General features: G+C 38.1%; 1 pseudogene; it reads right to left on the bottom strand.

The window, feature by feature from the left end:
* Positions 1 to 31,444: 31,444 nt before the first annotated feature.
* Positions 31,445 to 32,275, bottom strand: LOC149152202 (folate-biopterin transporter 1, chloroplastic pseudogene; annotated as a pseudogene).
* Between the last annotated feature and the right edge of the window lie 39,814 nt (positions 32,276 to 72,089).

A 72,089-nucleotide genomic window follows, 5' to 3' on the forward strand; every position in this document is an offset into this window, starting at 1 on the left:
GCATGTACTTGGACAATGAACGGTGGCAATGGTGGGAATGGCATCAACGTTGCAATGGACCTTTTAAGACATGGACCCAATTTACCAAAGCTCTTCGAGACCGCTTTGAACAGGAGGACTCTTTTTTGGGTCATCTTACTAAGCTCCGACAGACGGGTACAGTGGATGAATATATTATAGCTTTTGAAGCCTTAACCTTCGCACTTGGGGTCTCTCAGATGTGTTCTACACGGAATGTTTTATCAGTGGTCTTAAAGAAGCCATCAAAGCTCAAGTCTTACTGCACCACCCTCCCACTTGGACAGAGGCTTGCAAGGTAGCCCGTAACGTGGAACGTGCATTAGCAGCCCAATACAGTCGCCCAAATTTCCCCGCTAAAGGTCGTCCCCCACAGGCTCACAACACGACTCAAACACTTAAGGTCCAAAAGGTGTCACCTATGGAAATGGCCGAAAGAAGGAAGCAAGGACTATGTTACTACTGTGATGAAAAATACTCCCCAGGTCATAAATGCAAGGAGCCCAAATTTTTTCAAATAGATGCCGCTGACTACAACTCAACAGAGGAAGATCCACCACTTGAGGAACATGAGGCGCTAGAAGAAGACCACCAAAAGGAGAATGTCTCTGACAAACTAGTTATTTCGCTGCATGCGTTGGCAGGGATTTCTTCCCCTCAAACTCTCAAAATCACGGGTTTTCTTAAACATCGCCCAGTAGTAGTCATGATTGATAGTGGAAGTACCCATAATTTCATCCATCAAAAAGTCGCAGAAGCAGTGCATTATTTTGTACGAGGAGTTTCTAACTTCCAAGTCCAAATTACGGATGGGGGCACAATGAAATGTGAAGGCCGCTGTGAAAATGTCAAACTTCAAATGGGGGATTATTAGTTGAGAACCCACATGTTCGCCATACACATGGGGGGTTGCGACATTGTCCTCGGCGCTGAATGGCTCCACACTCTTGGGCCAATCACAATGGATTTCCAGGAGTTATATATGAGTTTTAAGCAGAACAACTACACACATACCCTCCGTGGACTCCAGGCGGGAGCCCCCTCTATCATCAGCTCGCATCGGATGGAAAAATTGTTAAAAAAGGGCAATCATGGAGTGGTAGCTCAATTTAATGCCATCCAGGTCGTCGAAACCAAGTATCTGCCAATTCATCCTGAGATGCAACAGAATTTAAATAACCATCTGCCGGTCTTTAACAAGCCTCATGAGCTTCCACCCTCACGAGGGGAACATGATCATAGCATCACCTTGGTTCCAGGGGCCCAACCCCCAAATGTGCGGCCATACAGATATCCGTTCACCCAAAAGAATGAAATAGAAAAAATAATCAAGGAACTTTTGGAAGCAGGTGTCGTTCGTCCCAGCATTAGTCCTTATTCATCCCCAGTGGTCATGGTGCTCAAGAAAGATGGGGAGTGGCGGATGTGTCCCGACTTTAGGGCCCTCAATAAGTTGACAATCAAAGATAAATTTCCCATTCAGGTGGTTGACGATTTGCTGGATGAACTCAATGGGGCTCAATTCTTCACTAAGCTAGATCTTCGCTCAGGCTACCACCAAATTCGCATGAAGGAAGTCGACATTCCCAAGACTGCTTTCCGAACTTATGAAGGCCATTATGAGTTCCTGGTCATGCCATTTGGTCTTTGTAATGACCCCTCTACTTTTCAAAGCCTTATGAATCACATTCTCAAACCATATCTCAGGAAATTTGTCCTTGTCTTCTTTGATGACATCCTCATCTATAGTGGCACTTGGGCTGCACATCTTCAGCATTTAGATCTACTCTTACACCTGCTCCGCAAGCATAAATTATTTGTCAAGATGTCCAAGTGTTCATTTGGCATGGAAGAAGTTGAGTATTTGGGCCACATTGTGGGGCGTGAAGGTGTCAAGGTGGACCCCAAAAGGATCCAGGCAATGCAAGAATGGCCTCAACCTAAGACCTTGAAGAGCTTGAGAGGATTTTTGGGTCTCACAGGCTATTATCGTAAATTTGTCCGCAACTATGGCCGCATAGCAAAGCCCCTCACTCAACTCCTAAAGAAAAATTCCTTCTTCTGGAATGATGAAGCACAAGGGGCATTTACCACTCTCAAAAACGCCATGTGTTCCACTCCAGTCTTAGCACTACCTGACTTCACCAAATCTTTTGTCATTGAATGTGATGCTTCAGGGACTGGTATTGGGGCGGTCTTAATGCAGGAAGGGCGACCTTTGGCCTTCACAAGCCAACAACTAAGTGGGAGGAATCTGGGCCAATCTACCTACGAAAAAGAAATGATGGCCATCTTACATGCCGTCGAGACCTGGCGACCTTACTTATTGGGGCGACGTTTCCAAATCTGCACAGATCATCACAGTCTTAAATATTTTTTGGAGCAATGCCTATCCTCCCCACAACAAAATAAATGGCTCGCCAAAATGCTGGGATATGATTATGAGATCATTTACAAGAAAGGGAAAGACAATAGTGTAGTAGATGCATTATCTCGCCAATTTGAGGAAGAAAGTACTCTGCTAGCAATTTCCCTCCCCATTCCAGACTGGATTGAAGAGGCTTGCAAGGAATGGTTTTTACACTCCGGGCTATCCCAACTCATTTCTCAATTGCAGGTAGATCCAAATTCCACCAAGGGCTACTCATGGCAGGATGATATTCTTCGCTACAGGGACAGAGTCGTAATCTCACCAACATCCACCCTCAAAAGTCTCATTTTGGCAGAATTGCACTCATCGCCCATTGTAGGACATTCGGGCTTTCAGAAGACGTATTCTCACACCAGAAGATTATTTTTTTGGACAGGCATGAAAAAGGACATCCTTAGTTTTGTAGCAGAATGCGATGTCTGTCAACGCCACAACCGTCAACACACCAGGCACATTACAACCATTGCCCATTCTGACATCAATTTGGACGGAAGTTTCTATGGATTTCATTACAGGTCTTCCAAAGTAGGGCAACAAGTCATTCATCATGGTGGTTGTGGACCGACTATCGAAATATTCTCATTTCTGCGCCCTACCCCACCCATTTACACCAACTTTGGTCCCTCAAAATTTCATGGATCAGATTTTCAAATTGCATGGCATGCCCACTTCTATTGTGTCTGATCACGACCCGATCTTCAACAGTAATTTTTGGCAGGAACTCTTCAGGATACAAGGCACTCAACTAAAACTCAGTACTTCCTATCATCCGCAAACAGATGGTCAAACTGAAGCCGTCAACAAATGTCTAGAAACCTACCTTAGGTGTTTCACTTCAGAAAAGCAACACCTTTGGGTACAGTGGTTACCTCTAGCTGAATGGTGGTATAACAACAACTATCATGCCACCACCAAAATGACTCGCTATGAAGCAGTATATGGTCAACTTTCACCTTCCCCTACTTCTTATCTCAAGGAGTTCTCCAAAGTACAAGCAGTGGATCAACTCCTACAACACCGCGCAACCATGCTCGCCCATCTTAGAGAGAATCTTCATCAAGCTCAGAACCGCATGAAGCAACAAGTAGACCAGCATCGCTCAGAGCGCCAATTTCAAGAAGGGGATCAGGTCTTTTTGAGGCTGCAACCATATAAGCAAACATCACTCAAAGACAAGGGTTGTCAGAAGCTATCTCCAAAATTCTATGGACCATACCAAGTACTTCAGCGCATTGCAGAAGTGGCTTACAAGTTGGCTTTGCCACCTACTACAAAAATCCATCTAGTTTTCCATGTATCGTGCCACAAGAAAGTGATCGGGAAAAATTGCCGAGTTCAAACCAGTCTACCTGAATTGGACGAAGAAGGGTCAATCTGGCTTCAACCCGAACAGGTTCTAGACACAAGAGACAAGCACCTGCGCGGCCGCATGATTAAGGAAGTCCTAGTCAAATGGAAAGACACCTCTCTAGAAGATGCAACTTGGGAACCAGCCACTATTCTTCAGCAGTTTCCGCAGCTTCAGCCTTGAGGACAAGGCTAGTCTTAAGGGGGAGGGCATGTTAGGGTCCCACCCTAACCCCCTTATTTATGTCATGGGATCAAGTCATAGTGAAGAGTCAATAAAGCCCATATTAATATTTGTAAGTGGTTAACCCGCAATTAATGACGGGACCACAGTCAGTTTCAAATGGGCCATAGTATTAGATAGATGGTATTAATAAAACCCACGGTATTGGCCCGTGGTATTGCATGTATGAGTCATATATAAAGGATAGAGACTCCCTGCGAGGAGTATCATGTCTTATTTTGTAATCGAGCTCTGCTCTATTGGAGGTTTCCCCCTCGAAGAGGCAAGTGAACATTATTCTCTGAATAATAAAATCATTGCTATTCTGTGTTCTGGGTATCTTTTCTTCGCATATTCTATATTTGGGTATCATTTTGCAGGTTAAGAGCATAACAATTTTGTAGCTTTCTGTTTGTTGGTTTCAGGAACATCAATTCTTCTACTCCTCAAGTTATATTGCTTATGCACTTCATAGATGGCTGTGTCATATCCCTCCCTAAAGTCAAATGACTCACCTAACTGAGTTTGAAATTGTCTGAGAATATGAGCCTCTTGATCCTCCTGGGTCAAGAAAACTTGTTGTTCATTATTGAGTCCCATTAGGTTTATTTAAGTGTCTTCTACTAGTTCATCAGAGTTTGAGGCTTCAACATAATTTTCCTGGAATGGGGGCCTGATGTTTTGGTCAGGACCAGTCTTCCCAGATTCTGATTTTGATTTTTTCTGAAATTGGGATTTCTCCCTGTATTGGTTGGCTGACCATCCCAAGGGGCTTTCCTTTCAATTGTTTCTACCCTATCCCCTAGCCTATCCATCCCTTTAATTATAGCATCTAATTTATGTTCAAAGGATGAGGACTCTTCTTTCAATGGTATTCTCCTTTCACTTCTAACCTTGGCTCTTTTAGATATCAGGTTGGCTTCAACACTGACAGTTATGCTTTGCATATCTTCCAAAGTGTGAGGAGATATTTCTCTAAGCTGGTAGGCCATGTAAGAATCAAATCTATCAGGGAATTTTATTAAAGCCAAATCAAGGGGAGGTCTGAGGTTTTGAGGAATGGCATTATAGACATTGTTGAACCTAGTGCAGTAATCTTGCACAGTTTCTTGTGTTCCTCTCTTTAGGTTTTCATACTCTGATAAGATTTGAAGAGGATATTTCTTTTTCTCCCATCTATTTAAGAATTTTCTATAGAGAGTTTCTAGGTTGTCTATACTATTTGCAGCTAGGGCTCTAAATTAGGTTCTGACTTCCCCAGTTAGACTCTGAACAAATATTCTCATTCGTACATCATCAACATCTATTTCATATATTTCAAAGTAATCAGTCATCCTTTTGGTATGTTGTTGGGCTGTGTAGGTACCACTACCATCAAATGGAGTGATTTTACTTTGGTAGTCTTGGGGCATGGCACCTAAATTGGCTGGTAATACCAAGGGAGTGTATATGTTTGCCATTGCAGCAGGTAGTGATGAAACAACAACTGGGGTTGGGATAACAATAGGTGTTTGAGTGGTAGATGGAGGGGTAGAAGGGGTGGTTTGAGGTTGAGATGTATGAGGAAATGGTGATGAACTTGTAGAGGCAGTAGTGATTACAGAGAGATTGGGTGTTCCTTCAGAGGTAAGATCGGATTGTATTGAGTTCTGCAAATGTCTATCAATTGACGAATTGATAACTTCAAGCTGTAATTCTTCAATGAACAATGGGTCTGGGATTAGGTCAATTAATTCAGAATCAGAAGATGTCCTAAACAGAGAGGTTTCAAAATGTTCATCAAAGGGTTCGTCTTCAAGATAAATCCACCTAACAGGACAAGATGTTGATCTGTAGGTGGGCCTAGAACTGGCAGAACTTTCTTGACTTTCCTGTCTCCTAAGAATTCTGGGGATCAGATTAGGATTTTCAAACACTTGTGGTGGATTGGGATTAGAATTAGCTCTGGTGTAACGAGTCCTTTCTGAAGGTAGATTTTTAGGTTGTTTTTTTGGTTTTTCTTAATTGGTATTAACAAAAAAATTCTATGGTTTTCTTTAAGAGGCTTTAGATATGGGATTTAAACTTTCTTAAAGATTTATTTGACATGAGGAACTGGTCGAATGTTTGGAAACCAGATGTTCAATTCAAAAACTAGATCAGAGATTGACTGAAGCAACATTCATCTAATATGCACTTGCAAAGCAAGAGCAGTTTAAAGGCTACCTGGCTAACTTCAGAATCTGTCTGTAGTTTATAAAGCAAACAATAATAACAAACAAACAAACTTTTTGATCCCCAGCGGAGTCGCCACTATGTTATCACTTGGATTTTCCTAGAGGTTGTAAGAAGAAGGAAAGGGGTCTAAGGTAACCACAAACCAACTTTTATGTACAAAATATAGCCAATCTGTATCCAGAGATGTTAAGATTAGGTATGTTCTATGCTAGAGCAATTTATTTAAATTTTCACAGTTAGCAATCACATCAGCATTACGATAAACTGCAGATAGAACATAAATATAAAACACAGAAGACAAGACAAGGCAAGAGGACACAAGATATGGCGCGAGCCAAGGACAAATCCCACAATGTGTGGGGAAACCCTTTGATCAAATCTTCTTTTATCTTCAAAGTTCAACAAAGAAGGAGAGAGAGAGAGAGTACATTTACAACAGAATTCAATACTTTGACTTATCTAGATCTAGCATAGATCATTTCATATCATGATGAAATCAGTTGAAGACATTTTGCTTCAATTGATTCTCAAGGTGACTCCTTCACCTATCATCGTGCTGCATCTCGTCCATTTGCTGCACCTTACTATGTAGCACCATCATGATGCCCATGATAATCATGCTGCTCGTGCTCTCATACATCACTATGTTGCCCATGATCTTCATCATGTTGCCCATACATCATGCTGCCCATGATCACTGTGCTGCCCTTACATCAAGATGTCCATGACTTCATACTTCATGCTGCCCATGATCTCATCATTAACACACTGCCCTTTATGACAGCAACTTCCAGCCTTGCTAAAATAAAAACCCTTAAAGCCTGAAGGTTGTCTTATGTGCCACGCTGTCACCTACAATACTCAAAGGTTTACATGCTGTCCATCTAGACTACCTCACGCTGTCAACAGGCTTGTGACAATGTTTGAGAGACTCATCCTTAACGAGATCAGGATTGCATCTTAGAGTTCTGATATTATAACCAAGAATTACTACTGAAGGTATATGAGCTAGCAGGAGCTCAGAACAATACACAAATATATACTGAACTATACGTATGCCAAAATATACTTTGGCCCAGAACGTAGGAGAGTTCTAGCTGCATATATTGACAATGTATATGGTGCTCTCCATGCGTATGGCACTATTACAGGACTGCGTTCTTCATTAGAGGACTCTGTTCAAATGACATGGCAGCATAATTTCATGCTATGCGTATATCATGACTGTCTTCCTTTACTGCAGTACTACAGCATGTATATTACTGTGTATATGCAAGCCATGACTAATTGCCCTTTTCAACATCCTCTCGCTTGTCAATCTTGTAAACCTTGTATTGAGGTGTCATCCAAGATTGCACAGAGATCTGGATCTGAAAAGGTTACTAAACAGAAACCTCACAGCAGTCTCTCGTGGAGGAGATTTGACACAAGCGGAATTTTCTGTAACTTGCAATACGCTTGGCCTATCTCTTGGCGAACTGCTTGAACTGTTTTGGAATCAACAGGATTTCCTGCTGCATCAGTAACATAAAATGCATTGACAGCTTTTCCTCCTCTAGTAGTTACTTCTGCTCTAGTAACTGACAAGCCATTCTCACGAAATATACGGGTCACATCTGATAGAAGTCCAGGCCTATCACTAGTACATAGTTCAAGTCTTAATCCATCGGAGACTCTTCTTTCTATAGCTGCCTCTAAACATTGGATCACGCGCTGCCTTTCTGCTTCTGAGTCAACAGGGAACCCATCGGTATGTCTTATGTAGTATTCCTGATATGCTTCTGTTGGACAGTGGAATGTATACCTGCGTATATGTCTAAAGTCTACATATACCTGCGTATATGTTTCCCATTTACAGCAGAATGTCTTCATGATGAACAACATGAATTTTCTCTTCATCAACTGTGCGTAGGTTAGGGCCTGTGTACCTTGTATTGGTTCTGTTTGTTGCTCATCCTCATATGCTTGTAGCTTCCTGCGGTTAGGGTATCACCCTTGAGCCAGCGTATCTTTTGGTTCTCTCCTTCCAAAAACCCAGACGTGGAGAGGAGATCACCTTAAGAATACCTAGCCAATTGACATCAAAACTCTTCTATTTATACTAAAGCAAGGATGATGAATAGACACGTCGGTGGGCTTCTAGAGCCTACATAATAGTTGGTCGGCTTGATAATAATTTCATAAACAAAATAAATTCGTATCTCCATAAATACTTATCGGAATCGGATGATCTTTGGATCAATCCTACACCTCTCAACGAGAGGGATCCAATAAAAATATCAGCTGCCATAAATAAGCCGACCCACATGGAGTTTGGCCCTAGTTTCCAATTTAACACTCCCTCTCAACTAGGGAGAAATCCATCCGCTAATCCATATGTACGACTGTACTATCTTTGCCATTAGTGCCTTGCACTACTCTGCCTAGCTCTGCTGGCTCTACTCAGCTCTGCTGACTTTGCTCTACTCTGCTCAGCTCTCCTCATCTCTGCTGAACTATGAAGAAGAAGAATTGATCCAGAATGAGTCATATCATTCTCCACTGACCTGAAGTCAGTCTCAGAGTGCATACCACTAGTCCCAGACCAGTCTCAACTGACCAGAAGTCAGCTTCATAGTAAGTACCACTCCTGCCACTGGTCCCAGACCAGTATCGCAGTCTGAGAGAGTGTACCACTGGTCCCAGACCAGTCTCAACCAACCCGAAGTCAGCGTCATAGTATGTACCACTCTCACTAGTCCCAGACCAGTACTGCACTGACATGAAGTCAGTCTCGGAGTATGTACCACTGGTCCCAGACCAGTCTCAGCCGACCCGAAGTTAGCATCATAGTATGTACAACTCCTACCATTGGTCCCAGACCAGTATCATTGATCCCAGATCAATGGAGGACATCCTAGCGTAGGGAGTACGGTAGATACAACGATGCATCCATCGGTACTACTATGGTCCCTAACTTCATTTCCCTGCTCATTGATCAGATGAGAGGTACTTCCCATGAGTCCCAGACTACATGGGTAGGATGCCTCGACAGGAGAACTTAATCAATCCTGTCCTCACAGGAGAACTCAATCCTGCTACAATCGCCATGGAGAACACATCAATCCAGGCTGCCATGGAGAACACATCAATCCAGGCCTCACAGGAGAACACATCAATCCTGCTACAATCACCATGGAGAACACATCAATCCAGGCCTCACAGGAGAACTCATCAATCCTGCTACAATCGCCATGGAGAACACATCAATCCAGGCCTCACAGGATAACTCATTATCCTGCTACACAAGAGAGTGAATCATCTTGTCCCATAAGAGAGCGAATCATCTTGTTCCAGCGCGCACCACCAGGGGAGGGTGAGTCACCCTGTGGTCGTATGTTGCTCCAATAGAACTGCAAGCCCCCCAAAGCTCCCAGAGCTCAATGTATGCAGGATCCTTTTACAAGGGTCTCTCAACGACTCCAAGTCATTCGGGAAAATCACAAATTTGGTCTTTCCACGGGGCTCTAACCTATACATCATCTTAATGCGATGGAGCCTCCTTGATCATCGACTTACCATATCCCAGATAAGGCAGTATTTGATGTCTATCTGCTGGAGCAATTGTGAAATACGGGATTCCTCAATAATTGAACCCTATCTCTGGTTTTCACAGAGAATCACAGTGGTATTCATCATGTGTACAAATAGCTCACTAAAGAGCTTCAGCAACCAGACCGCCTCACAGAAGGCCATACTATCAACAATGTATTCTCCCTTGGTGGTGCTCAGAGTCACCGACTTCTACTTCCTGCTCATCCAGATATCGAGTCAGATTCCAAAGAGAAACAGCACTGAGAAGTTCTCTAGTGATCCTCCACACTGCCTGCCCACTCATCATAATCATGTGGTTTCATATTTCCGGCAGTGTATCTCAATCCATGACAGATTGTGCCGTGAAGATATCTCAGAAGATTCTAGGCACCAATCCAGTGAGGCTCAACCAAATATGAGCTCACCATGCTAACTGCAACACATATGTCCAGACGGAGGTTCTCCAAGAACATCAACGCGATTGAGTTTATGAAACTCAGAGGCATTTCCCAAATCAAGTCCGACATCACTAACATATAACTTCTTGAAAGTTAAAATCCTCGAGGTAGTCGCAGGCTTGCAGCTTATCTTCCCACATTCAGAATCCAACTCCCTCTGTCTCCTATAAATGAGAGGGTTTGCACCTATTAGACATAGGTGCCGGTAAGAGAGGTTTATCATCCACAACCTTTGAGTAATGGTTTGGTGTCACTCCTAGTGAATCTCAGCTACATTAGATAACTATCAATCCTCCCATGCTATGCTCGAGGTGTTTTTCTTCAAGCCATAGAGGGCTTTCTTCCACCTGTATACATGAGATTCCTTGATCATGATTCTCAAACTCCTCGGGTCGTTCCAAACCTGTGAACCTGCTGCATGAGGGGAATGGTCCCCTTATAATATTTTCCTTCGGTACATTTTAGACATGCACCTTCATGCTTCTTTTTGAATTCAAGCATCCTAGTCACCATCTGACTCGCAGACCTCCGGTGCTGAGTCAATGGACATGGTCCCCAGTGGACTTCCTGCAACTTGATACAACCCTGAAATTAAAAAAATCTTTAAAAGATCTATTTTCAAACACATACTTTTCATTGATAAGTGCCACCCTGTAACCTTTGACTCCCATTTCCGAGATGAACATCAGGTTCGATTAGGTACATAAAAGAGATTTTGGGGTTCCTTGCTTTCGTGGAAGAGTCGACCATTTCCTTGATGACCTGCATTACCAGTCATTATTTTTATCATTGAAGATGTCCCAAGAATGATTGTTATCTTCATCAAGAGATGTGTCTTGGCCATTTGAACACTCCTTCGCATAACGGCCGAACTTATTTCAACAAGGCATCCGCCTTTCCATCCACCCTTAGATATGAACTTCCCAATGAAGTGATCTTAAGATGGACCATCATAATCTTCCACTGCGCCATTCTGATAACATTCTCTGCTTTGACTTCACGTCTTGTCCCAACTGTCTTCGCTGATTGCTCTTTCACTCTTGCTTGGGCATTGTCTTCACCTCAACTCTGATACCATGTTAAGATTAGGTATGTTCTATGCTAGAGCAATTTATTTAAATTTTCACAGTTAGCAATCACATCAGCATTACAATAAACTACAGATAGAACATAAATATAAAATATAGAAGACAATCCAAGGCAAGAGGACACAAGATATGGCGCAAGCCAGGGACAAACCCCACAATGTGTGGGGAACCCTTTGATCAAATCTTCTTTTATCTTCAAAGTTCAGCAGCGAAGGAGAGAGAGAGAGAGTAAATTTACAACAGAAGTCAATACTTTGACTTATCTAGATCTAGCATAGATCATTTCATATCATGATGAAATCAGTTGAAGACATTCTGCTTCAACTGATTCTCAAGGTGACTCCTTCACCTATCATCATGTTGCATCTCGCCCATTTGCTGCACCTTACTATGTAGCACCATCATGCTTCCCACGATCATCATGCTGCTCATGCTCTCATACATCACTGTGCTGCCCATGATCTTCATCATGTTGCCCATACATCTTGCTGCGCATGATCACTATGTTGCCCTTACATCAAGATGTCCATGACTTCATACTTCATGCTGCCCATGATCTCATCATTAACACACTGCCCTTTATGACAGCAACTTCCGGCCTTGTTAAAAGAAAAACCCTTAAAGCCTAAAGGCTGTCTTATGTGCCACACTGTCACCTACAATACTCAAAGGTTTACATGTTGTCCATCAAGACTACCTCACGCTGTCAACAGGCTTGTGACAACGTTTGAGAGACTCATCCTTAACGAGATCAGGATTTCATCTTAGAGTTCTGATATTATAACCAAGAATTACTACTGAAGGTACATGAGCTAGCAGGAGCTCAGAACAATACACAAATATATACTGAAATATACGTATGCAAAAGTATACTTTGGCCCAGAACGTAGAAGAGTTCTAGTTGCATATATTGACAATGTATATGGTTCTCTCCATGCATATGGCACTATTATAGGACTGTGTTCTTCATTAGAGGACTCTTTTCAAATGACATGGCAACATAATTTCATGCTATGCGTATATCATGACTGTCTTCCTTTACTGCAGTAATACAGCATGTATATTACTGTGTATATGCAAGCCATGACTAATTTCCCTTTTCAACATCCTCTCGCTTGTCAATCTTGTAAACCTTGTATTGAGGTGTCATCCAAGATTGTACAGAGATCTGGATCTGAAAAGGTTACTAAACAAAAACCTCACAGAAGTCTCTCGTGGAGGAGATTTGACACAAGAATAATTTTCTGTAACTTGCAATACGCTTGGCCTATCTCTTGGCGAATTGCTTGAACTGTTTTGGAATCAATAGGATTTCCTACTGCATCAGTAACATAAAATGCATTGATAGCTTTTCCTCCTCTAGTAGTTACTTCTGATCTAGTAACCGACAAGCCATTCTCACAAAATATACGGGTCACATCTGATAGAAGTCCATGCCTATCACTAGTGCATAGTTCAAGTCTTAATCCATCAGAGACTCTTCTTTCTAGAGCTGCCTCTAAACATTGGATCACGCACTACCTTTCTGCTTCTGAGTCAACAGGGAACCCATCGGTATGTCTTATGTAGTATTCCTGATATGCTTCTGTTGGACAGTGGAATATATACCTGCGTATATGTCTAAAGTCTACATATACCTGCGTATATGTTTCCCATTTACAGCGGAATGTCTTCATGATGAACAACATGAATTTTCTCTTCATCAACTGTGCGTAGGTTAGGGCCTGCGTACCTTGTATTGGGTCTGTTTGTTGCTCATCCTCATATGCTTGCAGCTTCCTGCGGTTAGGGCATCACCCTTGAGCCAGCGTATCTTTTGGTTCTCTCCTTCCAAAAACCCAGACGTGGAGAGGAGATCACCTTAAGAATACGTCTGCCAATTGACATCAAAACTCTTCTATTTATACTAAAGCAAGGATGATGAATAGACACGTCGGTGGGCTTCTAGAGCCTACATAATAGTTGGTCGGCTTGATAATAATTTCATAAACAAAATAAATTCGTATCTCCATAAATACTTATCGGAATCAGATGATCTTTGGATCAATCCTACACCTCTCAACGAGAGGGATCCAATAAAAATATCAGTTGCCATAAATAAGCCGACCGACATGGAGTTTGGCCCTAGTTGCCAATTTAACAAGAGAGGGCTCTCTTTTTAAGGTTTAGCTTTTTTTTTGGAAGATATTAGGCTTGTTATGAAAGCTTGGGGGTTTTGATTATGTTTGGGTGGTGAAATTCAGTAGCAGAGTTGTAGGATTGAATAGTTTAGGCCATTGAGCTAATGGAGTCAAAGAAGATGGCTCAACTGGATTTGGTTTTTCAACAAAGGATGGCTTCATAGGGCAAGATAGCTAAACAGGGAGTAAATAGAGACTTGAAAAGGTGGAATGGACTTAAAAGGGATGAAGGGAAATTAAGAATCCTTCAACATGTTTTAAGAGGAGTGAACTTGGATGATCACCAATAAAAAGTAATTAAGGATTTTTTACTAAATAATCAAAAAGAGTAAACTAGGAAACAAGAAAAATTAAGAATTCACTACTTATGCTAGTTTAGAGGAAAACATTTAGAATAAAAATGATTGAAGACAGATTGCACTTAAGCACTTTCTGAATTATTCTTTTTCATTTTGATATTCATATATGAAACAAAATTGATATAATAAACAAGAAAATAATAACACATGAGATATAAAATACTCATTTTTCCGATGTTTGACACATGAATCCTGTGAAAAGTCCTTCGCATTAATTCTTCCTCCAGCCAGCCATGCAAGATTTTTCCAACAACACTTTATTCCAAAGTAATCAGTTTTACAGCAATATCTAAGAATCCACCCTTAATACTCAGAATGAGGGAGTATTTATACAAAAACTTACAATAAAAATATCTCATAACAAAGTGAGATATATTCTAGGATTACTAACTATATGTTACATGAAAGTAGAGACCAATGGTCTCGTAGATAGAAGATAGAGGCAAACCGATGGCTTGCTATCCCTATTCTTGTGAATGTGCTAGAGTCAGGACCTATGATTGGGCATCTTGTTGTCTTCTTTGTAATTCTGTTTGGTTTCCCTGCTTTCATCTTCTCACTGATACTCTTTGACCTGCTCTGATACTCTTTACCTGTTTGATCCTTATTTATCTTCTGTTACCATCATTGACTATGGTAAAAAATGGAAATTTACCTTTTTACCAAGGGTAAATCACAAAATTTATGTCATATCTATCCACCATTTTCCCTGTGGTATTCTAGTCCTTTGAAGTTTTCTAAGGATCTCATCAGATTCAGTGTATTTGGAAAAATTAGGCTGAACTTGGAAGAGATGTTTTATTTCATGCTCCACATAGAATAGGTTCTCTAGACTGTCAAAAAGAACTCCGCCTATAGGTATTTCTTTTGGTGCAACTGCACTAGCAGATGAGCTGGCCTGGTTGTCTACATATTTAGCTAACTTGTCAACATAGTCTATCTGTGTCATCAATTTGTCATTGATAACTAAAGGACTGGGAAGTCCTTTACTCTGCAATATGCCAAATTTATGCATAAAATCATCAATTTCCTCTTGCATGTTTAGGCATCTCCTTTCCAAATTCTGCATTAAAGATCTTTTAGTTAAAATCTTCTTGATTTCCAGAATAATCCCTATTTTGTCTCCAATGCCCAGTTCTTTGAGCTGGTACTTATTCTTGGTATTCAAAAAATTGATCAGTTTTGTAGCTTCCTCAGGCATCCTTCCTAATTCTTCCTTAGTTCCCTGGACTTATTCAAGAGCTAGCTTTACCAAATCAATCTATTCAAAAATTATTTGTATGGATGGCCAAACATCATTTATTGACTGAGTGATTTTGATCCAAATAATCTTCCTAATATCTGCTAAGGGTTTATCAAATGTGAGGTCTTTTTCTAATGATTTCACCTTTTGTTCTAACCCTTTGTTCTCCCTCACCTTTTCTGCAAAATTTATCTTTGAAAGATCATATTTTTGTTCTAAGGTAACAAATTGTTCTTTTACCTTTTGTAACTCTGAAACTTGGAGCTTCAACTCCTCCATTGACTTTATCAATTCTTCTGTGCTTAGACTTGAAATCCCTACTTGTGTTGTTCCTGTTATTTCTTCTGTTGTGACCATTGGAACATTTGGTGCCAGAGCTGTTCCAAGGGTTGAAGGGACTGCAGTGGAAACTACTGGAATCACATTGGGAGGCTGAGAGGTCGACTCTCCCTGCTTGTCCTTCAATGATTTTTCTAGTTCTTGTTCAGTCTCCTTCAGCTGTTCATTAAGCTTGAGGACTAAGTCCATAAGCTCTTCTTCAGATCTTTTTTATATGACCTCAGCAGTCTGTGGATGCCTTGAAGGAGGCAACTTTAGCTTCTTTCTCAAGGTAGCTATATCTTCATCTTTCTTTTTAATTAAGGCTTCTACAACATTCACATCTTTTGGATCATGACCCAATCCAATGATCAATTCTTCTAAAGATTTAATCCTATTGTCTTTAGCCTATGAGGAGGCTTTCTCTAGCTGTAATTGGGTAGTTGTATTATTCAAAGAATTTTCTAGTCTTTGGGCCATCATGGCCTTACCAGTCAATGTAGAACAGACCATCTCCCCTGTCTGTTTGTGTAACTTAATCTGGTCCAAGGGATGAACGTCCATTGCCATGACCTCAAAATCGGTCTTGAGGTAATCTGCAGTTGATTGAGATTGTTGCACTTTGGGTTTGAAAAAAATCATTAGCATTTTACCTTCTTTGATGTCATAGGTTGACATCAACCTGTTCTGATTAGTGGGATCCATTTTCAAATATTGATTGTAGACCTAGATCCTCAATGGCTCATTTTTTACTTTTATTTCTTTGAACTTCTTTTTGATATCTAGATTGTCTTTTCCTAGGGGCCTGAAAGATGATATTTCTGCACTTTGTTGTCTCTCCAGCTCCTATCTCTGTGAGCTAGAAGGTGTCCCACCTACTGGGAAAGTTTGATGACTATCTACACCTTCTTTTCTTTGACTATCAGTAGTCTCTTCAAAAAATTCCTCTCCTGAAGGAGGATTTAGCCTATGCCTTTTAGCACCAGGCTGTTTTGAGGGTCCATTGGCAGGGGTAGCTACTTCCCTGTCTCTCTTTCTGTTCTTTTCCTCATTCAGAGGAGTCTGCAAGATTTGGGGTTCTCCCACATTGAATTGAGTTTGTTAAGGCTATGTTTGAATCTGCTCCTTAGAAGTTTCAGGCTGTTTAGACATTATTGACTGCTTTGTAGCCTGAGTGCTTGTCTTTGTTTCTTTACCTTTGGAAGTCCCGATAAGTGGTGTATCGGTCTGTTGTGAGTGCCTTTCAGAGGTCCCAGATATTGAGGCACTTATCCCTGATGCTGACTTTTGAGAAGTATAAAAATGTGCATATCCGAAAGAATCTAGGTCAAGAGTCTTTTCAAGATCTTTCATTACATTTTCTATGTTGACCTGCTCACTATCAGTTTCTACTAAGGTCCCTTCTCTCCATTCATCCATGTTGGCAAATTGTTCAATTTCTGGTATTCTATGGTGCAAATATGGTGAAAGCCTATTCTTCATTTTTCTATCAAAGATAAAGCTATGAGGGTCATATGGAACCCAACCAAAACTTTTGTGTAATTTAAGGTAATCTTCTATAATTCTCTCTGATTCTTTCCCTGCTTCTCTAGTGTTGCAGATGAAAGGGCCTAATTGATGTTTGATTCTGAGTTGTGCTTTCTTTATGGCTTTAGTAAAATGAACCAAATTCGATTTTATCATCTGCCTATAGTATTCCAATGCAAACAGTCTCATTGGAACATATTTTGATAACTTGAAAGGGGAAAGTTCACAACCATACATCTTGATTTCTATATAATTCCGGTATAAATACCAGTCACCCACTCTGTACTGCTTGGAGAGCTGATGGATCCTCTTAATGTCACCACTGATCCTGGGAGGGGAAATCCTTGTCAGTAAGGTGGTTGCTGGATGAACAAACTGATCAATGAACTCATTATAGGAGTAAGGGGAATCAAAGGATTCATGGAAGATGTCCAAAAGATAACAAACCTTGGATTTCCCTTGGTATCAAGTTTCATGATAGGGAATGGGAAATTATCTGACTGATAATAAAGCATGAGATGATATATGAAGGTGGTATATTTGAAAACCCTTTCATTCTCCAGTCTCATGAACTGGTCATGAATTGTATCAGCAATAAAGGAGGCATAATCATACTTGACAGTAGGGGGTTGTCCAAGATTAAAGATTGACAATAAAACTAGGGTTAATTCATCAACATACTCACTAGTGTTGAATCCCATAATTGCAGATATCATATCAACCATGAGTCTTCCCATATCTGTGAGGAAATTTTGCATATAAGGATGTGGGTCCTTAGGTTGATGTTTCTGTAGTATGAAAATCTGATAGAGGCGATTAAGTTCATATTGGGATAATTTAGTTTATTTCTCAAGTAAATCTCCAATGGAAATGGGAGTGAGAGCTTGACTAGGGTGAAATTGCAACATCTCATTTATTGGTTCAGCAGTTATTGGGAAGAGGATTGTTTGGGTGGGAGACATAACTGCTCTGCGGTTGGGGTCATAATTGGCATGGCATTGATGAATTATATCAGGGAAAACATGGATTGAGGGGAGAAAGTATATGGGAAGATTGGATTCCCACGGTCCTATGACATCAGAGCCATTCAGTTAGTCATATCTACTTTGGCAAAAGACTTTGAGGTGATTTTTATCATTGGTTAGGTCTTTTATTTGGAAGTCCTTATCTACCAAAGGTAGATAGTCTAAATCTCGATGAGGGGCATTAATAGGTGCAACATTCAAAGCCACCAGGGTTTCCATTTCTAGTTCTTGTGGATTTAGAAAGAAACTGTGGTTTTCTTTGTGAAATGGGCAACACAGAGTCTATGGGGGACTTAAATGATGAAAATAATAACTGAATTATAATGAACCTGGGCCCTTTTCATCAATTAACAGTGGAAAACAAGTATTTGTAGGTTTTTTATCGAGAATTCGATAAATACCTTTCTTTGGGGGATGAGAAAGGAAATGCAGGTATTGGGTGCGGTTAGAGGGTTTTGGTTGGCATCGGCTGCAAGGTTTGGAGCAAGTTGGTGACTGAAAGCTCGAACTATTTGACCTCGATGTTTGTTTGCATGGGTGCATAGGTTTACCAAATAAAACAATGAAAATGATTTGTTTTTGTTTTATTGGCAAAGTCAAATATTGACGGGTTTTTGGTTTTTAGACAGGTGATGTCAACGGAAAACAACATGATGTTTTGTCATTTGTGGGAGGGTGGTAAGCAGTTCTATATCGCACCACTTATGGGGAAGGGTAGTTTTTAGCGTTGGGATAGCGATTCCGTAGGTCAGTTGACGTGTGGCAGGGTACTGTTTATGAAACTGCTTTGTGATCGCACGCTAACGTGCGGTCACAAAGGTTCGAACGATATGTATAATGGCTGTCAGATCTTGAGGACCTGATTGGATGGTTGTCAGGGAATATGAAGTGACGAGGTTATAATGGAGGTGGGCCCGATATGTTTAAGGATTAATTAATCGCATCGAGGGCGGTGGGATTGGACGAGGAGGCTGTTAATTAACCGTGAGGGTTAATTAATCCTTCATTAATGCAGTGGGGAATTAAGGGCTGTTAATTAGTTACTGATTAAATAATTAATCCTCATTAAAGATGTATTATGGTTATAACTAATTAAGGGGTGGGATATATCGAAATTCGGGGTTTTATATAGTTATAATAATATGGGCGAGGGTAAAATTTATAAGGGATCTATAAATTAATGCAAGTTAACTGTTAATATGTCATAATGAATGAATGTGCTAAGTATAAAAACATTTTTTGTGTGTATTTAAAGTTAGGCTTAAAGTGAAAAAGGGTTTTTATGAGAAATATTGTAATTTTCCTAAGTAAAATAGAATTTTACTTAGGAAAAGACTTATTAAGGTGAATGAATGATTTATAAATGGTTTTAAGTACTTAGGCTTTATAAATTATTGGGCCAAGGGTCCGGTCCCTCCAAAAGTCAAAAAAATGCTCTAAGCCCCTCTAATTTAGCAAATACCTTAGTACTTAAGGGAAATTAGTGAAAATTTAGGGAAAACGAGAAGGGGAGTTAATTATTCTGACTTTGCTTTGCTTGAGATGTTTTCAATATAATACATGCCTTGACCTTGTGATGAAAGTACAAGATTAACACATTTAGAGTCATCATTCATCACATATAATTTTGCAACCATCATCTACCTACCCTACCTACTTTATCCTAGTATTTTTACTTCTTTATTTGGGTGCACTTAGACTGGAAACCCCTTATCAAACTTTTATTTTCTTTTACATGGAAATGCCTATCTATGTCTACCCTTATTACATCCAAGGGCTCATATTAAATTGTTGAGCTCCTTTTTTCACTCTACCTATCTACTTATGTGCCAAGATTACACTGTTTGGTCAGATCTTTATTCTCTATATCTAAAACATGAAACTGAAATATGAACTAGCCAAGCTTAAATTGTTTGACTATTCATGAATTGTGGCATAGGTGACAAACTGCACACAATTGTTTATTATACAAAAGTAAAAAGCAGTGAAATTTAGACTTGCACACTTTCCTTGGTCTTTTCTTTTTGTTGGGGTTCATTTTCTTTTAATTTTTTGACCATATTTATTCTTTTACCCTTTGATTTGTCTTTTAGGGTATACCCTCTTTACAGTTTTTAAATTTTTTGATTTTTTGAAAATATGGAAAACCTTTGCAGCAAGGAAAGGTATGAACAGATTACATAGCTCATCTAGTCAATCATGATATATGACACCTATTGGTATAGGGGCATAATAGTATCAATGACAACCTTCCCTAACAACTGCACCAAAATGTTTGGTTGGTTTTATCACATCCTAAAGTAACTAAACCATAATCATTAATTCCCAACCAGGGTAACTCTTTTTATTTCAAAGGCATTTGTACTGTTTGTGCTGATACATGTAATAAACAGGTAAAACAAAAGAAATATCGTTGAACATGCTTGCAGAAATTACAACAATATTGTAGAATGGAAATATACACTTGAAGGAAATACAAGACACAATGCAGAAAGGAAAAAAAAACGGCAAGGAAAGAATCCACAATTCAGAAAAGCTTCAGAATGAAGATATGCATCCCATACACTATTAGCCAACGATCTAACAATAATTAAATAAGATGGAATTGATTAACCTATGTAACAACACATAATGAATATGAAAGTAGAAGAGTATCTATCCCACAATGAATGTGTACAAAAATAATAAGAAATCCACACTTAACACATGAAACAAACAAATATCCTATCAACACTGCAATCCCTACTAAAGAGGAGGTTCCTTCCTCCCTAGCAGGGTGCAGGAGTAAAATGAAAACTTAGTTAAGAATTCAACACAGAAATTGTAGTAACATCACCAAATATATGCCTCTATTAAAAATAGTTGAAGAGTACAAGATCAAAATGTCATTATCATCTTTGTTTCGTCCACCTTCACATGAGACTAAGATCTTTTATTGTCTTTACAAAGCCCTAAAGTTAGGAAAATGAAACAGTCATGAGAATTTGTGATTCTCATGTTGATTAAGTTAACAGAAATAATAAAAATATATAAATTGTTATAATCTACTTTTAATAAACATTTGTTGTGGTTACAACACTCTTTTGTAGCCACTCAAATCTTCTTTACTACCCTCATGAAATTACTTTATGCGTCCCTTGATAGATGTCTTTGAAAATGGCAACTACAGTCTTGATAGTTCACAATGTAACATTAGCTTTGTGGTGTAACAACTGAATGGAAAACCCAGGGTGTAACAACAACTCACACCATGTAACAAAAAGTAAGAACAACAACTGTTCAACCATGGCTATCAGTGGTTATGGCAACACCTGAAAGAAAAAAAATTCAAAATAACTCTTCCAAAGATACCCTACTTAGTCATCCCAAAGAAAGCATATTTTTATTCAATACTTATCAAAAAATAGAATAATAATATGTCAAAGAGAAAGATTTCTTCTTTATTAGAGGGAGTGACATTGTACTAGGGAAATTTTAGGTTCAATGAGGGAAAATGGCTAAAAATGGGGAAAAGGATGCTTGAAATATCCTTAAATATTGCACCCAACACTAGGTGTTATTATTCCAACTAAAAATAGGGTGCCTCAACCTATGAGTAAGTTCTCAACTAACTAGTCTCTAATGGTTTATCATCCCGAGGTTAAGCCATAGCAAGTGATTCTCAGCAAGCAAGCCCCAAGTAATTCTCAACTTGGATATCACTAGAGAATCACTACTCTATTAAAATCTCTTCTCACATTCAACACACAAGAATGCTTAGGTCTCAATGAGAAATACACAAGAAAAAATATTGACCTCTTGATCTCACGAAATACATAGCCACATCTACAGGCCTCCCTTAACATAAGGAACACATAGGTATTTACACAAATAGTGAAACACACCTATAGGCCTCCCTTAATGCAAGGGAACACACATAAAATTGCACCAACCTGCATGAAGTCATGGAATACATAGGCACATTTACAAGCCTCCCTTCATATAAGGAAAACACTGGCAGTTACACCAACCTACTTGAACATAGGGAATAAATAGGCAAGAAAAAACACCATTCCCTTATTCTTATTTTCAATGCCTCCTCTCCTGTCATTTCTTTTCTTCCTCTTGCCTGAATTCTCGACTTTTCCATACACACATAATGCCATCTATCTCTCCTCATGCATATTGAATATGTCAACACAATCCACGAGGTAGTCTATGAACTTTTCCTTTTGTTTAGGAGGCCATTCTCCTTAGTAAATTCCTTCACAACATTTTCATCCCTCTAAAAAGGGATTTAGGTGAGAATTTAAATATAAGGTACAAGTTTACGAGAAACTCTTCCTCCTTCATAGCTCTGAATTTGTGTCCCCTTTTAGCTAGTAATAATTTATAATTAAGCATTATTTATGTGAATTTACAACTCATAATAATATTTACAAAAGGGTTGAAAAAAGGGTTGTCACAAAGATAGTCCAACGAGCAGGTGAACGTTCTAAATGTGAGGATGGAGGGAAAGAAAGTTAAGTAGAAGTTGGAAAATGACAAATATATATTTTTAAGGCATCATACTAACTTGTTGTAGGGTTAATCTAGCAAAATGCAAGGTTGTAGTGTTTCCTATATATGAAACAAGGCACAATGTAGACACAGTAGACACAACAAACAGTGAATGGTGGAAAAAAAAATAGCAATAAATAAAGTGAACTAAATGTAAATTCAAAATGCTACATAACCATTGTAGTTGTCATCACTAAATGATATGATAATCTACAAGAAAATATTTCTCATAAACTATCTAAATAACCATGTATGAAAGTAAATTTTCAGAAATACTTTGTAGAAATAATTAAATTATTGAAAACAGTGTGATACAAGAGGGATCTTGAGAACTTGGGGTGGGCGCTAACCCAAGGAAGCTCAAAACCCTTAGAGCAAAGCCATACTAAGAGTTGAAATTAGGTATCACTTACATTAACTGAATAGTTGTTTATACATGGAAAAGTTATTAAAATTTCTTGGAATCTAAACTTCTCCTATTCTTCACATGCTTCACTATATATTTATTCCGCTTTCTATTGGGAAACCTCCTTGAGGGGAGGACTAATTTCCCTCCAAAATCCCTAAAAAAATGATATCTAATAAAATAAATCTTGTTTTATAGGCCACCACACAACAGCAAGAAGGAGATTTAATGTCCTCAACTAGCTGAGTTGGGATTATTTAGTAGCAGGAAGCAGGCCCCACAAATATCTTTGGCTGGATCTCCTCAAAATATATGCACAATGCCTTTATTATACTGCACAATAGTTATGTTAGGCACATAAAGTATGAAAAATCTCTTTGACTCTCTTAAGAAATCATTAAGCTAGGAAAGTTTCATTAAGTGCAAAAGGGAAGGTTCAATATAAACTTCGTGTGCCTAGGAGTGGTTACATGGGCCTTATGTTTTACCTATTTGGGAGGCCAATCACCCATCAAATACAGAAAGTAGATAGCATGTATCTTCCTAGTTGTTGACAAACTATCCACAAAATCCATGGAAATCCTTTTGTAAGGGTTGATATAAACCTTACTTTCTATTAGTCAAATTGTTGGTGCAACATAGTATGCATCATCTAATATATTGAGATATATATTTTTGCATTTTTGGTGAATGCACTATAACTTTGTAAGTTCGCAATTGTCTTCCCAACACCAAAACGTTTTTCTACCTTGGATGTGTGTGCCTCTTTGGTAAGTTTCATTTTTTCATCGTTAGGAATCTAAAGTTTGTCTAGCTTATAGAGCAACCCATTCAAGAGATGATAGGAAAAATTATTGTCACCTTCCTCTACAAAAATTTGGCCCTATAGTTGTTCAAATGCATCTTTAAAGTCCTTATATTCTATGTATGCCTCTTTGTATGCATCATGACATGTAAAAGTATCTAGGTGAGTAAGGGTTCTCGAGGATATATTGTTGGATGTGGGTTGTTTTGAAAGCATTTCTGCCAACTTATAGTGTTTCCCTTCTTATATTTGATGGCTAGATGAAATTGTCACAAAAACCCCATCCACTTCTTTCGTTTGTTGAATCTTACTTCAAGCCTGCAAATATTACAAATGCTTAGTGATTAGTCTAAACAATGGTTTCCTTCCCCATTAGATAATTATTCCTTATCATATATAGGGTAGTTTATGACTCTCCCATGAAACATATTAAAATGATAGCATATTGGGCAACCTTTATACATCATTACAAATTCCATAACATATGCACTTGCATCTATATCGAATTTGAAGTTCTTCTATAAGTTAGGCAATGTAAGGACCCATTGCTTCACTAATATTTCAATTTCACTCATCAAAATCCTTTTGTTGATTCTTTCCCCATTTAAAACTATTACCATTGTGTGTTAAGGTGTCAAGTGGTACAGAAATTGTTGAAAATGATGGTATGAACTCCCATAGGTATTGTGTTACCCCAAAAACGTCATACTTTAGTAACATTACTAGGAATTGGACACATGAGGAGTGACTACATCTTCATGTGATCTATCTTAAGTTCCCCTCCATCAAACACATACCCCAAATACACCAATGTAGTATTCAGAAAACTAACATTTCTTGACGTTAGCTAGTAGCTAAGTTTTTTTTAGAGACTCTAACACTTGTATGAGATGTGATATATGATCTTCCTAGGAAGATATATGAAGAAATGTCATCTAAATTAAATATTATACATGAACCTAAATAGGGACACCATACATCATTTATCAATCACATAGATTTAGTTGGTGCCCTACGTAAACAAAAGGTCCTAATAACCATTCATACAAGCCTTGCCTTGTCTTGAAGGAAGTCTTCTAGATGCCTTCTTCTTTAACATGTACTTGGTGGGATCCGAATTTGATATCCTACATGGTTAAGTAATTGACATGTGATAATTGACCTAACAGATCATCAATATTGGCATCACACATTCATAATTTGTGACATAAATTACGCTTTTAATGACAATCCAAAAATAAGTGGTTGAATGCATTTAATGAATAATATTATTATACATGGAAAATGGAATGTTCATATTTACTTAAAATTAATGAAATTAATAATCCAAGTATTAGTCATTAAAATTAGTAATTAATAGGTTAAAATATTAATAACTACCTCTGATAAGTTCCTTTAGCCATGTATTGAGCAAATACCTTTCCACATTTTTTCATTCTATTTCTATATATGCATTATGTATTATTCCACAATCTTGGTTGTTTCTAGTCATTAAAGAATCATTACCATCAAATTTTCCCATATCACTCCCCACTATGAATTATTGAAAATGCAACAAGAAAATCTTAGTTTGACTTTGCCTTAGTCAAACTAGAGAAAAATTTGAATTTCTATTTCAGTAGAAATTTTGGAGGTAGTTAACTAAGGTGACATGGCACTTGTTACTCAGTTAACTCAGTTAATTTAAGTTGGGGAAGCTTGATTTCAATTCAGTACGATTGATTGCTAATTTGTAGCAATTTATTTCAATTAATTTGATTTATTGTCAGTTAAACTAGTTCTAACCACCATAAGAACTAGTGGAGGTCAAGTTGTGGAAGTGGAACTGCAACCACACTTAGCGTTCAACTAGTTACTAGTCAATCAACCCAACATAATTGTTGCATGCAGAGAATTCAAGTTACCTAATTGAGATGGAAATTCCAAGGCAGTGTACTATCAGTTGTAGCATATTCCCATGTGTATAGGTGGTGCTTGCAATCAGAGGAAGGGCCAAGAGGAATTTCACAATTCAATAGTGGAAAATTCCTAAATAATAGGGGCTAATTTTCTGGAGGAACAATGCAAGGAAATAGAAGATTTAAAGGCTTCAAAATTGGCTAAGTGTTGGCCAGATTCAGTCACTGAAGCATAGAGATAGACTATACACTTGTAGGTTGTGCTCAAGCTTAAGCAAGCATATGTATTCATTTCTATTATTTGATTAATGCAATACATATAGGAAGGGGTTTTGAGCATTTTCTTTCTCCTAGATAAATATTTTTTCCATCTGTGATGTTTCCTTTTACATGTTTATGATTTCTATTCTAAATGGTGAATTAACTTTTGTAGATCAATAGAGTAGCTTCGAGTCTTATTATTTATTAAATTTCATGAGTAGTTTCAAGTCTACACATTATTTTCTACATGGTATCAGAGTAGGATTCATAGTAGAGAAGAAATTTTGAAGTTGTTAATGCATGAAGGTCAAATTTGGAGGATCAATTATTCAGAGCTAAAAGGATGGCTTCATATGGACTAAGACTTGAGTATGCCCTTGATGTAATATCGTATTATTTTTCTTGGAAGGACCACATGGAGGTAGTGTTGGAAGATAATGGAATGAAGGAATTCATTGATAGTGATATCCTGAAACCAGCAACAACTAATGCCTAGGATCTAGCAAAATGGAAGAAGTGTGTAGCCGAGGTGAGGAGAATCATATTGGAGGGATTACAAGACCATATTGTCTCAAATATCCATGAGAAAGAGACTTTGTATGCAATGTGGCAAGAATTGACAGATATGTTCCAGAATAGTAGTTACCACAAGAAGCTAGCACTCAAAGATAAACTTCGAAATATCAAGATGCAAAAGAATGAGACCATTCCACAGTACCTGAGAAGGTTCATACAATGTCATAATGAACTTGGCCAAGTTGGTGTTACTGTAGTAGAGGATGATTTGGTAAGCCTAGCCTTTCTAGGCCTTCCCAACACCTGGCACAACTACCAAGATTCGATGAATGGGAGGGAGAAAATACCAAATTGGGAACGCTTGTGGTCTGATTTGGCACAGGAGGAGATAAGGCAGAATATCGGAGATGAGACTTCATCCAAGGGCGAGGATGAAGAAAAATGTGCCTTGGATGGAAATTTAAATAAGGAGAAAGGGAATAAATCCAAATTTAAAGCACAGTCTAATCAAGGGGGCAAGAATAAATAATTTTCTAGAATCAAATGATTTCACTATCATGAATTTGGGAACTATGCCATGAAGTGTCCACACAAGAAGAAAAGCAATAATACCTCAAGAGGAGAAGCATTTGAAGCCTTGGCTTTACAGTTCGAGCTTGAATTTACACTCATTGCATGCATAGCTAGCACATTGATCGGGAGCTTGTGGTACTTGGACAATGGTGCCTTGTTCCACATGACGGGGAACAAATAAATTTTCAATGATTTGGAGGAGAAATATCTCCAGATGCACATCAATATGGGAGATGGTGTAAGGTACAATGCAACTAGGATTGTTAAATTCACCTTTCATAGGGAGTCGGGCTCCCCTCTCAGACTCAAGAATGTGATGTTTGTTACGGGTCTAAAGAAGAATCTTGTCTCTATTGTAGTTTTGGAAGATCATGGTTATGATGTGATATTCAAAAAAGGAAAGGAATTCCTAAGAAACATAGCCATGGGATAGGTGAAGAAAATTGGGTTTTGTATTAAGAAACTGTACAAGTTGGATGTGTAGGATTGTGCACAAAGGTAGAGAAGGTGAAATCCCATAATGTCGATGAACTTTGGCATACAATACTTGGCCATTTTCATGATGGCACTTTGAATATCATGCAGTATATAATCACATTCCTCCCCAAAGGAGCACTGGAGCAGCAGGACACATACAAAGGGTGTACCTTGAGGAAGTACCCAAAAGCCACTTTCCATGACCAGGACAGTAGAGTACATGCAGTCCTTGAAAGGATCCACGCTAATGTTTGTGGACCTTTCTCAATAGCCTCCACTGCTAGGCACAAATATTATGTTATATTTGTAGATTATTTCTCATGGAAGTGTAGTATCTTCTTCATGTGGAAGAAGGATGTGACATTCTCCAAGTTTGTGGAGTTCAAATTATTGGTTGAGAAAGAAATGGGAAAGAAGGTGAAGTCTCTCAAGACAAATAATGGAGGTGAGTACGTGTCAAATGAGTTTTAAAAATTATGTGCAAAAGAAGGCACTCAACGAGAGTTGACAATAGCCCACAACTCACAACAGAATGTGGTGGCTAAGAGGAAGAACTGCAATATTGTGGGAGTAGCAAGGGTGATGTTGCATAACCAAAGCCTACCTCTACACTTGTGAGTTGAATCATGCAATACAATAGTCTATTTGTAGAATAGGAGTCCTCATCAGATTCTTGGCATGATTACACTGGAGGAGCATTTCTTGGGGAGGAAGCCAGATTTGTCACACTTCAGGATCTTTGGAGCCTCTGGTTACTGCCATGTCTCCAAAGAATCAAGGAAGAAGTTAGAGATGACAATAGTATTGGGGGTATTTGTGGGTTACATATAAACTCCCGAAAACTATCATGTGTACTTGTCATCCCTCAGAATGAATGTTTTGTGAAGGGATGTAAAATTTGATGAAGGCAAAGCCATGTGGTGCTCTCTTGAGAGGGAGCGTCAAATCCCACCAGAAGAGGATCTCTTAGCTCCAAAGGAGGAACCTCGGGAAGTTGTGGAGCAACCAAAAATTGAGGAGCATATATTGGAGACAATCACTCAAGTATAAACCTCTAGATAAGGAAGGAAAAGGACAAGGGAGGTTGAGAGACTTGTGTAGGATATGAGGGAGAATGTGGGTGCCCCTTCAAATTAGCAGCAAAGGTCACCAGATAGGTACATTGGCTACATTCCTCTAATGGCTAAGCTAGTAGAGAGTGAGCCATCCTTTTTTGAGGAAGCAATAGAACAACCTATATGGGTTGATGCAATGGTGGAGTAGTATGTATCCATTATAAACAACAATGTTTGGGAAGTGGTCCCAAGACCAACAGACAAATCATTTGTGGGTTTGAGATGTTGAAAAATGTGTAACTAGGTTCGGTCTTCATAAATATGAAATGTACTTTTTATTCTTGTAAATTTTAAAATGAAAGAAAAATTATTATTATTGATTTTGGAGCATGGGTTTCATGCTCAAGGTAATTTATTTTATAGGTCAGGAAACCATTGAGTGCTTATAAGGTTTGTCTTAGGTCAAGCAGTCAAAAGAGTCATTGTCATAAGTTGAAGACCCCGTTGGGCAAATTGTAAATTGTAAAGAATTTTTTTTTGTCATTTAAAGAGTCAAAATACCCTCCAATAGTAGGTCATCCTGGCAGTTCGAAATTCAGCCTAAAAGGAAGAGCCACATCCACCTTGAAGAGCCTATATATAGGAGGAAACACGACCTACTTGAGACATATTCATCCATCACTCATTCTAGTGAAGAAGGAGGAAGAAGAAGGTAGCGAAGAAGGAAGAGGACAAAGGATATTTGTTTTTGGGCTATTTCTCTCTCACATGTGCTAAGCAAGACTAGGGATTCTGCAATGGATCTAGGGTTTATATCTACAAGTTTGATCTTGGAGAAACGAAGGCAAGAAGATCAAGCAAAGGTCACCAAGGGTCATCCTCAAGCTCCAGAAGTTAGAGAAAGGAAAGTGAAGGTCAGAGGAAGGCTCAAAATATTGCATATCAAATCTCACACGTGTAGCAATAACTATTGGGAGGGGCGAAATTTTAGATCTACAGTGGAGGCCAAAATTCTATAGCTTGAGGTCAAAGAAGTGCTATTAGAAGAGATTTGACTGGATCAAGGTTAGCACATAATCCAGAGAGGTTGGTCTTGGGCTTGGAGGGTATTGGGTTTAGTCTTAAGCTCTTTGAATTCATCAATTGGAAAATCTATAAGGAAGAGAAGATATTTGTGGGTTTTCCTCTTAAGTGGAGAGATTTTGGCATTGAATTACAACTTATATTTTGTGCTCTTGTTCATCTTGTTTTTGTAGCTATTTGATGATAGACACACATAATAATAGGTAACAAAGCTAATAAGTAAAAATAAATCACAAGAAGTTATCAAGTAAAGAGAAATCACTAAAATCATTTCCCTATAGATTTCTCAACATGGAATTAGAACTAAGGTTGGCTAAGGGAATTATGAAGATCTTGACTTCATTGTGTTAGCACTTGAAATTTCACCTCAGGCTGAGAAAGGTAAACCTCAAGGCAACATCAAACCACTTAGCCTCTTAGCTAGCCCTACGGGGCAGGAGAGGGCTCTCTCCGGTCTATCTCGGTAAAGATCTTCAATTGGTGAGATGACCAATAGGGTAACACTGATTTTACGCTAGTAAATGGATAGATAGAAAAAGGGGTTTTTAATAAAATGACGGGGTTTTTCTGGGCTGCATGGGCAAAGTAACAGCTTGAGTAGAGAAATGTAATCAAGAACACAGGTTATCCCCTGAGGCAAGGTAGGCAAGAAATTTAACACCAAATTTAGATTAAATGGAAATGGCAAGACTTCTGAGGAGCTGACAAGGGGATAGAAGATGAGTCCTTGTCAAACAGAAGAAAACATTAAATATTGAACAAACTTAAAGGCAGAGCATACAAATGATGAATTCTACCTTAACACTTCATTTTTTCAAATGGAAATGATCATGAAATGACATGAAACACATAACAGGCTACATATGAAACAAAAGAGGACACAAATGTTAAATCTCATACCACAGGAATCTCAGGGGTCAGAGCTGCATTTTTTAATTAAATTCTTTGTCAAAATCTGTACAATGAAAGCTCTGTTTTCCTCCACCAGCACTCATAATTCTCTCTCTCTTCCAAATGAATTTTTTTTAATACAATAAATAAATGCTGCTAAAGGAAAAACAAATCAACCCAACAACAAAGGTGTTGTTTCAACTGCAATTACAAAAATTAGGAAAGGGTGTTTCATCTATTCTAAACATAGAACAACATTCCTCTAAATCTTTGCTAATTTACTAATTAAGAGACAAAACTGGAGCGCAGGTCTCCATAGGATCAGGATTGAAGTCTTAAATCGAATCCCATTCTTTGGCTGTGATAGATAGTCTTGACTTGTTTTCAGCTTGCCACGTTACATTTGCCATAATAAAACAACCTTTAAATTAGAATTCTGCCGATTCAGCTCATGGTGACAACTGTAATGAGAGCGGTTTTCATGGTTGCACTCAACGTTTAATTCAGAGCCATTTGCAGGAACGATCCAATAGCCAGAGTTATAATATGCCACTCATCGAACACGTCCAACCACATGCAATATGGTCGCATCAGCAATAGCTCACAATCCGCTTTCTAAGAGCCACGTTGCCCGTAATCCCACAAAATCTCCAAAGGATCAATCGCTGGTGGAAATCATGGAACAAAAACCTGTACTGGGTAATTAGGCCAGCTGCTAGTTGAAGCGCACAATTTCTGTGAAGCCGAGATGTCGTTGCAAATTGTTATCATATCAATTGGCCATATTCTGGTAAATGAGTGTATATGCGATTCCAAGAGATGAAATTGTTGACAATGGTTTCTCCCAACATATAAGCTTTCTGAAATTGATAGCAATGACTGCAAATGGTAGAACAAGCTCCTTGAAAAGCTCAATATTTCTTGGAATTCCCTTTAACAGTGCGGCATTGATTGTGGCTTGTGTCTTTTCAAACATCTGGCTTTTCTTTTTGCAATTCGATTCGCATCTCCCACAACAAGGTTTCTCGCAATGATCAGTGCTTGCCTCCCTGAATTTTGTTTCCAAAATGTAATAGAATCCCCAGTTCCCCATAACTGAAATATGTGTCTTTTTGCACTTTCAAATACTCCCGTAGCGCTTCTATTCCTTTCAGGTCTTGTAAATAGAATTGAAGTCGAAAAGGGTTGTTCATGGACAAGAACAGTCACCGCGGAAGTCATCAGGGGCATAAATGCCGTCACGCCAAAAACAAACCTTACACCATACGTTTCCACAAGAGAGCCACTGAAGTAAACACTCACGATGCCCCCAACCGCTGATGAACCCCAGCATAAGGACTGAAAAGATCCTGAGGTATCATGTGACTCCCCACGAGCTCTTTCTATTATCACTGAATCCACTACAACATCTGAAAAGGCGACTGACAAAGAACCAAGAAAAATAGAGACCATAGCTCCAATGTTGTCATCAACAAAGGTAGCCATTAAACTCAAAGAAAAATCTCCTAAGAGTCCAGCTAAGATAAGATATGATCTCCTTCGGTAACCAAACAGTGAGAAAGAGTCACTGATAAATCCATAAAGAGGTTTGACAAGCCATAGAGCAGCAAATATTCCTGATAAGACTGATGTCTCTACTGGATCAAGACGGAGGTCAACTTTGAGACAGAAACTCACAGCAAGACGAGCCGGTCCCAAAACACCTTGAACAAAATAGACCATGGCAATAGCCACATTTTCTGGAGACATCTCTACACCAAAGAACTTGATTGTTCTGAAAATATTTCTATTTCTTTGCGGAATATTCTCATTAAAGGAACCAAGTTCACAACGAGTTTCCGTTCTTGTAGTTTCATCAGTCTTTCAAAACAGGCTGACCCCTTGAGACAGCAATACCATGTTTGTTGTCTTGTGACAAAACATTTGTGAGAGATTGCGCTTCACTCCAGAGATATCTGCTACCGAGGGGACGATACCTTATTCGACCAGTTTTAGCTAGGTGTACAGGCAATGCCAATTGTTGCCCAAGTAAAATAGTATTCATCACCTTTGGTGCAATTCCAAAGGGAATATCAAAGCGCAGATCTGACTAGCTTGCTAAAATGTTGTGTTAGGCACTACAAACTTTGAATTTGAATAGGCCTTATTGATAGTCTCTTGTATGCCAATCCCTGCAGGTGGATTTTGCTCCTGGTGCCTTTGTCTTGTCCCGAACGTTTTAGAGAAATCAACCTCTAATGACCTCAAACTTACAAGATCCATTGACATTGGCATTGAAGCTCTCGAAGTTCCTTCAAGTTGAATGCAGATCATATGATGCCGCCAACCAGAGTTTTTCCTATCAACAAGCCTCTTAGAGAACTGATTAAGCCTCCGCCTCTGAAAAAGGTCTTCAGGGGTTTCTTCAACAAACAAAGGCATACCACACCCTGGTTCAACAGATCTCCTTACTGCTCTGTCCAAGATTTCATTGTTCTCCACAATTGTAGGACCACAAATCAACCAAAAATATAGAAGCATTCCTGTGTCATTTTGAAGGAAATATGGTGCATATCGCCTTACGTGTGCATTCCCAGGAGGACTATACTCTTCAACCTGATGATTTCCAGGACAGTCATTTGATATAAATCCATCCAACATATCCTTGATCATCTCATTACCTCGAACAACATCCTGCTTTCTACAGTTATGATAATGGATAATGGCCTTGATGAAAAATCTGGTTTTACCAGGGAGCAGATGTAGTCAAATATCTTCATGGAGATTCTGAAAAACGATTTGAATTTCTCTTCTTCATTATCTGTATGTACTTTCCCTTCAATGGAAAAGAAGAGTAGGTGACTGCCAACTGTTTTGACAGATTTTTCCTTTAGAGATTAATAAATTTTGATGAATTTGACTTTGATAGAAGACTGACAAGACAGAGTATAACATCGTCTCCATTTGGGATGGCAACTGCCGCTTCGTGGAGGTGCCAAGAATTGCAGAACTTTGGGAGAGCAGACAGTGCCTCCATCCATTGGGCAATGGAGTCCATTATTTCAACATATCAACACAACTGAAGACTCAACTTATTAACTGGAAACTGACTGAATTGACTGAAAGACTAATTCGGCAAACTTCAAACTAAACTGTAATGAAACTAGAACAGGATGCTGCCCTTATGGCTGATTATTTATTTACAAAATCTACCCCACTTTGCTGCACAAACAATAGATCAGGTAATACTAAAATGCCAGATTAACCATTCAAGTAAACCTGAGAATGATGCCGCTTGAGAATGCTTCCACGAGGTCACCGATGTAATTGCTGACAGCCTTTCATACACGTAATGACCCTAGTCACGGAAAAGACAGCCTGATCTGTCAATCAAACTGAAAAACATGTCCATGTATGCGGCAATATGATCACGGAAGCCAGACTCTGTTGGCTGCCCCAACTCTGCAATACATTCTTCCAGCTGCACACTGTCAATGTAAACATCTGTAGGCAATTCTATGATTTCTTGTTGCGAAAGAGGAAGGATTTCCAAGAACTTTTTAGGGTCTTGGAAATCATATGACTGGATTTGCTCATCTAAACATTGAATCTCCTTCTCAAGTTTTTCAACAATTATCTCACAAAATCTAGTTTTGATTTCAAGATGAAACTCCGGAGATTTCAAACATTGAAGGAAGGTACTGAAAAATTCTTCATTAATTTCAATATCCACTAACCATTCTCTAACTTCGTTTAGAGCTTCACACAGGGCAGAGTTTGCCACATACCCCACCATTGCATGAATGGATCAGCAAGCGTTGGACTGTCTGGATCGAGTTGGAGTCACCAGGTGAAAGGTTCAGCTTGCATATGTATCTGACTGCTGTCCACCATCAGCATCAGATCTGCAATTTGATTTCATGTACTGGGACAAGAAAATCAACAAGTCAAATGTTCTCCCCAGTATGGTCGCCAATATGTTAGCGCTTGAAATTTCACCTCAGGCTGAGAAAGGTAAACCTCAAGACAACTTCAAACCACTTAGCCTCGTAGCTAGCCCTACAGGGCAGGAGAGGGCTCTCTCCGGTCTATCTCAGTAAAGATCTTCAATTGGTGAGATGACCAATAGGGTAACACTGATTTTAGGCTAGTAAATGGATAGATAGAAAAAGGGGTTTTTAATAAAATGACGGGGTTTTTCTAGGCTGCATGGGCAAAGTAACAACTTAAGCAGAGAAATGTAATCAAGAACACAAGTTATCCCCTGAGGCAAGGTAGGCAAGAAATTTAACACCAAATTTAGATTAAATGGAAATGGCAAGACTGATGAGGATCTGGCAAGGGCATAGAAGATGAATCCTTGTCAAACAGAAGAAAACATTAAATATTGAACAAACTTAAAGGCAGAGCATACAAATGATGAATTCTACCTTAACACTTCATTTGTTCAAATGGAAATGATCATGAAATGACATGAAACATATAACAGGCTACATATGAAACAAAAGAGGACACAAATGTTAAATCTCATACCACAGGAATCTCAGGGGTCAGAGCTGCATTTTTTAATTAAATTCTTTGTCAAAATCTGTACAATGAAAGCTTTGTTTTCCTCCACCAGCACTCAGAATTCTCTCTCTCTTCCAAATGAATTTTTTTTAATACAATAAATAAATGCTGCTAAAGGAAAAACAAATCAACCCAACAACAAAGGTGTTGTTTCAACTGCAATTAAAAAAATTAGGAAAGGGCGTTTCATCTATTCTAAACATAGAACAACGTTCCTCTAAATCTTTGCTAATTGACTAATTAAGAGACAAAACTAGAGCGCAGGTCTCCATAGGATCAGGATTGAAGTCTTAAATCGAATCCCATTCTTTGGCTGTGATAGATAGTCTTGACTTATTTTCAACTTGCCACGTTACATTTGCCATTATAATAAAACAACCTTTAAACTAGAATTTTGCCGATTCAGCTCATGGTGACAACTGTACTAAGAGCGGTTTGCATGGTTGCACTCAACGTTTAATTCAGAGCCATTTGCAGGAACGATCCAATAGCTAGAGTTATAATATGCCACTCATCGAACACGTCCAACCACATGCAATATGGTAGCATCAGCAATAGCTCACAATCCGCTTTCTAAAAGCCACATCGCCCGTAATCCCACAAAATCTCCAAAGGATCAATCGCTGGCGGAAATCATGGAACAAAATCCTGTACTGCGTAATTAGGCCAGGCGCACAATTTCTGTGAAGCTGAGATGTCGCTGCAAATTGTTATCATATCAATTGGCCATATTCTGGTAAATGAGTGTATATGTGATTCCAAGAGATGAAATTGTTGACAGTGGTTTCTCCCAACATATAAGCTTTCTGAAATTGATAGCAATGACTACAAATGGTAGAACAAGCTCCTTGAAAAACTCAATATTTCTTGGAATTCCCTTTAACAGTGCGGCATTGATTGTGGCTTGTGTCTTTTCAAACATCTGGCTTTTCTTTTTGCAATTCGATTCGCATCTCCCACAACAAGGTTTCTCGCAATGATCAGTGCTTGCCTCCCTGAATTTTGTTTCCAAAATGTAATAGAATCCCCAGTTCCCCATAACTAAAATATGTGTCTTTTTTCACTTTCAAATACTCCCGTAGTGCTTCTATTCCTTTCAGGTCCTGTAAATAGAATTGAACTCGAAAAGGGCTATTCATGGAAAAGAACAGTGACCGCGGAAGTCATCAGGGGCATAAATGCCGTCACGCCAAAAACAAACCTTACACCATACGCTTCCACAAGAGAGCCACTGAAGTAAACACTCACGATGCCCCCAACCGCTGATGAACCCCAGCATAAGGACTGAAAAGATCCTGAGGTATCATGTGACTCCCCACGAGCTCTTTCTATTACCATTGAATCCACTACAACATCTGAAAAGGCGACTGACAAAGAACCAAGAAAAATAGAGACCGTAGCTCCAATGTTGTCATCAACAAAGGTAGCCATTAAACTCCCAAAAAAGCTCCTAAGAGTCCAGCTATGATAAGATATGATCTCCTTCGGTAACCAAACAGTGAGAAAGATTCACTGATAAATCCATAAAGAGGTTTGACAAGCCATAGAGTAGCAAATATTCCTGATAAGACTGCTGTCTCTGCTGGATCAAGACGGAGGTCAACTTTGAGACAGAAACTCACAGCAAGACGAGCCGGTCCCAAAACACCTTGAACAAAATAGACCATGGCAATAGCCACATTTTCTGGAGACATCTCTACGCCAAAGAACTTGATTGTTCTGAAAATATTTCTATTGCTTTGCGGAATATTCTCATTAAAGGAACCAAGTTCACAACGAGTTTTCGTTCTTGTAGTTTCATCAGTCTTTCAAAACAGGTTGACCCCTTGAGACAGCAATACCATGTTTGTTGTCTTGTGACAAAACATTTGTGAGAGATTGCGCTTCACTCCAGAGATATCTGCTACCGAGGGGACGATACCTTATTCGACCAGTTTTAGCTAGGTGTACAGGCAATGCCAACTGTTGCCCAAGTAAAATAGGATCCATCACCTTTGGCGCAATTCCAAAGGGAATATCAAAGCGCAGATCTGACTAGCTTGCTAAAATGTTGTGTTAGGCACTACAAACTTTGAATTTGAATAGGCGTTATTGATAGTCTCTTGTATGCCAATCCCTGCAGGTGGATTTTGCTCCTAGTGCCTTTGTCTTGTCCCAAAATTTTTAGAGAAATCAACCTCTAATGACCTCAAACCTACAAGATCCATTGACATTGGCATTGAGGCTCTCGAAGTTCCTTCAAGTTGAATGCAGATCATATGATGCTGCGAACCAGAGCTTTTCCTATCAACAAGCCTCTTAGAGCACTGATTAAGCCTCCGCCTCTGAAAAAGGTCTTCAGGGGTTTCTTCAACAAACAAAGGCATACCAAACCCTGGTTCAACAGATCTCCTTACTGCTCTGTCCAAGATTTCATTGTTCTCCACAATTGTAGGACCGCGAATCAACCAAAAATATAGAAGCATTCCTGTGTCATTTTGAAGGAAATATGGTGCATATCGCCTTACGTGTGCATTCCCGGGAGGACTATACTCTTCAACCTGATGATTTCCAGGACAGTGATTTGATCTAAATCCATCCAACATATCCTTGATCATCTCATTACCTTGAACAGCAGCCTGCTTTCTACAGTTATGATAATGGATAATGGCCTTGATGACAAATCTGGTTTTACCAGGGAGCAGATGTAGTCAAATATATTCATGGAGACTCTGAAAAACGATTTGAATTTCTCTTCTTCATTATCTGTATGTACTTTCCCTTCAATGGAAAAGCAGAGTAGGTGACTGCCAACTGCTTTGACAGATTTTTCCTTTAGCGATTAATAAATTTTGATGAATTTGACTTTGATAGAAGATTGACAAGACAGAGTCTAACACATTGAATAAGTTCCTCAAGAATTGTTCAAAGGTAGCAGTTCATTTTAATAAAGGCATCAATGAAGCATGGAATATTCTATTTTCCATAAGGAAGGAAGCGACCAAGACAAAGGATGAAGGTCTATTCTCAACACTCAATGGCACATTCCAAGAAAATATCATTTGGGTAATTGATAGTGGTGCATCTAGAGACATGAATAGTCATCACAAACAAATGAAGACATTATCAAAGAGAAAATCTTCTTACTCAGTGGAAATTAGAGATAATAAGAGTTAAACTATAAGAGGAATTGGATCAACTTCTATAGAGCTGGAAAATGGAAGCAACATTCATCTCAACAACATCCTATTTGTTCCAGGTTTTCATAAGAACTTACTTTCTTTTTCAAGTCTAGAAGATAAGGGTGATAGAGTAGCTTTCATTGATGGAAAAGTTGTAGTATGGAGTAAAAACTCAAGCATAGATAATTCTTGATTAATTGGTATTCTAGAAGGAATATTTTACAGGTTGATATCTCTTCTTGCACAAGCTTTGGTTCACATTGAAATCAGCGCATGTGAACTCATGCATAGAATATTTGGCCATATTCATTTCAAAATCCTTCCAACTCTAAGTTCTATAGTAGATGAAATCCATGAATTGAAATTAGAAGACCATGAAGGAGTATGCAAAGGATGTGCATTGGGTAAGAACACAAAGAGACCATTTGGAAGGATTGCTTCACAATCAAAATAAATATTAGATATTATTCATTCTGATGTATGTGGTCCTATGACCCCAAATCACTTGGAGGTCATCTATATTATGTCACATTTATAAATGATCATTCAATAAAACCTTTGGGATACTTAATGAAATCTAAGGATGAAGTATTTAACAAATTTCAAGAATTCAAAGATGAAGTAGAGAACCTTATATAAAGGAGAATCAAGATACTAAGGTTTGATAATGGAGGAGAGCATACATCCAAGGAAATCATAGTCTTCTATAAGGAGACTAAGATTAATAGGGATATGGTAGTCCCATCTAATCCAGAACAAAATGGAGTTATAGATTGAAAGAACCGATCCATTGAAGAAAGCGTAAAATAAATTTTGCATGATCAAGATCTATCGAAATTTCTATGGGGAGAAGCCACTAAGACATCTGTATATATTCAAAATTGAAGTCCCCATAGGTCACTAGATTAAAAAACTCCCAAAGAAGTATTCACTCGGAAGAAACCAACTATGGATCATCTCTGAATCTTTGGTTGTCCTATATATATTCATATACTGAAGGCCAAAAGAAAGAAGATAGACCCTTTAAGCCTGAGAGGAATATTTGTTGGCTACATTAACTCCTATAAGGCCTAATATAGGATCTACATAAATGAAGGACACCATATATAAGTTGAGATGTTATATTTGACAAATCATTGCATTCAATAAATCTAAGGAACTTCCTATGGACTCTAATGATGAATAAATTCTAGTCTTTGAAGAAGAAGTCACCAGGGAAGAAGAATAATCTAATCAATAAGATGAAGGTCCCAGTGAACCTATTCAACCTGTGGTCATCCTCGAATTGAGAAAGAGACCTAACTAGTTGAAGTCTACACTACTTGATGTAGAGGGTCATGGAGAAACTCAGGGCACATTCAAGGAAAGCAAGAAAACAAAATGATATTCTGGGTATGTAGCCTACATGACAAAACTAATAGAAGCATAGCCATCCACGTTTGAAGAATCTATCAATCACTAAGAATGGAATGTTGGGTCCCTATAATACTAGTGATTACCCCATTGCTATTGTAGTTATACCCTTTATTTATATTGTTGTGCCCCTATTACCCCCATATTGTTATTTCTGTGCCCCATAGAATCCCTCTATTATTATTTTTGTGGCTTTATATTATTATTGTTAGGTCGGCTGGATTATATTATGACTCCTTAGACTCCTATATATAGAAAGGAGGTTTTTTCCTTTGAATCATCCGAGAATTGTTCATTCATGTAATGTAAAGGAGGTTTCCCCCTCGAAGAGGCTGAAATCTAAGGCGTTGATCTATCTTTTCTATCTTTTCTTGAGCTGGTTTCATAACATTTGGTATCGAGCTTTGGATTCTAGGGTTTCGCTACTCCAAATAGGTCATCATGGAATTTTCGCTATAACTTTTTTTCTGTGATGTTTCAGAAGTCACAAAAAAAAACCCATTTGATAAGAAATCGCGTTGAACCTTGGGTCCAAATTTCAGAGCTTTTCGCACGATATTGGCGGAGATATGATTTGAGGAAGTTGGTATTTTTGCAGACTCCTGAATTACATTCAAAACAGGTGACCTCGGGAAAATCGTCATAACTTTCTCTCTGGAAATCAGATTGAAATTTTGTAAGAAGGTAGAGAAATAGGATGGACTTTAGTTTCTTTTATATCTTTTTCAGAACCAAAGATCGAAAATTGTACACGTGGAACTTCATACAAGTTCGCTCTTCTGGAAAGGCCTATAATCAAGTCATCTTGGTAGATTGTGCATAACTCTTTCTTTGAGAATCCAATTTGGATCAGACTGGTGGCATTGGAAAGAGGACACAGAGAGCTACTATAGATCACAAATTCAAAACTAGATGATTGGAAAGTACAGAGATACATCAGATGAAATATCGAGCTCCTACAAAGTGAAAAAAGGTGTGTAGATTTTTTTAATTTTTTTCTTAAGATTGGTTTGAAAATTTATTTTGAAGGAATTAAAAGGGCATATTAAAGCATTATTATCGGTAACGGATGCCCCGAGGAAAGAAAATGCAAACACCTAGTAAGGAACCTGAAAGCTCTAGCATGCCTCATGAAGAAGAGGAAGAAATGCTACATGATATAGCAAAATTACAAGAACAAGTGCAACAAATGTCACGCTCACAAAAGTTAACAGAAGCTAAGATAAATGGCGTGGAAGCTAAGATGAATGGCATGGAAGCTAAGATGAACAATTTGAAGATAGATGTGAACACAAATTTGAAGACAGACATGGCAGATTTGAAGACAGATTTGACAAATTTTCTACAAGAAATACTTACTAATGGTGAAAAGGTAGTAAAGGAAATTCATGATGAGAACAAAAGAAATGTTAATCATGATTCCATAGACGCTAATGTTGGATCGAAGAATCACCATATTCCAAAAATCGATATGAGGAAGTTTGATGGCAAGGATCCCGCCACATGGATATTACAGACGCAACAATTCTTCGATCTCAATAATGTGCAAAACACACAAAAGGTACGTATGGCAACTGTGTATTTGGAACCAAATCAGTTTGTATGGTATCAATGGCTTTGTTCTCATAAACAATTTATCACTTGGGCAATTTTTATGGAAGAATTGATAGCACATTATGAGGATACAAAAAGCAACACTTTTTTTAGCCAATTGATAAGTCTCAAACAAAAGGGTTCAATAATGGAGCACATTGAGGAGTTCCAAAAATTGAACATAAGGGTAAAAGATATTCCAGAGGAGCATAGGATTGATGTGTTCATAGGGTCTTTAAAGGATAATATCCAACATGATGTTCGCCTTTGGGAACCTGATTCATTAGAGAAGGCATTCAGGTTAGCAAAAAAAATGGAAAGCAAAATTATGGCAACTAGGAAGCATACCACTAACAACTATAAAGATGGAAGTGTTGTTGCCCCTAGTCTTCCACAACCTACAAGGTAGACACTACAACAATTGAAATAAAAAAGAGAAAAAGGGCTTTGTTACAATTGTGATAACAAATACACAAAAGGTCATAAGTGTGCTGAGAAGAAATTATTCTACATAGATTGTGAAGAGGAAGAAGAAAAGGAGCAAGAAAGGTCAAAAGAAGAGGATATACTCCAGGAATAAAGCCTATATGAAGAACAAATAAATCCGAGCATATCTTGTAATGCATTGGCGGGAATTATCACTCCTCAAACCATCAAGATAGAAGGACAAATCAAGAAGAAAAAGGTAATAGTGTTGATTGATTCAGGAAGCACCCACAATTTTATTCATTGTAGGGTAGCAAAAGAATTGAATTGCTTCCTATATCCAGAACCAGAGTGTCAAGTGATGATTGCAAATGGAGGAACAATAAATTTCTCTGGGAAGTGCCATAATATCAAGCTATCCATGGGAGAATATGTATTGACTAGCCCAATGCTTTCCATTCCAATGGGAGGTGTTGATGTTGTACTAGGGGTCCAATGGCTACAATCCTTGGGTACAATAACTTTTAATTTTCAAGAACTTTTCATCAATTTTTCTACGGAAGGAAAGGAAGTTGAATTAAGGGGTATTGCAGGGAAACCATGAAAGATAATAAGCTCTAATGGCATGACAAAGCTTCTAAAAAAGGAGAAAAGAGGTGTAATTGCACAATTATGTTTACTAGATGTTTCCACATTGGAATCATCTATTTCTCCAGATCTCCAAAAAGTCTTGGACAATCATTCCAAGGTATTGGAGACTCCCAAAGGTCTCCCACCTATGCGTGATCATGATCATGCTATTCATCTGATTCCAGGAAGTGTTCCTCCAAACATCAGGTTGTACAGATATCCCTATCTCCAAAAAAGTGAAATTGAACGTATGGTTTCAGAAATGCTAGAGGCTGGTATAATTCAACCGAGTCAAATTTCTTTCTCATCTCCAGTAGTATTGGTGCACAAGAAGGATGGATCATGGCGCATGTGTCTAGATTATAGGGAGCTCAACAAGCTCACTATTAAAGATAAGTTCCCAATTCCTGTCATTGATGAATTACTGGATGAATTGCATGGATCAATTTACTTCACCAAGTTGGATCTTCGTTCGGGATATCATCAAATCTGAATGAAGATTTAAGACATTCCGAAAACGGAATTTAGAACTCATGAGGGTCATTATGAATTTTCGGTCATGCCTTTTGGCCTTACCAATGCACCTTCAACATTTCAAGGTTTGATGAATTCAATTTTCAAACCATTCCTTAGAAAATTTGTGTTAGTATTTTTTGATGATATACTAATCTACAGCAAGTCTTGGAAGGATCATGTTGAACATGTTGACAGGGTTCTACAACTATTGGAGGAGAAACAATTATATGCAAAAAGATCCAAATGTTTCTTTGGAGTCCAGGAGGTGGAATATTTGGGTCATATTGTATCTCATGAAGGAGTTAAGGTAGACCCTAGCAAAATTAAAGCCATTAAGGAATGGAAAATCCCCACATCCATAAAACATCTGCAAGGATTTCTTGGGTTGACAGGGTATTATCGCAAGTTTGTTAAGAATTATGGGAGAATAGCAGCACCTCTAACAACATTATTGAAGAAAGATTCATTTTCATGGACTCCGAAAGCAACAAAGGCCTTTGAACATCTTAAAGAGGCAATGTGCCAAGCACCGGTCTTAGCTACACTGGACTTCACAAAAACCTTTATTGTGGAATGTGATGCTTTAGGAAATGGAATTGGTGCTGTTCTAATGCAAGATGAAAGACCCATTTCTTTTGAAAGTCGTCCAATCAAGGGAAAGTTTTTAAGCAAAGCTATTTATGAGAAGGAAATGTTGGAAATACTCCATGCACTTAAGAAATGGCGACCCTACCTAATGGGAAGACACTTCAAGGTAAAAACGGATCATGATAGCCCCCTCGAAGAGGCTGAATTCTAAGGCGTTGATCTATCTTTTCTTGAGCTGGTTTCATAACATGGAAAGATGCCATGAATGAAGAATATCAATCTATAATGAAGAATGATGTTTGGGAGATCGTGCCTAGGCACGATGACAAATATGTGGTAACTTCCAAATGGATCTAAGATCAAACATGCAACAGATGGAATTATTGACAAGTATAGGTCAATATTTGTGGCTAGGGGTTAACAATGTAAACTTTGAAACGGTGCCTATAAACTCAAAATAGGAACTTTAGCCAAAAAACCCCAAAAAAACATGAAAATGAGTGCTAAAAACGAAAAGTTTGTATACTAGAATGATTTTTTTTTTTAGGGTAAATTTTCAACATTTTTAAAAAGTGACAGTAAAACTAATATCTTTTTGTGCAAAAAACAATTGCCTTTGAGGAAAAAAACATACTAATGTTTTTGGTAGAATAACATTTTTTTCCTAGGTATAATTTCAACATTTTTTTAGTAATGACAATAAAGATAAAATAATTGGATTTGAAACACATTAAAATTCTATCAGTTTTCATCTATGTTGTTAAACATAAATAACATGACAGTAAAGATCACTAAAATTCTAATTGTTTTCAACAATAACATTAAAGATACAAAAAAAAAATGGAAAATTTTCAACCATAAAATTAAAAACCTTGACATTATGAACAAATTACATGACTAAATTAATAAAAATCTCATTAATTGTAGATTGAATGAAACATACATTATATCTCTAAGTTATTGTTGCATTGTAGATATTCTAAACAATAAAAATCAGCATATTTAAAACATATAATCCAACAAACATAAAAATGACTCATAACTTCATTTAACACCATATGGAAATCAGAGTTTTTATTTCAAGATATGATGCAAACATCACTTATATAAATTGTCTTAGACAAATTATTCAAAATTACTCATATTTTCTTGCACACCATCAGATTTCACATCTTTAGATGAATGATTGGATGCAGATGAAGATGTTCCATATTCTTCTCTTTCATCAACTAGTTCCCATATGAGTCCACATGCATGCCCACCATTTCAGGTTCCAAAATTCTTCTAGATCTACGATTGGTTTTATCAGACTCCCATCTCAACACTGTTCCTTCTGGTAACAACCTCTTCAGAATCTCTATCGTCTTCAAGCAAAGAGTTCCTCTCTTTGTTAAATTGAAGTCATAAACAAGTATGTCAACATCCTCCAATTTTAAGAGGTCTGTGCGGCGATGATTTATATTTGTACCCTTTCTTTTTCTCTTTCCACCAATTTTTTTATCAACTACCATCTCTGGCTTATACACATCATTGAATGGGTGTGTATTTGTGGCATACCAATGTACTTCAACACCTGCAACATCTTCATTTTCTGTAATGACCTTTATAACCTTAGCAACCCATAATGGATAGCCATTGGGATCTCCATTTGTTAGCAGTGTGATCATGAAACCCTCCTTAATATCCTATAATGAACCCCTGTAAAGGTCTTCCATGGCTTCATGTTCTGCATGAGATCTTCTAGAACCAATAAACATTTCTCTTTCCTCTGTTTGTGAAGAATTAATAATACCTTGAGATTGTTGTTGTTCAACAATGTTTCTTTCCTCATGTTCATTTGACACATTTTGTGGCCAAATAAATGGATTTTTCAAAGGTATATCTTCATTTGTTATTTTGAAATGATATCACTTTGATTATTGAAAAAAGACTCCCACCAAAATGAATCAGCAATATCAAAGTACTCATATGTATATCTAATGCATTTTTTAATTTCTTCTAGGCAATCAGAGTCTTTTATATCTCTATTATGTTTGTGTGCATTATGAACTTCAACAACTAATTGTAATAACAATACATTTTATGCAAATATAGGATGATCTAGAATGAACTTCAAAAATGCCAAACCTGATGATGGTGTGCACTCTACAGTAGTTGAATACTTCTTGCCCCATATTAGTGTTTTCCCATCCGTTTTTTGATATGAAATTGATGTTGGAAGATAATTTCATTAATTTGTTCAATTCATTTCTCCTCACCATGCAATCCAAAAATAAACCTTCACATGTCAAAAATTTCTTCCAACACTTCAAAAGTAGGCTTTGGCCCGTATGATTTCTTAATACATTCAATTAATGATGGAAATCTCCCAACTTCCTTACTCCTCGATGTGACTAAAAAACAACTTAAAATCTTATCAATATGGTCATATCTGTGCCAAACAAGAAGGAAATCAACCTTTACATTCTGAAAAATTCTCAATTCAACAAGCACGTTTAGATATCCAAAAACAATCTAATTTTTGTTTTCACAACAAATGTTGTCCAATTGTAGATACAAAGTTTTAGGAAGATTACCAGACCAATAAGAAAGCACATCATGAATTATTGTTATTGTCAGATTTTCATCATTATGAATATTTGTAGTTGTGAAGTATACCCTTAGCAACATTTTCCCATTGAAGACCACATAACCGACCAAGTGATACTGAATAAAATTTTCATCCTGTAAATTTTTGGGTGTGCAAACAAAATGTGGTAGAAGTGTTTTCTTCTAGTCCATACCATCAATTATCAAACCCAAATATTTATTTGGATTATCATAACACTTCTTTCGATGCTTGTACAATTTTTTCCTTTCACGTGTTTGTTGCTTACAATGCTCTTGAAGTGGCAATGGAATCTACACAACATAAAAGAAAGTCATTAAGAAATACGTTTTCATAGTTGTTGACTATACAAATTTAAAAGTTAAAGTTATGAATGCTTACCTCTTTCTGACCCTTCACATTTATCCCTTTTTTATTTAAGAGAAGCACATGTACTGTTAATACCCATCCTTGTCTTCTTATGGATACGACGATTTTTGAATTCTTTCTTCCATATCTTCACAAAACATTGATATGTAATAAATCAACCATGTCCGTCAACACCTTTTGCATATTCTTTGTATAAGTTGTATTTATCGTCTTGAGAAATTATCTGGAATATGAATTGTCTCTCTATTTGGCATACACTCTCCATGCTTTGAAAATAAATATTTCATCCATGACATTGCAGTATTTGATAATGGACCAAACTATCATTTATGATGTACTTTTGAATAAAATGTGGGATCTTTTTCCAAATTTTCTCGAATTCTTGATAGAAGAAAATTACCCATTGAATGAAACATTTTGAAATCCTTTCTACAAATAAATAAAGACCCAATATTATAATCATAACCTGACAATGTAGATTGCATGCACCCCACTAAATATGAATTTTTCTTGTTTTTATTCATTGACAAATATCTCTTCTTTTTCTCTAATGCAAACTTGAAATCCATATGTTTCAAGCAATATTTTCAACAACATTCACTTGAAATGAGTGCGTTGATAGAACTTCTTCTCGTCATATATTCTGCTCTACCCCTTGTATAACTAGAACATCTTGGATTGATACGAAAAGGTATGTTCCTACTCCTCAATACAATATTTCCTACCAACATCTTTGTCATTGGATCATCATTTGTATAAGCACTCTCATCATCATTATGAAGAATGTTATCCTCACTATGATCATCTGTGCTTTTGAAATATTGACTTGGAGGATATTCTTCATCTTTCCCTTCTTCAGTGCTACTCTCATAGTCCTTAGAATTAGGACTAAATGGAAAATTTGACTCGATGTTTATTGGATATTCTTCATCATGTGCATTATCAATGCTACTCTCATAGTCCATAGGGTTAGGACTATGTTGAAAATGTGACTCTTTACTTACTAAAAATTCTTCATTCTTTCCCTTTGTCATTGTTGCTCTCATAGTCCTAAGGATTAGGGCTAAGTGCTTCATCTTGTCCTTCGTCACTACTTTTCCCATAGTCCTTAGGATTAGGACTAAGTGGAAAATGTGACTCTCAATTTATTGGAAATTCTTCATCTCGGCCTTCATCATTGCTGCTCTCATAGTCCATGGGATCAAGACTAAGTGGAAACTACGGTTCTTTATTTATTTGAAAATCTTCATCATGCTCTTCATCACTACGGCTCTCATAGTCCATAGGATTAGGACTAAGTGGATACCATGACACTCTATTCATTTGAAATAATTCATCATGTTCTTCATCACTATTGCTCTAATAGTCCATAGGATTAGGACTAAGTTGTTGAAAATAGCAACAAGAAATGGTAAAAATAGTATCCAGAAATTCCAATTTTAATTTTTCCTTGAATACAAATTGTGAATTAAAATAAAATTTAGTCTCACCAACTGCTTGGAAATAATTAATTAATTCATTATGGATTAATTAGTTGGAGAAATTCAAGTTAGAAGTCTTTCTACAGTCATGTAAGAGTTATCACTTAAATTAAGGATATTATCCCTTAATTAAGGAGATATGATTGAGTTATATTTGAGTTGTAATTATTTAGCTCAGTTTACTGAGTTAAGTCCAATTAAATTAGTTCCAAACTGTTTGAGGAACTAATTGTGAGTTATCAGTCAGTTGATGCATGCATGCACTCAACCAGTGTACTCCAGATAACTGAAGATTCCCTCATCGGAATCTCATGCATGTCTATTCTGAGAAGGACCTAGCTAAGATTAAAGTCAAGGACAATGTACTATGAGTTGCATGTGTTTTCCTATAAAGGAAACTCATGCATGCAGTCAAGGTAAGGTTCCTTGATGATTGCACAGTTCTGACGGGGTGTAGGATCAGTGTGAGAGGTCAGTCTTCCACTTGGTAACAGGAGGATCACCTAGGAGAAACTGCGCAAGGAAATAGGAGCTTGGGGGGCAGAGAGGAAGGCTTGTGAGAAGCTTTGTTTGCCTGTGAGCATCCAAGAGGATTTTACTGAGAGCTGGCTAGTTGTGAGAGCTAAGGCTTTATATAATTCTTATGTATTTCCACCTTGTATGACAATATAAATAGTGGGGTTTTTAGTTGAGGCTTTCCCTTGAGTATTTTTTGTGTTTCATGTGTATTGATTCTTCTTCTTCTGGTTATATGTGTTCAGCTCGATATTTCTCAATCTTTAAGCTTCCAAAAATTGATAGTAGAAGTAGATTATAGTATTTTGCTTTGGTATATTTCATTATCGGATTAATCTATAGTCAGATTTTCTATATGCTCTTAGAGTGAGATTTGTATAGAATTTGCAGAATTTCTACATGGTATGAGAGCTAGCTGATCTATAGAGGAATTTCTACATAAGTGGACACAACGAAAATCTATTCATTCGAAATTCTTCATCATGTTCTTCATCACTACTGCTCTCATAGTCCATAGGATTAGGACTAAGTGGACACTGTGACACTCTATTCATTTGAAATTCTTCATCATGCTCTTCATCACTATAGGATTCATGTGGTGTCTTGAATGGTAGTAGAAATTACATTCGAAAATCAACACTAATACTTCAAACAATGAAGTATTTATAATAAAAATTAAAATCATGCTCTACAAGATCATTGTCAAATCGACAGTGTATTATTATCCTAGTTACAAACTAATATCATCTAATTTGGAAGAAAAAATAGGCCACGTAGGTTGTTGAGGGAAACGGTGGCCCTGTTTGGGTGGTTTTTGTTGTTGAGTCATTCAAAATAGAATGTGATGTTGAACTAAAACTTGCACCGGCTGTTGTGCTAACAAAACCTCTCACTGATGCTGAGTTACTGCTCATTCCATTAAATAAAGTAACTCTTCCCATCTCTTTTCATTTGGCACTATTAACTTTTTCACCCTATGGTAGATTTCATCTACCTCTGTATACTTAGCAAAAGTTGGCTTCACAGTAAAATAATGTTTTACCTAATTCTACACATGGAAGTCACTTGACATGGACCTCTCCAGGAAGGCTTTTTCCATCATACTTTGTCTTATTCCACTGGACTTAGCGCTGCTTTTGGCTACCTACTTCATCTTTTGAATGTAATCCTCCTGAGTAATCAGTTTGTCATTAATGACATAAATATTGGGTAGCCCATTCTGCATTAAGGTTTTAATCCTGTTGGAAAACCTGTTCACCTACAATTCCAAGGTCTCACACTTTTCCTCCAATTGGTCAATAATATTTCTTTTAGTGAAGACTTTCTTGACTTCTAGAATGGTGGCAGTTCTGTCACTGACCCCCACTTCCTCCAGCTGATATCTGCATTTTGAATTTAAGAACCTGATAATATTGGTAGCTTCAATTGGAATTTCTCCCATCTTTTCCCTTCCTTGCATAATGGTCTCAATGGAATTCTCTATTAACTCATTCTGTTCAAATATAATTTGAATAGAAGGCCAAATATCATTCATTGAGTCAAGTATGTTCATCCAGATTGTTTCCTTGGCTTGGGCCAAGTTCTGGCCAATAGAAGTGTCCATCTCTACCTGGCATAGCTTTTCCATAAGCCTCTAATTTTTGTCTAGTTTAGCGGCCTGAGCAACTTCAACTTTGTTCTTCTGGACTTCCACAGCTTTAATTTGGATCTATAAGGTCTCAATCTCCTTTGATTGCAAGGACATGTTTTGTAGTGTCTACGCTAATTATTCAGCACTAGTAGTTTGAATAGAAGTAGAAGGTGTAGTAGTTGTTCCTATGGAGGGCAGTTGAGAAAGAGGCACAACATCCAAGGGAACAATGGCAATCTTCAAGCTATCTTCCTTCTCCTTTATCAGTTTTTCTAACTCTGCTTCCATCTGTTTGATTTGTATGTTTTGATCAATAAGTAGATTCATAATATCAACTTTCTAAGCTTCACCTTCTGCAATTTCCTTGGTCATTGGATCTTATGTAGCTGGCAGCTTGAGCTATTTCCTCAATGCTGCAATGTCCAATTTTTTCTTCTTAATAATTTCTTTAGTATTAATGACATCCTTAGGTTCATACCCTATCTTGATCACCAAGTCTTCTAAATATTTGATTCCGTTGTCTTTGGACAAGGAGGAGACCTTCTCCATCTTCAATTGGGAATGTATATTTGCAAAGGACACCTACAATTTGGATAAATACATAGAAGTGTTAGTGAGGGTGGAGGCTATCATCTCAACAGTTTGTTTGTGCATCTCCATTTGTTCAATGGGATGTATATCCCTTGTGCAGAACTCAAAGGTGGTGCTTTTGTAGTCAATTATTGATTTAGGTTGTGAAGTCTGGGCCTCAAGGAAGAAAATTTAAATTTTTCCATGCTCGGTATCATATACTGGCAGAAGTCTACTTTGTGAAATGGAAGTCTACTTCTAGAATTGATTGTAGGTGTTGTTCTTCAATATCTCATTCTTGAGCTTTATTGCTTTGTATCTACCAAACACTCTTTTCTCATTTTATGTCTAGACAATGTGTGTTTCCAGCCTGGTTTCCTTATGACCCTGTGAGGATGAAGGTTCAGAAGGAGAAGTCGTGAACTTCATGGTCATTGGTGGAGAATCCGTGATAATCATGGCTACTTGGTCTCCCATTTATTTATCTATTTCTTGTTTGTGAGTCACCTTGGCCCTCCTTTAGTAACTGATTCTAAATTCTCTGGCTTCACCCCCAGTTGTAGATGAAGACCCTTCCTCTCTCTGTCTTTTGTTGCATTTATCCTGAGGAACAAGACTCTCTAAACTAGAAGTGGAAACTCATTTCTCTTCAGCTTCCTACAGATTATTTTCTGCCCACTCCAACTAATTTGCATATTATTCTATCTCTGGCCTAGAAGTATGAATATAGGGAGTATTCTTATTATCCACCCTGATTTTTGAAATGATACCACAGGGGTCATAAGACCAAGTGAAGCTCAATTTGAACTTCATCTCCTTCAATATCTTGTCTGCCTCCTCCCTTGTAGTTCTTATGTTGCAGATAAATGGGCCTACCTGTGTTTTAATCCTGAACTGTGCCTTCTTCTTTGCTACTCTAAAGTTGATTTCATCTGAGTTTAACATTTTCCTGATGTATTCTAATGCAAAGATCCTCGTTGGGAGGTACTTGGGGAGCTTTTATGGGGCCAACTCACACCCATATTCTATGATCTCTATATAATTTTGGTACAGGTACCAATCTTCATTCTTGGCTTGGTCTGATAGATGTAGTATTCACTTGATCTCCTCACTGATCCTAGACTACATTGTATTGTAGAGAATGTTCATGGCTAGATGAAAAAAATCTTCTACAAATTGCTTGTAGGTGAATTATGGTTGTTCCTTCGTGACCAGTGAGGTCCAAAATATCACTGGTTGTTGATCACCTGCATCATCTAGTTTTGCAATGTAAAAGTAAACTTGTCTGCTTGATAATAGATGAAAATGTAAATAAAAACTGAGGTGTCGATGACCACCTACTCTGTAGGAAACTTGATGAACTGCTCATGGATATTGTTACCCAAGAATTGAATGAAATTGAAAGTAGTAGAAGGCTTAATGTCTATGGAAAATGTGGAAAGGAATCCTAAAATAGGCTCATCTGCCCACTAATCAGAATGGTAGGCTAGAATGTGAGAGAGGACGGAAATGATCTACTTGGCTTGATTAGGAAAAATGGAAGAAGGATAAGGTGGATTATTCTTTGGAAATTGGGCATTCTCTGGAAGGAAAATTTCAAAAATCCTAGCTCTGGTGGAAAAATCTATCTTTTGATAAAGTTGAGTGAGGGATTCTAGGGAGAAAAGGGAAACATTTTCCATACAAGGGGCGAGCATCATTTGGTCAATTGATTTGGCTGTGATGGTGAAAAGGATTTCACATGCAGGTGTAATTGTAGCTCTTTGAGTAGGGACATAGGAAGCTTGGCATCTCCTAGTGAATTCTAGGGCTTGGAAAGTCACAGGAAAGATATAGCAGGGAAGGTTTGACTTCCATAATCGTATCTCATCAATTTTATCAGTGTGTTTCTCCTCTAACCAGTAGAGTAATTTGAGGAAATTGCAGTCACAGAGTGTTTCATTTATTTGGTAATCTTTGTCTGCCCATGGTGTGTGATCTAGGTCTACAGAAGGGGGAATCAATGGGTTAATGGCTTGGTCTGGGGTCTTATCTTTAGGAGGCATGGATGGGATAGTTTTTGAGCAAAATGGATAAGCAAAGGAGGCTTACTGGGCTCTGAAACAACAATCTATTAGGTGAAGAGAACAAAGAGATTGGGAAATGTTAGGATGTTGGTGGTGAGGACGCTCTTATAGAGACTATAGCAATAAATTATGAATAACAGACTGAGGATGAGAAGCGAAAGATGGTAGTGACAGGCTATGGATATTATAAACACAAAGGTAGAGTTCTGTTGGAAATGGCATAGGGTTGTTACTAAATGGTTACCCTAGAAAATTAAATGCCGAATGGGTATCAAGTGGGAATGCATTTAATTGGATCAACGGTTAGGATAGGTGGTGGGAAGAGAGTGGTGGAGGAGAAGTGGTGGGGGCATAGCAAGAGCAGATGCAAGATGGTGGTTTCCAAAGGGGATGATGGATGGTAAATGGTATTAGCATGGGGGGTGCGAAATCACGGGGAGGCGCCACGTAGGGAGTAGGGACCGATGAAAGAAACCGGCTTCTAGATCCCCCTGACGATAAAGGGATAATGTGAATGGGGGGATGAAAAATAATTATGGACATGGATGAAACAGTGGACCAGATCTCAAAGCGTCGAGGCGAAAAAAATTTAACCACAATCAACAAAATGCTTTGTTCTCTAGCGCTTACATAATTTTGTTTTCAAACTTAGGATAGGGGAAAAATAGGGAAATGAAAAACTTTATCCCTACGCATAGTTATCCTCAAAACCTAGGATAAGGGATTAACAATAAACTTTTTGAAATAGATAATGCATATCATTCACTTTTCTCCTCTTTCCCTATCCTCAAACTTAGGATAAAATTATGCATGTTGACATTCAAAGCAACCCACTAAATCTACCTACCCTTACCTAAACTAGCATTTTTTATTTTAATCTCTGGGGTGCAATTAGACTAGAATACCCATTCTCATTTTCTTTTATGCAGAAAGAAAAACTATCTAACCTATCCCTTATTTCTCCTATTGACCCAGATTAAACAGTTGGGTCAATGTCATTTTCCGCCTAACTAATGATTTATCCATATTAAACTATTAGATAAACCTTCATTCTCTATCTAATTTACATAAATTTATAGAAGTCTAATCATGATTAAGCAGTATGATTAAACTAAAGCAAGTGATTGTGACATTTTGAACAAGTTGCACATGACTTTATTTTACAGAAATGAAGCAAAACTTGTATGAGTAGTGGCATTTAGACTTGCACACTTCCAGTTTTATTCTCTTTTTTATTTTCTTTCTTTTTGGTGGGGTTCAATCTTTTTCCTTTCCAATATTTTGTTTTTATCTTTATTCTTCTTCTTTATACCCTCTTTTCATTTTTTATTCTACTTTTCTTTTTATTTGGAAATCATTGGAAAATGAAAAGTATTTAGAAAATAAGATTCTTGAGATACATGACTCAATTACCTTGAGATCCTATAAATTATAGGACCCTAATAGTGGCTCTAGCTGGGGATGGCACTCTTCTAGTAAGGTGCCAATAACATATGATCAGTAGCCTTGAGTTGCTATTTCAGCAATATCCAACTCTCATTTCTTTGTAGAAGTATTTATGGCAACTCATCAAATAGTAGCTCAAGGCCTCCTCTGCGGGCTTCAACTTCTATTAATGGGTCCCCCAATCCACACAATAAATACAATGATATATACAATGATAAATGGTAAGAAAATATTTATTAATCAGGAAAAATAATGTTTGAGCATCCTGCCATTGACAGGTCCACCAGGTAATTCTATCCCATCCAAATTTTTGATAAAAAATGCATTATTTCCTATAAAAGCATAAATGACATAAGGTCCCATCCATAAGTTATCAAACTTTCAATGCCTCCTTTTATCCTCTCTTCTTGAATCCCACCTTAAGGCTTTGTCACCAATAGTAAACTCATCTACTTTTGTCCTTCTGTCAAAAAATGTCTTAATATTTTCATGGATGACTTGAGCCTTGTTATAAACTTCTTCTTTAGATTGATGCAACTGGATTGTTTGATCAATCCTTCTTTGAATTTCATTTGGCTCGGTCTGCAATTATTGAGTTAACTTAATGACTAGAACTCCCAAAGAGGATGGAGAAACATCATCCATTCCATAAACCAATTGGTATGGTGACATGCCAATTGATTTCTTTGTGGTGAGCCTATCAGCCCAAAGTGCATTTATAAGTTTGTTGTTCCATGACTTCTTGTTTTCTGCTAACAACTTCTTGATAATATTCACCATACTTTTGTTTGAAGATTCATCCAGCCCATTACCTTGTGGGCAATAATGAGTTGAATTCCCCAAAGTAATATGGTATTTATTGCAGAAATATATCCTAAAGGCTGCAGCATTGTTTGCAATGAGTTTGTTTGGGCAGCCAAATCTAGACAAGATGTTGGTTTCTAAGAATTTCATAATCACAACACCTGTGGCTGGTCTTGAAGGAATGGCCTCAATCCATTTGGTAAAGTAGTTAGTAGAAGCAAGGATCCATTTACGTTGAGCAGAGGATGGAGGATGGATTTCTCCAATGAAATTCAATCCCCACTGTTGGAAAGGGCTCTCAATGGATATGGGCTTCAAAGGTAAAGGTAAAAGTTTTCTTTTTCCCTAAAATATTTGACACTTATGACAAGAGGTTACCTTTTTATGGACATCTGGAAAAAGTGTAGGCTAGTAACAACCAGCTCTAAGGATCTTATTGGTAGTATTTTTTCAATAGAGATGGCCACCACAGTCACCTTCATGGAATTCCTGCATAGTTCTTTCTGCATCATCACTCAATAGACACTTTAGCAGAATACCACCAGCATCTTTCCAACATAAAACCTTTTTTATGATGCAAAATTTAACTGCTTTTCATTTAAGAAATCTAGCCTTTGTTTTGGTCAAACCAGGAGGAGCATTTAAATTAAATAAAACATAAATAAGGTCTGCTTACTATGGTGAGGTCATGAAAGCCTCATCTAGTTGTGGAAGCAAATTTTCCTCTTGATCATCCAATTCAGCTACAGAGTTAATATCTAAAGCATTCAAATTAGATTCAACCATCAATTTCGCTAATCCTTGTCCTTTGATGAACTTTGTTGGCTTGATTTCCATGTCATATTCCAGAATGATGGCAATCGATTTTGCTGTTTTTCCATCTGGTCCATTATATGTCAAAATATCATTAACAACAACATTAGGTACATAAGCAATTCTATAGGAATGAAGAATATATACAATAAAATCTTTAATTTCCTTTATCAGTGCAAAATCTTGCTTTTCCATTATGTTGTGCTTGAGTGTAACATCCCTCAGATCCTTGCTAAAGAAAGGAATGGGATGTTCATATCCATCAGTGTTTTCTGTAAAAGGACAACTGCAACAATATGTTGAAAAGCAAAGGAAAAAATTATAAAATCTTAATAAAATCAGGACTAATAAGGACTAGTGCTTTTGTCAAGGTCTCTTTAACCTAGTCAAAAGTTTTCCTAGCTTCGATGTTCCATCTGATTTCAGAGTCTCATTTTAGCATGTTTGTGATATTTTTGAGAAGTTCAGCAAGGTTAGGTATACATATTCTCAGGAAGTTTATTCTCCAAATAAATGACTAAAGTTCTCTAATATTTCTTGGGTAATTTATTTTCAGAATATCTTCAATCCTTTTAGGATCAATTCTAATACCTTCCTTAGATATAATGTGACCAAGAGGTTTTCCTTATTCAAGACCAAACATTATTTTCTTAGGATTCAATGAAATCCCAAACTTTCTGCACTTTTCAAAAACTCTTCTAAGGTGCATGAGATGTTCTTCATCAGATTTAGAATATACAGTTATGTCGTCTAGATATATTACAATAAATCTGTCAATTTCATCTTCAAAAGAAATATCCATTGCTCTCTGAAATGTGGCTCCAACATTCATTAATCCAAAAGGAATCTTCACATACATGAAGGTACCCCGTGGAGTAGTGAAAGTTGTTTTGTCCTAGTCATTTGGATAAACCAAAACTTGATTATAACCTGAGAAACCATCTAATAAGGAAATACTAGAAGATCCAACTACCTTTTGTAAAATATGATCCATTTTGGGCAAGGGATAGTTGTCTTTTAGGGAAACTTTATTTAGGTTTAGGAAATCTATGCACAATCGGATTTCACCTGTTTTCTTCCTGGTTGGTACAATGTTGGAAATCCACTTAGAGTACCTTAGAGGAATTATGATTTTGGAATCATACATCCTTTTGATTTCCTTCTCAATTAAAGGCATCAAAACCGAATTTATTCTATGAAGTTTTTGTTTAAAAGGTTTTCGATCTTCCTTGATTGGAATTTAATGTTGTATGATTTCAGCGTCATATGTTTTAATATCTTCATAGCTCTAGAAAAAACATCATTAAATTCCTTGAATAAATAAATATACTTTTCTTTTTCGGTTGTTGGGATTGATTTATACAATTATGATATTTGGGTCTTTTTCAGTACCTAAATGACAATCTTCAACTGTTGTTCCTGAGGGCTCAATCTTAGGCTTTTTAGCCACATCATTGAAATCAAATAGCTCTTCTAATGGAGCTAGACCCCTAGGAAAAATATTATCTTTAAGCGAGAGTGTTTCAAACTCTTAATTTTATGGGTCAATTTCAAGCAATTCTGGTTTATTTACAGCTTTATCTAAGGGAGTATTTACACCTAAATTATCTGGTTTCCTTTCTGGATCATAATTTTGAACAATTTGACATCTATTTCGGATTCCAAATCAATACTTTCATCTTGAAATTCATCTTTGGGTTGCAGGAAACTCTCAATCTTCTTATCATTTCCAAATACCTGCCAATATCAAATGTTATCAAGTACAGTTGGTCAATGTTTTACTTCCAGTACATATTATTGATTAGGATAAGGAATTTTTCAAGAGCTAGTTGAAAAAGCCAGATTGTTTAGAATGATGTTTTTTTTTTCTAGGAATTGCAGAAAGGTCATACTCAACAAAACTTTCTAGGAAGTCATGCACAACATTTCTGTCTGCTCTCATCCTAGGGTGTTTGGATAAATATTCTCCTTTAATTTGTTTAATGATTAATTCAACATCCTCTTGAATGGAGAATCTTTTAGTGCCTAACCTTTTTAATAATTACAAACCTAGAATGAGGGCTTCATACTCTATTATGTTATTAGTGCATTGAAAATTTAGCCTATATGAGTGACCCTCAGCATGATTATTTCCTCTATTAACCACCCAAATTCCTGCTCCATAGCCATATTTGTTGTAGGATCCATCACAAATCATGTTCCAAAGGGGTTTAGGAGGAGTATTTATTTATGTTATATGTGTTTTAATCGAGTCTATTTTAGAAATCTCAGTTTCAACATTGATTACTTGATTATTTATATCCCCGTCATTGTAAAGAATAAAAGAATCCAAATCCGAATGAATAGAATAAAGTGGATAGTTATGGGGTTTGTCTTGACTACTCACCATGAACTTCATTAAGGTTTCCCTATACAGTCTTCTTTGCTGCCCAAAATCCGGTATGGTAGAAATGGTCATGTCCATTTGTAGGGTACCTTGTAATTTTGCTCCCCATGAGCATGACAATAGCATACCATACTTAGGGGGGAATTTCAGCAACCACTATGTCCATTACTAGACTTTTAGTAGGGATTTGGGCTAAAGTAACACATAGATCTTTGATAAGACCTAAGCATCTGACTTTGCTTGAATTAAAGGAATACAGATCTTTGTAAGGCCTAGTAATGTCAAGTCCTAATTTATCCATAACAAATTTAGGCATTAAATTATGGGATGCACCTTAATCTAACATAGCATTATGGAGAATTTTATGATGAATATTCAAACTGACATAGAATGGAGGAACTCCTCCTTCCTGTGGTTTTCCTTCAACTTCCAGTCCAAATAAGAGTTTAGGTTGATCATCATTCAGATTTATAGAATTGGTGTTTTCCCCAACATTTAAAGCTTTCATTACTTGGGGTCTGTACATGTTTTTGTTCATTAATTCTGTGAGAGGAATGGGAATTTTCAATTTCACCAGTTCAGTCTCAATATTGAACGATGTTTGAATATTACTTAATTTAGGAAGTTTTGATTGTTCTATGATTAGTTTTGTCATAGGCTACTTTTGTTGACTAGTGGTTGGGACATCTGTTTGAGTAGTTTTGGAAACATTGTCCACTATATTCTTGATAGGGATTTATACCTCTTTCTTACCAGAATTGTCCACAGTTTTCTTAGGAAGATGATCTATGGTTTTCCTAGGTTCATTTTCAGATGACATCTTGGTAGGATTATGTGAGATTTTGGGGTTGAGAGAGTCTGGATTCTTTTTTCTCCTAAGGTTGTACTGCCTATCGACTTCCATTATGGCATTTTGAAACCCTTGTTTGTATTCATCAAACTCTTCAGAATCCATTTAGTCTAGGCTAAGAGAAAGACTTCCTTCTCCTCTTGAGTGAGGAATACAATTTCATCATCATTTATCCCCTGCAAATTTATTTGATTGTAATCCAAATCTTCCACAATATTCCCCTCATCATCTATGTAGTTTCCTAAAAAGGAGGTTGAACCTATTGGTCTGGACCCTTTTGTTCTCTTTGCTTAATTTGGGGAACATTCCTTCTAAAGTTTTGGTTTCTAGTTTGAGGGGTATTTTGGTTTTCTCTTACTTGAGCTTGATCATTAATTTTCACTCTTTGTATCATTTGATTCATTACTATGACTAAGTTGTCAATATCATGATCAACAACAAAAGTAGAAGGTTCTTCTTTTATGGTTACTCCACGTTCAAACTTTAGTTTGGATTTTTTGGCCAGGATGTTAGCTTCAACTTTAATTGCATTTGCTTTCATTTCTTCCAAAGTTGTTGGGTCTCTTTCCCTGAGTTGATATTCCATGTCTACATCGAAACCATATGGAAAATCAATTAGAGCTAGGCCAGGGGAGGGCTTGATGTCTTGTGGAATGGCGTTGTAAACAATATTGAATCGTTCAAAATATTCTTCCCCAGTTTCATTGGGTTTTATTTTGAGCCTTTTATATTCATTTAGGAGTTGAAGTGGGTTCTTCTTGATCTCCCATCTAGCTAAGAAATTTTTATGGAAACCATCAAGGTTGGCTATACTTCTTGCAGCTAAACCCTTAAACCATTTCTTGACATCACCTCTTAAGATTTGGGCAAACAATCTTATTTTAACATCAAATTCATCTACTTCTTGGAGGTCAAACACATCATTCATCCTATCTATATGCTATTGAGCAGTATAAGCACTAGTATTATCGAAGGTCACAATTTTGGATGGGTAATCTATAGGCATAAAATTTAGCGGGCCCGATAACACCAAGGGTGCATATCATCCTGCCATAACTATCCTGGTAGATTGACTCGAGGATGGACCTAATGGAGGTGCAGTTTTAATAATTACAGGGATAGTAGGGATAGTAGTTTGAGAAATTGCAGGTAGGGAAGTTGAAACTATGGAATGAGTAGGATTGGGAGGCTATAGAAGTAAAGATTGGGAAGACTGACTAGACAAAGTTGTTGCTGCAACAGCTAAAGCAGAGAATTCAATAGACTGTTGAATAAAGGCTTCTTCAATAGCTTGATCCAAGACTAAAACTAGACCTTGTAATTTGTAAAATTGCTATAGAGATTCAAGATCAGGGTCTATTTCAAAGAGTTGGGTTTGAGGTGTGTGTGGTTGCAGTAGGGCTTTATCAAAGACATTTTGATCTACAAAATCCTCAGACTTTGATATAAACAAACTTTTCTGGAAAGGAAAATAAAATTCTATACCTTGTAAAGTTTCAAATTTCTTTGGAAGAGAATTAGACCTTGACAAAGGAATATTTTCAAGAGGAGAATTGAATCTAGATGAGGAATTATTACTACCTTTACTCAATAAAAATTTTCTTTCTCACCAACCTCTTAGGATTATCTATGAATTCAACAGAGTTGAGATCAGGGTGAGATCTATTGTAAATTCTTTTGGGAGCCAGGGCTATGAAAAATCATCCCACAAATAAAATCAAATCAATGACACACTAAATATATACAAAATAACAACCTCTAATCATATATTTCATAATGATATAACAATTGTTTATTGAAATAATGATTTCAAACTTGAGAATAATAATGTTCCCCGGTATGGTCACCACTATGTTTTCGTTTTGTATTTTTGAGGTTGAGGGAATAAACACATAGAACAACATCAAAACCACGTTGGACGCTAGGATCTAGCTGTCACACAACATTTTGTCACTGTCCCTGTACTTCCCATTCCTTGATCTTGGAGGACCTTTACAGTGAACCCCACATGCTTTCCCTTCATGAATAAACCCCCATTGTGTCCCTCTTCATGAGCAGATCAATTCCCTTTTGCACGATTTCCCCTGAAACTTTTGTTTTTCCTAGTTTACCAGACTGGAGCTAATGACCTTTGTCTCCCCCATGCTGATGTGCAGAGATTAGCACTATCCCTAGCGCTGACCGGAGTGACTGATCTATGTTCCATTCATGCTGGTCCTATTATGGAAAGTTTTTTAAATTAGGAGCCCAAGCTTCCAGCTCTAGAAGCTTCGTAACAGAAGTCTGGTAAATGGTTTGGCCAAATGGGGTCAAGGATGTCAGTTTGGGCTCCTTTCCCCTATAATGATGGAACTACCTCAAGGGATAAGCCCTTCTCCCATGATAAGAGGATCCATCTCCCATCAATTCATCCTATATAAACCTCCCTTCTTCCTAAGCACAAGCTAGTGTTAATGTTGGTGTGCTAGTGCTATTTTGGTTCAGAGTAGACAACAATCTATTACTAGTTGTAGCTATCTAGTTGTATGAGGGAGAAGTGTGATTTGGTTTGGAGTGAAGCCTAAAGGGAAGAACCTTAAAACTATTGTGGATTGAGGCCATCATGGGATGCTACCAAAAGTGTGTGGGAACCTGGTCTTGTCAGAGGAGAACTACAACGTTAAGATAATGGTTTTAATCTATCTTTGATATTAATATATGCAACTATCAATTGATTTCCTACATGATTTGTCATCTTACATATTCATGGCTTAATGTTTCTTAGCTTGTTAATTAGGTTGAATTATAGTTTGTCTATTATCATGGTTTTTGTTTTCCATTGATTACTTGTTTCAGGTGCTTGAAGAAGGGAGTGAGAGAGAGTTGGAGTGAGAAAGCAATGACATCATCAAACAGGATAAGTGGACTAAGAGGTAGGCCATCTTAACTTGTTCTAATCTAACGAAATATTCCATAGAATGTGTCTATTGTGGCTATACCCATTATCGGCCTAGAGGAATTTGTTTGTGTCTGCACTTATAATTTTACTTCACCACAAATTGGCAACTCCACTGGGGATCCCCATCCTTTTGTTTGTCTTGGATTTCATGATTTCATGATTTCATGAGAACTTTTCTAGTTCCACGTTTTCCCTTTGATTCTGTTTCTTTTCTCTTGCTTACTGGCCTGAGTCTACAATTCATAGTAGCAAATCTGGTCCCTGTTTCAAATGTTTTTATTTTTTTCCTTAGCTCCCTCGATCAGCGTGCTTAATTCGCTGACAGTCGTGCCTATTAGCGCGAGTTGTCGAAAAACAGTCATGTTGACTAGCCTTTGGTGCTTGTTGTTAGTTAGGCAGTCACGTCGATGCCTATAAGTGAAGAGTAGGGCCTGATCCCAATCTTGGTCATTTTGTTCTGCGCTTGTGATTTTGACCCCGTAAGCCTTTTGGACCATTTTTTCCCTGGTTAGAAAGCTACTTTTCATTTGGTTTTGTTTCTTGTTGGCTTATCATCTTTATGCTTGATTGATTGAGTCATTGAGTGGTCAATGACACTAAGGCATCTAGTTTGTTATCCATTCAACAGTTTGTGAACTCAGTAAGTCAGGTTGTAGGTTTACTTACTACTTGCATTTTGTTTTTTGGTCCTTTTACGACTTTGACCTATTTTACACAAGTTTGAAATTTTTTCGTTTGCTTGCCTAAACGTTTCTTTTCCGGCATGGATTGCATTGCTTCTCTTGTGGTTGGTAAAGTCGGTGTTTTATTAGTCTGAATGAGTTTCTCTTTTCATGTGTTCATCTGCTTGAAGAGCTTATTGTCTCGAGAATTTTTTCACTAAAGAATTATATGCGAAAAGTTTGTTTCATTGTTTCATGGAAAAAGTATGAAATTATGGCTTGTTGCATCATTTTGCTAAGATAACTTGCATCATTAAAAGACTAGAATTGCATTGGCATTTGAAAAAGGAAGAGAACTCTTTTTCTTTTGAAAGGAATAATAGATAAGTGCTTGTTAGGAAATTAGGAATTGAAATGCATTTTTAATTAGTTTATTTAAAAAAAAGTAAGGTAGTGAAAGATCATTTTGTTTTTAGTTTCTTGATTGTTTTCATTTCATTGAGCAGTTTCTACCCTCTCTAGTGTAGGCATTTCATCGAATTGAAAGGGTCTTATGTCATTTAGTTGCATTTAAGGTTTTTCGAGTCACATCGCTAAGACCTAAAAACTGAAACATAACTCAAGATAAACTTTAAAATGAATTTAATTAACCTAAGGCGCATTTGACATTAACGATCATATCTAGAAGGTCTAGGCTAGAGATGTGTTCCAACATCTTTAAACCTAGTAGCTATCATTAGCTTCGGAATTAGACAATGCTAGTATGGATTTGTGCTCCCCATACCATCGAGTATATAATGGGAGACCCATCTAGGCTAAAATCCTTTTATCCTTAGGAAGTCGAGTCAGCCACCTAGCAAACGTGATACACCAAACAAAACATTCGGCAAGATTGCCTGCTTGTACTTCTCGGTTCGCCGGGAGGTATTCTACAGTTCACGATTGCCTGGTAATCTTGTTTACCTAGATCATCCAGAGCATTCATTTGATATTTTTGACTCATTAAACTTAAAATATCATTCTAGTAATTGTCCTTTCGAGCTCATTTCCAATTGAAAGTGATAGATTCATCTTTGTTTCTTTCTCGACTCTTAAAAAATGAAAGAGCACCAATATTTTATGCGTCTTAATAATTTATTTCCCACGATCCAAAACACCCTGTTATTCTTTTCTGAGACCAAATCGTGAGTTTCCTTAAAAGAAAATTTTAAAGCCTTGAAGTTAATTTTTCTGTCAACTAAGACAAGGTCATCGTGGCTGAACCATTTGGTTCACCCAGTTCCTCTTCCTCTCCTTCATCTAAGATATTTTCTGAGGAGCCATTTCCCGAGTTACCAATGTCACTCGAGGACCAAGGTGTTGAACTTGGAATTGTTTTGAGCATTCAACCTTTTTCATCTCGTCCTCTGCCTACTTTCGATACTGGGTCATTTGCTGATCTTGGACCAAAATATCCAAACAATCTCGTTCAAACTCTAGAGAAGTCGTTGACCACCGACATTCAACTTGGACTAGTTATCTACCCTCTGAATCCTTTGTTTGACCCTATTTTGATATCACCACATTGTCCTTACAGTCTGTACGACCAATCGGGTGTTCCTTTAGAACTATCCCCTCGTACTTCTTTGTCCATTCGTCGTCGTTTGTTTCCAAACATGGAACCCGAAGGCGATGCTCCAGTCACCTCTCTGGATGAGTCCGAAGTTTCTACTCCACTGACTGTTCAGGGGGAAGAGTTTCCTTTTCCTCCCGAGGGTTTCCCCTATTCAGGGGGTATTCCTATGACTTTTCCACCCAACTATGTGTCTTTGGCGCAGTTGGTTTCAGGTACACCTAGTGCCTCATCACTTTACCATAACCTCGTTTGGGCGTCAGGCACCATGCCTACTTCAGGTCCGTTCGTTATGAACACGACTTCCCAATAGGCTATTACCTTAGTCCCAGTGCAACCCACCATTCTGAATACCCTTGTATCATCAATCCCATTTACTTGTCAGGCACAATCGATAGTTTCAAAGAATGTCTCTATTAGTTCCTCCATCCCTCTAGTCAGTGGCCAAGCTGTGCCACCGCCTAAGGGGTAGAACCTGAATGTTTCTATGGTGTTAGGTGCCACTAATGTGAGCAAATCACAAGCTCACATGCTTAGTATAAACCATCCTTCTTCTAGTATTATTCATAACCCTTCTGGCCCTACTGGATCAAGAAATGTCCAGTACCAACAGATTTAGAATCCCGTTGGTCTGCCTTGATCGAGCAATGTTCAATATCAACAGCCCTATGGGGTTCATGTCCAATACCAAAATCCTTATGTTCCATATGGTTCTCAAGGAATGGTTAATCAAACTTACACCCTCCAATCTGGGCAGTTCATCCAGCCTAGCTATGGCCAGATTCAGTTTGGAAATTTCATAGGCACTATTCAAGTACCCTTGCAACAAAAAGGGAAACATTTGTTACCACAAGGGAAACCATTGTTACAGCAAGGACTCTCCACACGAACATAAGGGAAAATGAGCTCGCAGCAAGGTCAATTGCAATAAGCACAAGGTCAACCCTTACAATAGTTGCAACAAACTGCGCAGTAGTAGATGGAATATGCTTTACACACCTCTCAACCCATGTCCTCGTAAGGCGAACCTTTGTAATCCCAGGGACAAATTTTGCAACCGCAAGGTCAACCCTTGCAATAGAAAAACCAACCATGGTAGCAGCAACCCTTGTATACATATCAACAGGGTCAACCCTTGCAGGGGCAAGGTCAAGATCAAGTCCTATAATAGCAGGCTCACAATCCTCGTGTCCTAGGTCAACAGGTTCAGATTCCCACTGGCCAAGGGCAGTAGGTACATAATCCTCATGTCCAAGGGCAAAAAGTGTGTCAACCTTATCCCCAAGGACAACAAGTCCAAAACCCTCTTGTTCAAGGACAATGGGTCCCATATCCATATGTCCAAGGTCAATAGGCTCAACAACCTTTTTAACTCATACATTGCTTATTAGCAACCTATGGCTGGATAGTTCCAAGGTATTCAAGGTAAAAATCCTCCCTATGGTCAAGTTAATCCACAATGTGGGCAACCTTAGATGCCATATGGCCAAAATCCCCCATTGTGGGGCCAAAATCCTTACTAGCAGGGATGGGCTCCTCTGTATGGATCTACTTATCGACCTCCCATGCCTTTTAACACCCAATCACCATTCTTTGCTACACTCGAGTTGCTAGATGTATCTCGACTTACGAAAATCCTTCATTCACCATATTGGCCTCTGGTGTTGTCCAATATACCAAGTGATTGTCCAAAGTTCGATGGGAAAGCTAAAGAAGATCCTCAGGCCCATGTGATGACATATCACCTCTGGTGCTCGTCGAACTCATACATGGACGATTCCATTCATCTCCATCTTTTCCAACGAACCCTCATGGGTGTTGTAGCAAAGTGGTACATCGAGCTACCTTGAAGTACTTACCATGAATTTAACTCTTTAGCCATGGATTTCCTCACACATTTTCAGTTGCTGGTTCACTATGAAACTGGCACCTATTTGCTCACATCGCTTAAGTAAGATACTGCAACACACATATGTGATCACATCCATGAATGGAGACGTAGACATTGCCTAATCAAATTTGAGATTGCTGATTAGTTGCTCACTAAATGGTTCACCAAATCATTTGTGGCCCCAATTGCCCGTGATATAGCTATGTGTGGATGCGTCACTGAAGAGCAAGCCATCACTCATGCCCAGTACTTGGATCTAGTTTACTCTCAGTCTAGCACTTTGTACAGGTTATTACCCAATGCCCCATGGCCATCATCCGATCCCGTAGCATTAAATTCACCTGTTGTACCTCTCATTGATGGAGTTATTGGTTCAATAGCCTAGACCCTTGCTAAATCTTCTTCCAAATAGAAGTTGGTCTCAAATGTTGTTCCTAATAGTTCATCCCAGAATCCACCTGGCCCTGGAAAAACCTCAGAGGTCCATGTTTTCCAGTCTACCACAGTGGACAAATCCTCAAAAGGAAAGAAGAAAGGCAAAGGCAAGGGTAAAGTCGATGTCCCGAAACATGGTCCTCCCAAATCGTCTACTGGCGAATCTTCGCAACAGAAACTTAAGTATCCCTACCTCATTTTTGAGGAAGATAACTACACCAAGGATTGTCCCAGATGATCTAAAGTTAGTCGCTTGCTCAAAGGGACCCCCGCTATCCTCAAAGATTCATTTCCATCTCAGCATACCCAAATGGTAGACCAACCCTAATGTGCTTCCTCCAAATCTCAAGTGTTCAAGATGAGTACGCCTATTAATGTGGCTACTAGATCGAAAGACTATCAAACTCCTACTTTGATAGTTGGGAAAGAGAAAGAAGCCACACCTTCTTTTTCTACCCCTAGTTCTGGCCCTCCTCATATTGAGCTCCCTAACCCTAATTCTGCTATGCGACCACCCTCTCGAGGTGTGCTGCGGAAATCCTCGTATAATCCCAATGCCAGAGCTGCTTAACACTATAATATTGTTGAGGATTTGGCTCAGGTGCCATCAACCATTTTGTCTCTTGAGGTACTCCAAAGCTGCCCATAGCAGTGGAAATCTTTGCTGTCAGCTATCAGGGCATCGATCCCACTAATTCCAATTTGATATGTTTTGATCTAGAGAACCATGTTCTGTGTCTCCATCAGATTGTCTTTCTTATTCAGGTAATCATTAATGAGAAGACCATCTGCTGAACTGTCATCGATGAAGGTGCTTCCACCTGCATCATGTCCTCTGCATGTTGGAAGGCTATTAGTTCTCCTACTTTGAACCAATCTCTGAACACTTTCGAAGCTTTTGATGGTTGCGATTCGCGACCCTTCGGTGTCTTACCTAACCTTGCCATCACCCTGGAAGGCAAGACAGTGCAAGTTGAACTAGAAATTGTTGACACCAATCTCAATTATAATTTTCTACTCAGCTGAAGTTGGACCCAAGCCATGCATGTTGTGGCCTCCTCTTTATTTCATGTGACTCGTTTTCCCCATCAAGGGAAGATTGTCACTATCAACCAACTATCTTTCTTTGCCTCTTCCTCCTCAAATGGCAATGTTCTGTACGTCAAGCACACTGGTGCTTCCTATGATAGTGTCAGATCAGGTCTTTTCAAAGATTCAGCCTTAACGGGAATTTTTCTACTCCCAACTCCTCATGTTACCTCTGTCAACATGATCTCTGTCAAATCTGATCCTTGGGTCATACCTTCACCGGATATTGTTGATTCCTAGGGTGAGTTTATGCCACTTAGTCTCGCTGAAGGCAATTACGTGGAAATTTTTTTGGCTTCGAACTCTACATCCTCTGATTATTTTATGTCAAAGACCTCTCTTGACACATACTCTCAATCCCCATGGCTTGGCACTTTGGAATTGCCTGATCCCTTAGCCGATACCTTCCTTATTGGTGAAGGTATCATGGAAGTCATGTCTCTCGAGGAACCACCTTGGATCAATACTCATCATCGCTCCTCATTCCTACCTCGCCCGATGGTCATGTATAAGGTTTTTGAAAAGTCCCTTCTCCATTTCCGCCACCAATTGTTACTCACGAAGTATGGTCGGAAGGAAATCTAGGTAATATTAACCAAATGATGTCGATTGAATTTCTATCAAACACGGTATTGTTGAACATGTTCATATTGGGGTATCTTGTTCTCCATATGAGATCAAGACATATACTCATCTTTTTTAGGAATTCCATGATGTGTTTGTGTGGTCCTACGAAGAAATGCTCGACATTGATCCTAACATTGTAGTGCATGAAATACCAACGTGTCCACAAGCAAAGCCCATTCGCAAACGGCTTCACCCAGTGCACCTTAGGAAGGTCGCCGCTATTAAGGGTGAAGTTGAAAAACTTCTAAAAGTCGGGTTCATCTATCCCATCCCCCTTACAGACTGGGTGTCTAATATTGTTCCGGTGACTAAAAAATAGGGCATGATACACATTTGTGTCGATTATCGAGATCTCAATCGTGCCTGTCCTAAAGACAACTATCCTACTCCTTCATTGATCAAATCATTGATGAATGTGTTGGGAGCGAGATAATTCCTTTATTGACAATTTTTTTGGTTACAACCAGATCAACATCGCACTAGCCAATCAAGAAAAGACAGCTTTTATCTGTCCGTGGGGTACGTTTGCGTACAAGAAGCTCCCTTTCGAACTCAAAAATTTTGGAGCCACATTTCAGCAGGCAATGTCCTATGCGTTTCATGATATTCGCAACATTCTCTAGCCTTACTTGGATGACCTTTGCACTCATTCTCGTAAGTGCCAAGATCACCAAGACCATCTTTGGTAGATTTTTCTGCGTTGCATACACTATAACATTTGGTTAAACCTGCAAAAATGTGTTTTCTATGTAGAATCAGGACGACTCCTCGGCTTCATCATTTCCAGGGATGGTATTCACCTTGATCTGCTAAAAGTTGAGGCCATTGTAAATTTACCCTCTCCATATTCACTACACCAACTCTAGAGCCTGCAAGGAAAAGCCAACTTTCTTTGTTGTTTTATACCCAATTATGCCAGGCTAGCTATAGGATTTACCCGGTTGCTAAAACAAGGAATGCCCTTTGTATGGGATGAGGTGGCCCAAAAATCTTTTGAAGATCTCAAGACCTTCCTTTTAAATTCTCCTCTGTTGCACCTGCCGGACTATTATCGAGATTACTTCCTTTACCTAGTTGTGACCCCTAGCACCATTTCTATGGTCTTGGTCCAAAACGACGACGAAGGCAACAAACATGTGATCTACTACCTTAGTCAGAATCTCCTCAACACTGAAACGCATTATGCACATGTCGAGAAGTTGGCTTTGGCTGTTGTCCAGGTTGCTCAACACTCTCGACACTATATCCTTTTGCATACTGCTACCGTGATTTCTGAATGCAACCTCATGACCTATATCTTGACTCGTAAATTGCTGGGTAGGAATATTCTAAATGGATCACGATCCTACAGGCATTCGATTTGGTATTTACTACAGCCAAATCTAAGAAGTCACTTTTTTTCGTCGAATTGATTTGTTCCCTTCCCTCCAAGTCTCTCCCTGTTGGTGTAGATGAACAGCTTTTGATGAGACCCTATTTTTGATTATCACCCTTGATTCGTGGTACGGTGATATCATTGTGTATCTCCAGACATCCACGTTTCGGTCCTCTTTGACCAAGCATGATAACCGCAGGATTCGGCATCACTCCCAACCATACCGTATTATTGGCGATACTTTATATTGTGTCGATGTCGATTTTGTTCTTTGCCGATTCCTTACAATTGAGGAAGCTGAAAGAGTTCTCAATGATTGCCATTCTAGGGCATGTGGTGGTCATATGTCTGGTTACACTACAGCTCAAAAAATCCTTTACGCTGGTTATTTCTAGCCATCTATATTTAAGGACTGCATTCTTGTTGTTCACAAGTGCCACGAATGCCAAATTTACCAATGCACGATGAATGCCCCACCCGCTCACCTACACTTTGTCATTACCATTGGTCCTTTTTCTAAATGGGGCATTGATTATATGACCTATAACCCTCGCTCAACCTGGGGGCATGGCTATATTATCGTCATTGTAGATTATTTCACCAAATGGGCCGAAGTGATGCCTACATACTCTGCATATGGTAAAACGGTGGCTCAATTCATTTTCAACCATGTCATTTCTAGGTTCGACATACCTCAAGCTATTGTCATAAACCATGGCTCCCATTTCAGAGATTACATGATGGTTGAGCTGACATATGCATTAGGCTTGTGCCATGATGGCTCGACTCCATATTACCCTCAAAGCAACGGCCAAGTTGAAGTCGTGAACAAAGTCTTGGTCACAATGCTTTAGCGTACTATTGGGATGCACAAGTCAAATTGGCATCTCATTCTCTTTCCAACTCTGTGGGCCTACCGAACCTCAACCAAAGACGCAACTAGTTTCACACCATTCCTGTTGGTTTATGGTCTAGAAGCAACATTGCCGATCAAATGCAAGATTCCTTCAGTCAAGTTAACTGTGGAACTCCTCCCCGAAACATCACCTCAAGAGGAACACATCTTATATTTAGAACAACTGGATGAGACTCGTCATCTCGCCGCTTTGGTCAACGAAGCACAAAAGAAATAGGTCAAATCCCATTTCGATCAGTCAGTCTCCCCTTGCACGTTCTCTAAGGGTGATTTGGTCTTACTATATGACCAAGCTAACGATGAGGTGGGGGCAAGCAAGTTCGAACCCATGTGGCATGGACCGTGCATCGTGAAATGTGTTTTACAGAAAGGATCCTATGAGCTTATTGATTATGAAGGAAATCCTCTCGATAAGCCCCGAAATGGGCTTTACCTCAAGAAGTATTATTCTTAGGTCATCTTGCATGGTAACTTGTGTACATTAGTGTGTCATTCATTTTTGTTCAGTGTGGTTTTTTGTGATAGTTTTCAAACAACTTTCTTGTTTACTATGATTTTCTTGCTTTGCAGATGTCTGCAACTCCCCACATTGGTTTCATTGATGGTGCTTGTCATAGTACCCGGAACCTATCATCCACGGCATGCACTATTTATAACCCTAACGATGAGTTGATTGACCTTCAACGTATCTGTCTAGGTCACACAACTAACAACATTGTTGAATATAGTGTGGTCATCGAACTATTGTCAGAAGCCATTTCTATGGGCATTAGAGAATCGGTTGTCAACCTGGATTCACAACTTGTTTTCCTTCAACTCAGCAGGCAATATTCTGTTAGAACCCTCAAATATTGAGAATGTATCTCTGTATCCATCTATTAGAAATACATTTTGATTACATTATGTATCATCATATTCCTAGACGCATGAATACACTGACAGATGAATTAGCTAATCATGTGTTGGATAGACATTTACGAAACATGTGAAAAGTTAAAACAAACCATTTGTACCATAGTAGATAAGAAAATACAGCATATATATATCTATATCTATATATATATATATATATATATATATATATATATATGGTGATAATGTTTAATACATCAAAACCCCAAAAAATAATATGTGTGTCTAAAATAACATCGGTGGCTTGCAGGCCTCATATATCCATGGCACACAGGCCTCAAAAAATGTAAGTGTTGGACCTAGGAACTAATCAGGATGGTGATCATGGTAGCATGATACAACTTGTGCAACACGAGTCAACAATCAATGGATCTGATCCGAGACTCCCACCATGTGTCTCTGGTACTGACGAGGAATGTCTCCTATCTGAGCATACTTCAGGATACCACGAGTCAACCCCTCAAGGTTCCTTGTGATCTCCTCCTCGTTGTCACTCCCCTCATGATAAGGAGTGACAACATCGATAGGGTAGGACACGCGCCTGGCTATTGGGGACATCCCAGCAGGCCACTCTAGTCCAACCTCTGCATTAACAAGAGAAATGTTATAAGCACATATATACCAAAAACAATTAAAATATGTCAAAATTAAAAAATTGATCTTTTACCTTCATCATCGAAGTCTACCCCATCTGGTAAGGGCATATC

Source organism: Pinus tabuliformis, chromosome 9, assembly GCF_031772625.1.
Source record: "Pinus tabuliformis cultivar Carrire ecotype Pingquan chromosome 9, CPIR1, whole genome shotgun sequence".
Taxonomy (NCBI): Eukaryota; Viridiplantae; Streptophyta; class Pinopsida; order Pinales; family Pinaceae; genus Pinus; species Pinus tabuliformis.